Source organism: Marmota marmota, unplaced genomic scaffold (genome assembly GCF_001458135.2).
Source record: "Marmota marmota marmota unplaced genomic scaffold, marMar, whole genome shotgun sequence".
Lineage (NCBI taxonomy): Eukaryota > Metazoa > Chordata > Mammalia > Rodentia > Sciuridae > Marmota > Marmota marmota.
In genome coordinates, this window is record NW_026000119.1 from 11,544,529 (window position 1) to 11,613,062 (window position 68,534).

The window sequence follows — 68,534 nt, forward strand, 5'->3', positions numbered from 1 at the left end:
GGTCACCACGCTGGCGAGCCGCTGGGCCTGCTCCGGGCGCTGGCGGCGGCCCGGCTCCTCCCCTCTGGCTCAACGACAAATTGAGGAGACTCGGGTGTCTGTGCCTCACCCCCCCTACCAGGAGACCAACTGTTTCTGTCGCCGCTGGTATTGATGAAGTTCTCTCCTCCGCCGCTTTCTGATGACATCAGATCTCTGCCATGTTGGTATCCTATGCGAATGGCAGCATTTCGTTCCCCTTGCCGGGCAACCAAAGCAACGGGTGAGTCCTGACCGGCCCTCAGCAGGACCCGGACTGAGAAGCAGTTTCCGTGGGCTCCTAGCCCTGGGCCAGGGCAGTTCCAGGAGCCGGAACTCGGCCGCTCCGTGCTCGGTGTAAGCTCCGATAAGAGTAGGCTCCAAGAAGCATTCCCCGCGGGCTCAGTTCCATTATTTTTTCCCTCTTAAATGCACTATTATGTATTTATTTCTAGAGAACTTCATATAATACTTTTTGTCATACTTCTTTTAACTAATTATACACATTCAGAATCTGCTTCCCCAAAATCTTAGCCTCTCAGTTTGGTGACATTGGCAAGTTTCATGAGTACATTTAATTATTTGTCTCTTTTTGTAAGTGATTAACAAAATATTAAAAACTGACAAACTCTTATGACAACAATCCTCCCTAAGTGATCTTAACTCTAACACCCAGACTTGAAAGCCACTTTTAAAAATTTGTGTTTTTTTAGTTATACTGACAGTAGAGTATATTTTGACATATTCTACATATGTGGAATATTCATGGAGTATTTTTGTCATTGTACATGACCTGGAGTTACCCTGGCCATGTATTCATATATGAACATAGGAAACTTATGTCTGCTTCATTCTGCTATCTCCTATTCCCATCCCCTCTCCATTCCCTTCATTCCCATTTGTCTAATCCAAAGCACTTCTATTCTTCCCTACATTCCCCTTATTGCGTGTTAGCATCAGGTATCAGGGTGAACATTCAGGCTTTGGTTTTTTGGGATTGGTGAAAAGCCACATTTTAGGGACAACTTGCTAGTCTGTGATGCAGGGTGGTTACACAGTGATGGTGTGTGACATGGAACTAAGAAACAAGGCTGAAAAGTGAATCAAGACCTAATAAATGTAAAAGTTCCATGGGATGATCAAGAAAGTAGAGCCAGGGGAATAACTATATTTTAATTCCTCTGAAACTTTAGACTTCATTCAATAAAGATACTTAGTATAATAACAAAACTTGTACAATAGTATCTGACTTCTTCCCCAAGATTTAGAAGTGAACTTGTTAGTCCTAGCATAGCTAACTTATTTTTGAGTCCTAGTTGCTTCTATAATTATCATTCATAAAATAAAGTTTACAGTATGACTAAGGTGTTGTAAAACTTAAATAACAAATGTAAAGGTCTAGCACAATGTATCGTACCTAATAAGTACTAAATAAATGGTTGTTTTTATTAATGATAAAGTAGCTGCAATTTCTGAGCACCTTTGATAAACTAGCTGATACAGAATAGTTACGTTGAGTCATCTAGTAATTTCATTTATTTAACACTAAGCCAAAACTGAAACCTTAGTGAATGTTTTGTTTCTAAAGTCTGCCTCTGATTTCAGTTTAGGACCCACCCTGGAACCTGAGGAAGTGGTAGACAAGCTAATGAATGGGATCCTGACTGAGAAAAGGATGATTTTGGTTCCCTCCTCTCTAAACTTTTTACTTATCTTGGAAAAGTAAGTAACAGTTAAGTTTGTCAGCATTGGAAGTGAACATTTATCTCTTACATGTTTTTAATTCATATTTTAAACCAGACAGTTGATAAAGTGTAATTAAATAGAGTTAAATTAAGAAAAAACAATAGACTCAAAGATTCTATCAATTTTTTTTTTTAAAAACCACACAGGTTAATCAGGTAGGTGAGATTGGTATAACCATTGAGTAAACCAACTGAATCATGTCCACATGTTTTTACATTCATTTTGTTTTTTAAAAAATGTTTATTTCTGGAAGTCTTGTTTTACAAATGAATGACTATGAAGGATATTTTAAAGCATTTTCACATAGAAAAATCATAGGGCAATGAGATAAAAGAAGACCCTAGTTAGGTTTTAGATATTCATTCTCAGATATCATTCACCTTTTATTTTGTGGGAAATCATAGTGAAGCATAGGAATTGCTAAATGATCTTTTATCATTTTGGAGATCCTTGAGCTTTACTACTTCCAGTGGGGTCCATGGACTACCTCCATCAGTGTCTTGGGAAGTTTGTTAGAAATACAGAATCTCCTGATCTCTTGAATGAGAACTTTCTATGATACCAGATGATTTGTACACATATTAAAATCCCAGAAGCCCTCCTTTGGAGCAATAGCACTCAACTTTGGAGTACATTGGAATTCACTTGGGGGCTTTAAACAATGCTGATGCCTGAGACCTGCTCCTTAAGATCCATGATGGGCCTAGCTTTCAGAGATGTAGCAACTCTCTGGGGGATTACTAATGTCAGCCCATGTTGGAAACCTCTGGCTTAAAGACTCCCTCATCATGACATATGCCCTGTCATGACTCACTCACCTGAGACAGCAGTGTGGCAGTGAGGCTGTTCAGGTAAGTAGGGGAAACTGCAGAGGAGCCTTGAGTTGACTGGAAGAAGAAACCTCTTGCTGCCAGTACCTAACTTCAGGCTTCTCCAAGTTGGTGGAGATCAGGATCACTAGGGAAATTTAAAAATAGATTCCTGGATCTCACTTCTAAAAATTTTAATATGGGATAATTGAGTTGGGACTCAGAAATATGTATTTTAACAGATAACTGCTACCAGAAGTTACCTGTTGGTCTAAAGATTATACTTTGAGAATTAATGATCTAGAATACCAAAAGAATTACATATTTAACGGATGACATGTGTCAATCTTTCTAGCCCTTTCTGCTAGAAGCCATGGTTGAATATGTCCTAGACATTTAGGTATAAGGCTCCAGGTGTCCTTGATGAGAAATGAGTGAGAACCTATTTTTAGCATTGTGTGTGTCTCATTGCATAAATAAGCACTCAGTGTTATGGCCCTTAAGAATGTAACTCTCTGGGAGAGAAAAATTTGCCAATTTTTCATCACTATATCCCCTGTACTTTGAAAAGTGACTGGCACATAGAAAGCACTAAAGTCATTCTGATTCCTAGAACTTTAACAAAGTTTGTACTCCGGAGTTGAATGAAGCTGTGTTTGGGACTTGCTGTCAACAGAAACACAGATCAGTTACTGAACTTCTTTGAAGCTCAGTTTCTTCCTCTATGAAATGGAAAAAACAGTAGGACTTTTTGAGGCTGAGATGAGTAAATAAAACATTTTAAAGTACTCTGTATTTATACTATGAGTACTCAATGAATGTTATGTGCTGCTATTTACTATTATTATTACAACTACAATTACTGTCATTGCCTTAATTCCCCCCCATGAGGGCTGGCTATTCAATTTCCAAACCCTATTTTAATGCTGTCTGTCAGATCTCTGTATATTACGGTGACTTAAAATTCTGTTTCTCTCAAGCACATTGGAATATTACAAGCTCCTGAATATTCTTTTAACTATATGTTGGGAAATGAGACATACTACATATCTATCACTGTTCAATACATTTTTTATCAACACTAGATTCCTCACAGGAGGGCTGGAGTTGTAGCTCCATGGTAGAGTGCTTGCCTAGCATGTGTGAGGCACTGTGTTCGATCCTCAACACCACATAAAAATAAATAAACAAACAAATAAATAAATAAAGGTTATGTGTCCATCCACAACTAAAAACAATTTTAAAAAAAGATTCCTCACGGAACACTTGGGAGAGAGAGATTAATTTTTCCATTTACATGTGAGGGATTTAAACTCAAAGGTCAATTAATTTGTTCATCAGTATTCTCAAAACTAAGTGCATTGGCTGCCTTTCTGTTTAGCAGTTCTATTTCCCCAATCTTTAGTGGAACATTTAAGTAACATTCTGAATTATAAAGTATAAAATTAGCTTCTATTCTCACTTATTTTTCATTGTCATGTTTCTATTTTTAACCCTTTAGTATCTCAATTATTCTGTTCTTCATGCCTCTTCCCTTAGATATTCTGAAAAACATAGGAGTATATTTATTTCAAAAATAAATATAAACTTCAAAGATAAGTACATATGTGTATATACATATGTGTATATATATGTATATGTGTGTATGTGTGTTTGTACATGTATATGTATATTTACAAAAAATATTCAGGTCACTCCTACCCTTTTGAAAAGGAAATGAATTTAATAGGAAAAAATATATAATACAAACTCAGAGTTAAAGTTCTTAATCTTATCTAAGAGGAACATGACCTGATTCAGGAGAAATTAAAGTATTTTAAAAGAAGATATTTTGCAAATGCACTTAATGTTTATTTCCTAATTATTTTTATGTATCTTTCTTCTAGGTTCTTACCTCAACGTTTCCGGGAAATTTTAAAAAAAAGAGTAAAAATTAAGTTTGATGCAGTTATTGGATATAAAGTAAAAGAACAATAAGAACCTGATTTTCTTAAAAACTTATTTACCAGGTTTCAGTTGATTTCATCTAATAATAATAAAAACTTTAATATTTTAAATCATTTTCCCTTATTATCCTATTTTCCTCAATATCACCTTTGGGGGCCATGCCATACTGGCTTATTACCACTTGTTCTGTAGGTAAAAACTAACTTCATGGAATACAGACATAGATCTTAAAAGTTGACCTTATGGAAAATGAGGAGAAAAGAACAAAAGCAATTTCATCACAATAATTTCTCAGATTTTGTGACTCATCTACAGGTTTTCAAAATTTGTAGTATAAATGTTTAAGATATCATATTTTTAATTGCATTACATTTTATATAACTGGCATATATCCTTTTCTATTCTGTATAAAATCATAATTTCAAACTCCAGATATAATGAAGGGTTACATGTCTAGTAGCATTTCACAGTGAATTTTGTGATCTTTCAAGTGTTGCATCCTACATGTTACCACTATTTCCTGAGACATGCTTCACATTTTGAAGTCAAACATTTCAGCATAAAGAAACTAGAGATGGATACGTGTTACAAATTTAAAAGCATCACCGGGATTTAAGGCAGAGAATTGGGAGAATGTACTTATAAATGCAACAATAATAAATTGGGCCAAATATCAACTTTTGTTGTTTCCATCTTTTTGTCTTAAACACCACATAGTTTAACCTTCAAATTAAAGGAAAATCAATCATGATAAAAGGTCTCTTTTTAAAGTGTCTAGAAATTTCTTAAGTATGAAGCTCAATGAGATCAGACTGTAAGTTTAGACCTTTAAATGGAAAAAATAAGTATGATTGTTGGGGACCTACTAAAGAAAAATATTTTTTGACTGCCTCGGCCACATGTACATGAAATAAATATTGTTGATCTTTATATCAGATGGTTATATTCAGAAAACATGAAAGAACCACTGATCCCCGAGGAATGTAGCAAATGAGCAAATTTTAAGCTCAGAAATGTCAAGGTAATAGATTTTTATCCATATTAATAATGTTTATATAACATGTCAAATGCTAAAAGCTTCACTTATTCAACAAGTCATCTCATCAGTGTCAATGCAAATTATGAGAATCATGGTAATCTGTTTAAGGCAAGTTGTGCTATGGATTCTACAAGATTTCTCAGAAGGCATTGTTCCACATTATGTTTCTCCCTCTTTTCCATAAATTACCTTATACAGTAAATACAGTAAGCTTCTAACTCACTTAGAAATAGATTTGTTAAGTTAATACCTGTATCAGCTTGCCTGCCAATGAAGTAAGCTAAGAGAAAGCCTTTAGGAAACTTCAGTAAGATCATTTAGCATACACCAAAGTATACTGATAGTATTCCCCTTTTCCCAATAAATATGTCTTGGCTCCTAAAACACTCATCAGAAATTACTTGGATGAACTTTAACATTAACCATGATGAGAAATAAGCATTCTTCTTTGGATATTATATGACAGAATGGTAGTCTATCCCATTTATTGAATGTTAACCATATGTCAGGCACAGTTTGCCATTTAACCCCATGGCAATCCTGTGCAGTAGGATTGTTAGAAGGACTTGAACTAGCTGTGGATGTGGCAGTGGATGTAGAAACCCAGAAAAGGAGCCTTTGAGTCTGGAGCCCCACTCTGCAGGAAAGAAACAGATTTGTTGATGGAGGTTCTTGATTTTGTTCTCTGCATTTTTTAAAAGCTTATTCTAATTTACCAACATTAAGCAATTACTCCTGAGGCTCAAAGTCTGAAAACATTTAAATGTTATTTGAATGAAGTTAAGCCTAACTTGAAATCTACCTCTCAATAGTTAGATGAGAAAATCCATCTGAGTCATCAGAACTTCTAAGGGTCACACCCAAAGAGGTTTATGTTGTCATTAGTTAAATTGAGAAAGACTCCTTTGACAGTCACAGCTCTCTTTTTTGAGGTACAGACTTCTTCTGCCTGCAGTCAGAAACCCAGTGTCCCTCGACAAACCCCAAGGCCTTCCTTTGAATCCTTGACATCCTTCTGGAACCTTACCACAGGACTGTTACACTTACTGGCCTCTTTCTTCTTCCTTTGAGAACATTCCCAGGCTTTCCCACCACCCACCCCCAACCCCAGGCCACCATTCTCACTTGACAGAAAGTAGTCTTTTTATTGGGAACTGGGATTAGAAAGAGTGGAAAATCTAAAACTGACCCTTAGTACATCTTCAACACCAACTTGGCTGCTGGCTAAATGGTTCAATGTTATTATGAAGAAGGGAAACAATGATCAAGAACCAAATGTGCTTCCTTTGACAATTCTGTGTGGTAGACCCCCTTATCCCCATTTTATGGATAATCATATCCCAGAGAAGTTGAAACAACCTACCTAAAATTCTGTAGCTAATTAGAAATCAAACTCTGGATAGAAAATCGCGACTTACTGACCTATCATAGAGCCTCACTGGGATTCTCAGAGAGTTGAATTATTGTTCTAAGCACCTTCCATTTACCCTACTTCCATTTACCCAAACTTTCCTTGGAATTCAAACAATATTTTAAAATCACAAGTAGGAATCTACAACAGTAACAAACTATTCAACCATTTTAAGATGCAATAAATGCTACAATGCAGATGCCCAATTATTCCACCTGAAAAAGGCCCAGCCTAGCCTATTCCTATTATCATCACAGTCTAAAGTTTCCTGAAATCAAAATAAATATAAATCAATATTGGGAGAGTGTTAACCCACTCTGGACACTAAATTCTTCCCCAAAGTAGGCAGGAATTTTCACTTGGCTTGAGCACCAATATGACTACAAAAAGTTGTGGGGTTTTTTTGTTTTGATATCTAGGATGACTAAGTCAAGCCCAGATTCAGTGACCTAGAGGTATTTTTTACTTACATAGTCTTCCCTACAATTTCAGGTGGCCTCAAACTGCAGAACATGCCCTGGGAAATCTCTTGTAAGCTAGCTGTTCCTGAACTTCCATTTCCTCATCCATAAAAGAATTAAATTAGACTACATAATCTATATCATCTCCAGTTCCAGTTAAGTAAATGTCTTCAACTCAACATATGCAAAGTTTAACATCTCCTGTACCTCATCTGTGTTACCTAATAGAGAATGACACTTACAAGTGCCCAAGCCAAAAGCCTGGAGTTATCCCTACCTCACCAAAATCCCACCACACACATACACATACCAGTCACCATCCCTACATTTCTTTTTCCAGCCTAGATCCTCCCTCTGAACTCCAGACACATAGCTAAGTTCCTGAAATATCTCCACTGTACCACCAGCAGACATTTCAATGGGAAAAGGAAAAGGCAGAGTTCAGAAAGTATTTGAGTTTAATAAAATTCTAAATACTATAGATGATTTTAGCTTAATTGAGAAAATTTTACTTGAGAATAACATCCTAAAATGTGATATGAAGAAAATGAATGACAAATTCAAGTTACCTTCACTGATATCAGAAGAAAAAAACTGACCTAAAAACATGATTAAAGTAAACTAAACATTTTTATTATTAAAATATGTTAAAATGAAGCTAATGGTGTCATAAAGACATACAAACAAAATGTCTCCAAAAATTAGGTAGGGAGGGCAGGGAACAGGGAGTAGATTGTATATTTCTAGCATTATTGAAGGAAGTATATAGGAACCTATATATTTGAGGAACAGAAAACAAAAATGGTAGTTCACCAGGTAATATCTCTCTCTTCCCACCTTTGTGGTACTAGGGATTAAACCCAGGATTGCTTTGCCCTGAGTCACATCTCCAGCCCTTTTTATTTTTAGACAGGGTACAGTAGGTTGCTGAGATTGGCTTTGAACTAATGACCCTTCTGCCTCAGCCTCCCAAGTTTCATTAGGTAATCTCATAGACAAAAAGTTTTAAGCATCCAAACTATTTGAGAAAAATATTGTTTTTCACTTTCTTGGTGTTTCTTATTTCTTGGATAACACAAATACCCCAGAAACAAAATAATCTAGACTCTATAAATTTTTAAACGGTTTTTCAGATGTATATCAGTAGCATACGGATTTAGATGGTGTTGTCCTCTGGTCTAGCTCCCTCTGAGCAAACTGACTGTTGCCTTTAGAGACACTCAACCTGAAAACAGATTTCTGCATTGCAGCCCAGCATGAGAATTAATCTAACCTACCCATGTTAATATTTAAGAGTTTATATAAATAACACTGCAAAACTGCATGCCGAATAGTCAAGCACTTATATGTACATATATACACATATCTGTGTGTGCATCTGTGTGTACACATACTCGAGTTTCAAACTTAACCAATTATACTCTCTCCGATGCAAAATGGTATAGCATAGGTCAGAGGGTCTCAGACTCACCACTACTAAAATTTGGGGCTGGATAATTCTCTGTTTTAATGCACAGGACGGGGCTAAAGATGTGGCTCAACAGTACAGCACTTGCATAGCATGCATGAGACCCTGGGTTCAATCCCCAACCCCACAAAAACACAAAACAAAACAATGCACAGGACTGTCCCATGCATTGTAAGATGTTGCAGCATCCCTGGCCTTTACCCACTAGATGACAGTAGCATGACTGATTTGTGGCAATCAAAAAAATCTCTCAGATATGCACTCATGTACCCTGTAGTACAAAAGCAGCGCTAATTCAGAAACTTGTTAAGTTACAAGTTGGGGCTTCAGAATCAGACTTTCTGGGCTTAAATTTTCATTCCACTTCTTACCAGTCATGTAACTGTCAACAAGTTACTTATTTGCCCTAATATCAGTTCCTCATCTATACAATACAGATTTTAATGGTTTCCACCTCAATTATATATTGTGAGGATTAAATATTCATAGTCCCTGGCATATGGTGTGTGCTTAATAAATTCAGCCCATTACTATGTGTTTTAGTCAGCTTTTTTGCTGCTGTGACTAAAAGATCCAACAGAACAACTGTAGAGGAGGAAAAGTTTATTTGAGGGTTCACAGTTTCAGAGGTCTCTATCCAAAGATGTCTGGCTCCATTTCTTGGGGCTCAAGATGATGCAGAACATTGTGGAAGAAGAGTGCTGCAGAGGGAAGCAGCTCACATGGTGATCTGGAAGCAGAGAGAGTCCACTTGACAGATAAAAATATACCCAAAGCCATGCCTCAATTCCCACTTCCTCCAGCCATACCCTCCCACCTCAGTTACCACTCAGTTAATCCCTATCAGGGAATTAAATCACCGATTGGGTTAATATTTCTCCAATATTTCTCCTCTAAACCTTCTTGCACTAACACATGAGCTCAATAGTAATAGTAACACTATTACTATTATTTCATTTCTGTAACCATCCCAAAGAGTGGAAAGAACTCCTGTCCATCAACAGATGAATGGTACAGTACATAAATAGTGGAATATTATTCAACTTTTAAAATGAAGGAACCTTTCTACTCTGGAGGCTAAGACAAGAGGGTTGTAAGAGAATGACACAAGTGCCCAAGTGCCTAAGGCCAGCCTGGGCAACTTAGCAAGCTACTTGTAAAGCCATTTCATATGTATGCTCTCTCTTTGATCCTTATAACTGCCTTGTGTAAAGGAAGGTTGACATTGTGATGTGGGGAAAAGGTCTGTATTGGGTAAAGCGAGCTTTATCTATATTTTCCAGAAAAGGAAACTAAAACAGAGAAAAAATAAAAGGGATTACTTAAAGTCACACATACACAACACAAAGTGTACCATTCTAACCATTTCTAAACGCACAGTTCAATGGCATGAAGTGCATCCCTGTTGCTGTACAACCATTGCCACCACCCACCTTCAGAACTTCCATCATCCCAAACTGAAACTGTAACACCCCATGCTCCCTACCTGCGTCCCTTAGCCACCACCATTCTGCTTTCTATCTCTATATACTTGATTACTCTAGGCACTTTTTATAAGTGAAATCATACCATGTTTGTACTTTTGTGTCTAGCTTATGTGACTTGGCATATTGTCTTTGAGCTTCCTTCATGTTGTAGCATGTGTTTTTCCTTCCTTTTTTTTCTCTCATTACTGGGAATTAGATCCAAGATTGAACCTAGAAGTTCAATCTACTCAGCTACATCATCTCTAGAAATTTTTTGAGACAGGGGCTTGCTAACTTGTCCAGGAGCCAATCTGTTGTCTTAGCCTCCAGAAAAGAAAAAGTCCTTTATCATTTTAAAAGCTGAATAATATTCCATTGTGCATACCATATATATATATACATATATATGTACATATATGGTGTGTGTGTGTGTTTATGTATCTCATACCATTCATCTATTGATGGACAAGAGTTCTTTCACTAGGCTAGGAAGTTGCTAAAGACTGAATGTGTTCCCCTCAAATTCGTATGTTGAAAGCATAACCCCCATGTGATATGATAGTATTATGAATAGGACCTTTTGAAGGTGATTAGATCATGAGGACTTGGCCAGTAGGATGAGGCCCTGAGAAAGTGAACATAGAGAGTTCCTTTCCTCTTTCTGCCTTGTGAGATCATAGTGAAAAGAAAGCAGTCTATAAACCAGAAAGCCAGTCCTCACTAGACATAGACTCTTCTGGAACCTAACATTTCCTCAATCTTGGACTTCAGAGCCTCCAAAACAGTGAGAAATAATTTTTTACTGCTTATAAGCCAACATAAGTTTATGTAATTTGTTAAAGTTACCTGAACTAAAACAGATGTCAGATGTCAAGACTTCTAACACCTGGTCAAATGATCTTTCAAATATCATAATAAAGGGAACTGATTGTCTTACATAACCTAAAATCTCCCTCAACCTCAGAAGTTTTTCTGAGAAATGAAAATCATATGTAAGATGATTAGCTAGCTGAAATATAGTATTAATGCTGAAATTTTGTGAATAACATCAAAACCACTACATTTCACTGACCCATGTTTTAATTTCTGAGATAATGATCTTACTTTCTCCTTTTCTCTTCTGAAAAAATAAATACACACACACACACACACACTCAATTTACAGAGAGATACCAGGCTATTATCTTTCACCTCTAAAATTACTTCTAGAGGTTAAATTTCATGTTGAAACATGGTACACAACAGCTCTAAGACAAACATGACCAAAGATCATTTTCCCTTGATCTGTGCTAAGCTTTTGCTAGCAACTGGCATCACTTCAAAAACTCAAGAGGTGGCTCTGACTCATCAGAACACAAAAGCCTTCCTCATCTAGCTCTGCTGTCGACACCTGGGCACACAGGTCTTCACTGGTGCTCTGTGCAGAGGCCATCTCATTCTGAGGACTACACAAAGATAGCCAGAGGAAGAGGGTAGAGCTAAGCCATGAACATTGTCTTGGATATCCTCCTGCTTCTGGTCACCATCATCTACTCCTACTTGGAGTCATTGGTGAAGTTTTTCCTTCCCCGAAGGAGAAAATCTGTGGCTGGAGAGATTGTTCTCATTACCGGAGCTGGGCATGGAATAGGCAGGCTGACTGCCTATGAATTTGCAAAGCGGAAAAGCAGACTGGTTCTTTGGGATATTAATAAGGTAATGGATGTAATGCCAAATCTTTTAAACTCACAAAGTAGGACTCATATTTTATTTCTTGATTTAGCATTGCTTATCTTCATATTTCTCTTATGAGAGTTGGTTAAATTTTCTGGAGTTTATTATACATTTGCATCAGGTTGATTATATGAAGGGAACATAATTAAGACCCGAGCAGTGATTTTTTTGAAAGTAAGGTCATTATGCACAGTATAACAAAAAACATAGAGCCAGGATCATTCCAAGCTGCTTAAATTAGCCAAGTCACAAGTTCTCTCTGTCTCAGCCTTCTTAAATCTGAAATGGGGATAATACCTTAGGGGTATCAAGAACCATAGCAAATTATAGCTAAGGGCCAAATCTATCCTGTGACAGCCTAGGCTAAGAATAATATTAACACTTCTAAAGGGTTATCAAAATAAAACCCAAAGAAACAAAGAAGAACATGCTACTGAAACCCTTAGTGCCTCCTGTCTCACACACATACTCTTAAAATATTCACTCTTAGGCCTGTTGAGGAAAAATGTTGCCAACTCCTAGACAAGAGCATTAAGTATGTATTTTAAGTGCCTAGAATAATGCCTAGCACATGGTTAGCATTAGATATGTTAAATAAAATCTAAGTGCAGGGAGTCAAGATTTCTCTTGGATATTCATATTTCTCTTGTATTCTTGTTTGTAAATGCTATCTTAACTACCTCCCCAAAATCTGAAATAACTGAGGTTGTATATGGTTTTCCCTAAACTCATAAATTCTCATAAAATCATGAATATATGTACCAAAAAAATTTAAGATTGGAAAACTTGCAAAATTTTTTTGAAAACCAGATCTTCCACCAATCACAATGAGATTTAAATTGCCATTAAATTATTACTCTCATGTTCCTTGCCATCATGTCTAGTTGACACCTATTTTCCTAGGGACTTTGAAAATATCTCCTGAACTTTAGGAACTAATTCTTCTCTGGTTCTTTCTGGATGGTGAAGAATAACTTTCAAGAAAAATTTGGTATTTCCTTACTTAACAGATAGGAGCATTTGTATATTAGATGAAAACGATTTGACATATGAAAATGACTTGGCATGAATTTGATCGTTGAAGAAATTCCAATAAACTTTCTAGATTAGGACAAGAATTTACAAATTGAGAAAATTGTTATCTGCTTTTCTCAGGCATTTATTTCATAAATCCATGAAAATTTAACCTTTGGATCTCTTTCCAGATATGTCTTTTTGGAGAGAGGACTATATCTATTACTTTTTTTTTCAATTTTAACATTTCCAGTGACAAGGCAAACATAAAATTAGAAAGAAGTTATTTAAAAAGGACTTAAGGTTCTGCCTGAATGATGGGTAACCCAACCTTGTAAAATTCTCTGCAAATCCTTGAATTTTATGGTTAAATATTAAAATATTAAATGACTTGCTCTAAGGCTATCGGGTGTAATTCAGTTTTCATTTAGTCAAGGACCAACTGGGTTTTTGTCATAGCTGGTTTCTTTTGCCTTCCAAGATGAGAGGCAAGTTTGGCCCTTGTTCCATCGAAACTGCTGCTTTAGGAACACAGTGAAAAGAGGAGCTCAAAATGCACACTGAAGCTGCAAATGAAGCATGCATTTCATTTATAAAAAGACAAGGCACCACATTTTGCAGTGCTCTAGCTCAATGATATAACTCAAGAATTTTTTCTTCATCAAAGTATCGGATGAAAGCTCTGGTTACTAATGCTGCTTATGACCTTGAATCTACAGACAGAATGGGGAATTACATAGTCCTCCATGCACTCTGGCAGTGAGCAAGCTACCTGCTGAAGCTGAAGTCAGTGACTCTCCTGACCCATCCCCCTTTTACTCTTCTGCAACCCCTCAAAAGGCTAATTGAAAGGACACTGGCTTTGCTACAATAGTCCTGGGCTCTTTAAAGACTGTTCTTTGGGATTTCAGGCTGCTGCTCCAGGGTTTACCCCAAATCATGAAATACAGAGAATGCAGGGGAGGCAGTGCTGGTAAAGGAAAACCAGCCACCATTCCCTCAGGGATGAACCCAAATAATGGAGGAAAGGACTTTGACATGTCCTCACCTCTTTACCACAGAGAATAGTTTATAAATTGTGAGGGGAAAAGTATAATTTTTAAAAACATATAACCGTCTCTATAAAAGTCAGCAGATGTTAAATCTTGAGGAGAATTCTAATTTTTCAGAAATGCAAGCAAACAATCTCTCTCAAGAGGTTTCTTAAAAATAAGGAGGTACACTGGATGTGAATTTTAATATTTTTAAAAATTTTCTTGTCCAGTGCTTTTTCTTCCACTCTTTCCTGAATATTTTCCCCCCCAATTACAGCATGGTGTTGAGGAAACTGCAACTGAATGTCAAAAATTAGGGGCCACTGTGCATGCATTTGTGGTCGACTGCAGTAGCCGAGAGGAGATTTACAGCTCCGTGAATCAGGTGAGACAGCTCCTGTGACTTCAGGTCACACATTTTGTTATCAATGGCCCCTGACATGCAAAATAAAAGGTACTTCATGACTGATTTAAATTAGACTTTACTGCCAAATGAAGTAATGTGACAAAAGAAGGATATGTACGCTTTTTTTGTTCTAGAGAAGCCACTCAACTCTGCTCATTATGATGGTTTCATATTGTGGTTTGATTTCATTCTGATCAGAAGTTTGAGCAGTGGCGCAGAGTAACTGACAAAAGGTTTATCAGTAGGAAAAATGGATTACTTGCTAGTTTTCAGTCCTGGTATTTTTGCAGTAATTTTTCTTCCTTTAATATTTCCTTTGTAAGATTTTAAAATTGTAGTTATCATTTACTCTAGTAAGGAAAATGTAATAATAGTTATAATAATTCTAGGACTGGAGTTGCAGCTCAGTGGTAGAGCCTTGAGTTCAATCCCTAGTTTGAAAAAAAAAAAAAAGACGTTATAACAAATTTTAAAAGAACAAATATCAAGTACACACAATGAACCTAACACTTCAATAAACTACTGTATTCTTTAAGTTAGTTTAGTTCAGTGGTTCTATTAATCTCATTTTGTAGATAAGCTAATTAAGGCTCAAGGAGGTTAATCCAGACAAAGATCATGTAGTTGTAGGTGGTGGAACTGTGATAACTCAATCAGCACTTGAAAAATATGTAATCAGAACTTATATATCAATTTATCAACACAAATATTAAATTTACCTTATTGATAAGATTTCAAAATCCCATTATGTATTGGTACTAAAATTTAGATGTTTAAAAGAATTTTAACCCACATTTATGAAAGTTTTGCCTTTGCATCTATTATTTGAACTAGAAGCTTTTTCATGCCTAAACTCTGAGACATCACTTAGTAGAATAAAAAATATGGATGATATCAGCCCCAAAACTTTTGAGTTTGTGTAACTCAACTGATGTGTCCTTTCCATTGTAAAAGATAAAGAAAGAAGTGGGTGATGTAACCATCGTGGTGAATAATGCTGGAGCAATATATCCAGCTGATCTTCTTAGTACCAAGGATGAGGAAATTACCAAAACATTTGAAGTCAACATCCTGGGACATTTTTGGGTGAGTATAATCAGAAATATTTCTGATCTATGCACATCTGTATGCCTTCATTGAAGACACATGGAGTTCATAATTGAGTTCACACATCTGGGTGTGGGAAACACACCAAATCTTTTTCTTAAACCAGGAATTATCAAGTTTGCTTCGTAAGAGCCACAGTCTCTGACGGAAGGTTAGAGTTCAATTGGTCACAACACACCAGAATATAAGCCACTTGATCTGTCTTATCCACCAGTATTGAATACACAGTTGGCAAGTACCAGGTCCTTATCAAATATTTGTGGAGCTTTGTTGAGGGTCAGTCATCAGTAGATGTCTTTTCAAACCTCTAGAGGAAATATACAACTGAAAAGACATCAAAGAAAGTACTTAAATGTATACAGCAGTTTGGGACACTTCTGGGTAGGACTCTGAGATAAGTTCCAGACCCATGGAATGCTAAAATTTAGAAATACAGCTTGCTGGGTGAGGTGGTGCATGCCTATAATCCCTGCTACTCAGGAGGCTTAGGCAAGAGGATCAAAAGTTCAAGGCCAGCCTGCACTACCTAGTGAGATCCTGTTTCAAAATAAGATGTGTTTTCAAACTAGAAAAATAAAATAAAATGTGTTTTCAAAGGGGGTGGATATGCAGCTCAATGGTATAGCACTTGTCTAGAATGTGTCAAGGCCCTGGGTTAAATGTCCAGCACAAAAAGAAGGAAAGAAAGGAAAGAAGAAAAGAAAGGATGGGAAGGAGAGAAAGAAGCTCAAGAAACCTTTTATAATTCGTTAGTTTTGTGGGAAACTAAAATATGAATTTCAACCGCCTTTGTGGAAAGCATTTATATGAATCAATCTTCCAGGCCTACTATTAGTGTAGAACCTGGGGCAAATCTGGATTCTTGAAGACAGCAAAGAGATGCCTCCCTTTACCTTTCCCAGCCCCTCACACATGCCAATATGAATTGATGATCATGCCCACAAAACTACCCAGAGACCCATACATTAGCTATCTATAGCTGCATAACAAAACTCAGAAGTTTGAGCAACAATAAGCATTCATTATCTCCTCATACTTTCTATGGGTCCACAATTTCTAAGTGGCTTGGTTTGGTAGTTTTAGCCTAATAAATTTACATAGGGTCTATGGGGTAGGATTATAAAATATTATTGATATTTTTCACAAAACAGTAAGGTTTGGAGGGAAAAAGAAAGGTTTTTTGTTTCCTATAACATGGACGTATAATATTATATATGTATTACAGATTTAGTATATTGTAGTATATATATATATATATATATATATATATATATATATATATATATAATACTAAATATAATTTCTATAATATTACAAATAGGAAGATGCTGAATCTACTCATATCTTATAACAGTTTGGGTCTCCATATGACTCTTAGTTCATTCTTCTCAACTGTTTGACAGGTACAAAAGATTTCAACTCTTGTAATTAGAATGATGAATCCCCAATCAAAATTACAAAATACCAGATTACCATAGGGATTTCTTTCAATTCTGAAGACTGAATTTCTCCCTTAATCAAGAGGCTGGAGGTATAAGTCTATGGCACACTGCTTACCTACCATTCATGAGGTCTTGAGTTCTATCTCCACTGGAAAAATACTGAAATAATAATAACATTGTTTAGATGACATATCCAAAAAGGAACTAGTGTGTTTGTGTGTGTGTGTGTGTGTGTGTGTGTTTTCACACACGCACACATGCATATATGTATTCTGGAGAGAAGAAAGGGGAATATTGAGGTGTGTTCCTAGCAGATGATAGACAAGGTTCAGTGTTTAATGCCAGCTAAAAACCAATACATGCTTATCTTTTTCATTTCTCTCATTTTGTAGAAATTGTCATAAAATGTTGCAATTATTTTATTTCATTGGAAAGTTCTCTCAAATGCCATTCTCTTTTTGTGGTCTGGGCATGGAATCCAGGGCCTCACACATGCTGGGTATGCACTCTACCACTGAGCCACATCCCCAGTCTGCCCTTATGTCTTAACAAAAATAAGATGACCTGATTTAGAAACCTAATGCCTCTATCATTGTTTCTCTTCTTTCTACATTGGCATTAAGATCATAAAAGCACTTCTTCCTTCAATGATAAAGAGAAATTACGGCCACATTGTCACAGTGGCTTCAGTGTGTGGCCATGGAGTAATTCCCTATCTTATCCCATATTGGTAAGTATTACTTGCCAGCAGTGCTATGTATTTCTGTACTTTTGAGTGACTATTAGTCTTTGAATTTCAATGCTCACAGCACAGTAATTTGGAGTTGCAGAATTTGAAAAGTAAGTTAGAATAATTTTTTTAATGATTGTAATTTTATTTTAAATATCTTTGAAAATTCCTCTATAGAGTAATGTAAGAAAGTAGAAATACCAAGTATATTTCCATAACTTCCTGGAATAAAGAGATGTTGATAGAAGAAATCAGAAACACATTGCATAAGAAACAAAATATACAGAAGTTAAAACGAATGCAAATCTATGGCATGGCATGTCTGTCCAAGATAAGCCAACCACAGTGGACTCTGCATCAAAACATTTTCCAGTGGGTGTTTGAATAGTGAAAGTTCATTTGTGCATGTGTGTGTGCTCACGTGTGGTAGAGAGGCCTCCACCTGAGTAAAAACAATGCAAACACCACACCCCCAGGCTCTATTAAGGACATAAAAAAAAGGAAGTAGGAGGCCTTCAGCATATACTGTTTGCAAGATATCTTTCCTTGTATACTCTGTAATGGTATCTCCCTTTCTTACTTCAGCTTTACATTAACCTCAGAAAAATCTCTACCAACACATGAGTATCAATGGGTAGGTGTGTGGGTTGGCAGTTAGTTGATCTATTATTTACTTATATATACACATTCAAGGTTAAATGAGTCAAGAACCAAATTCTCTCTGACACTGAATGCAGTCACAGATACAGTTAAATTTCAACATAGGGTAGATTGCTATTATACACACATATGGCTATTCCAATCTTCCTTGATCATCTTAAAATGCAAATAAGAATTTCACAGATTAAACATTTCTGTTGTTTTAATATTTAGAAATGCAGAAACTCAATGTAATAATAGTTTTTCTTTCATTCTCCTTGGAGAAAACAACCATTATCTAACATTACTGTTTTTATGTGTCACCTCGGTCAAAAGCATTTATATAATTAATACTTAAATAAATCTACATAATACTTAAATAAATCTACATAGATAAAGCATACATATGGTAGGTACTTTATTGAATCTTTAAGACAACCTATATTTTAATATCTTCATTTCAAAAATCAGAAAAGAAAAAAAAAGATAAAGACGTGCTGAGATGACAAAGTGGCACCAGTGTCAAGAGGGAAACTATCAGGTCAGTCATCAAAAGCAGAAAAACATTCAGAGTCCCACAGAAGTTTGTCCAAACAGATATTAGTTTTGCAGTATTTCTAAATATGTTTTTCATGATTGGTATTTTCTAAATAAAATAATAATAATAATAAAAACTGATTAGAAAACATTTTGAAGATTGAATGGAAAAATGCTATATGTAGGGTGGAAAAGTGAGCATTGGGCCAGCCAATAAAGTTATAATTGTTCTTTTGTTATGGTTGCTAGTTAAGAAACTGGGCACAGGGACCAAGGATAGAGCACACACTTAGAATGAGCAAGGCTTTGGGTTCAAATACCCAGCAACAAAAAAGAAAAAGGCAATTTGGTACATTCAGAATTCTGTTTAAACATATATGAAAATGTAAATGAAACTTAATGACCATTCATCCTCTCAGAAAAATCACAAGGAGACGATTTGGGGGATTTGATTTCTTGTTCTCAAATCAAATGATTCTGCTTTCTTACAGATAGCTGACTGTCTTGCTCTCTTTTAGCTGATGATGGTTGGTTATTCTCTTACAGTTCCAGCAAATTTGCGGCTGTTGGCTTTCACAGGGCTCTGACAGCAGAACTTGAAACCTTGGGGAAAACTGGTATCAAAACCTCATGTCTCTGCCCAGTTTTTGTGGATACTGGGTTCACCAAAAACCCAAGCACAAGGTAAAGTCAAAATCAAGTTAGGATGGGAATATGGCATGAGAAATTGATATGAAAACTATCTGAGAAACTTTTTAAGTTGGTTAATTAAGAAAATGGGAGGTTCCTTTTAAATTGTTTTATTACCTTTAAGTTTTGCTTTGAAGTTAAACAAATAAAGGGGGGCAAAACAAATTAGGGACTAGCAGGCGTGATCAGATTCCAATTAATTAGGCAACTGGTATTTATTTGTGTCCAGCAAAAGGTGAATACACACCTGGGTGCCAAGAGTGAGCAGGAGTGGAGAGGGGTGGATTAGTGAGGCACACTTAAGGTAATGGAGAAAGCCTTCTCTCCTGGAAACCACACCTCCACATTGAATTATACCTAATATCCCCTTTCCCAATAGTGGGTCATCCTCCACAAATACAGTATGGAAAGGTAAGGCTATGTGCCAGTTTTATACTGTCCACAGCAGTGGCCACAGAACTAACATATTCTTCTTTGTTCTCTGGCTCCTCTATTCCTTACCATCTAAGACTTCTCTGTCATTTTGGTATTTATACTGTGTGAGCTAAGAAATACACCTACTAGATATGAAAAAATGTAAGATTATATTAACAAAATATCAACATGAGATGTGTGGGAAAGAGGGAAGTGACATTTGTGTTGTAGAACCTGGAACATTTTAAAACCTAATTCTAATTTTGGTGAAAGGATCTATTAATTTGTCTATCTTCATTAATGAAAAACATTGAAACTAGGGGCCTGAGGTTTAGCTCAGTGGTAAAGCACTTGCTTAGCCACACACGTGAGGCCTTGGACTCAATCCCTAGCACTTAAATAAATAAATCTTTTTAAAAATGAAAATAAACTTTTTCTTTTTAATCACAGATTATGGCCTGTATTAGAGACAGATGAAGTTGCAAGAAATCTGATAGATGGAATACTTACTAATAAGAAAATGATTTTTGTTCCATCATATATTGGTATTTCTCTAATACTGGAAAAGTAAGTACAGCACAGAACACCTAAAACACAAATGGACTATTTGTACTCTTTGTCCATAGGACTATACTATTGACAATCTTTCAGTTGTAAAAGTTGTTATGGAGACTCTCCACTCCTGGGATGAACATTTAAGTTTTCCCTCTTTTTTTCTCACTCATTTCAAAAATAGAAAATGATTCCTTTTCTCTACCATCTCTGGCCAATCTTTGCTAAAGACTATTCAAACAGAAGGAAGGACAGTTTTAAAAGCACATAATATAGTGAAGTAGTTAATAAAAGCTCTATGTTTTAAAAATCTGCTGAGATGTTGTTGGAGATTGCATTGATCTTCAACTATAGACCAACTGGAGGAGAAATGACATAATAACACTATTGATTTCATCCAATCCAAGAACACAATCTATCTTTCTTGTTTTGTTTTGTTTTCTTCAAATCCTTAGACAAGGGGCTGGGGTTGTGGCTCAGTAGTAGAGCGCTCACTTAGCATGCATGAGGCACTGGGTTCAATCCTCAGCACCACATAAATGTAAAATAAAGATATTGCGTCCACCTAAAACTAAAAAGTAAGTATTTTTTAAAAATCCTTAGGCAGAGTTTTGCAGTTTCAGGTTTTTCACATCTTTCCTCAGATTTATCCCAAGTATTGCAAATGGCATGTTTAAATTTTTTTCTTTCTCCATTGTTTGTTGCTAGCACATATTTCATTTTTGCATTTCATTCTTGTACTCTATAACCTTGCTAAACTAACTTGTTAAACACACTGATCTTTTGTAGATTCTATCAGATTTTTTATACAATCATTGAAAAAGAAATTTTTATTTCTCCCTTTACATGATTTTAATTCTTTTTCTTGCCGTTTTTCTTTTATAACTTTATTTTATTTATTTATATGTGGGACTGGGGATCAAATCCAGGGCCTTGCACGTGCGAGGCGGAGTACTACTACTGAGCCATTATCCCAGCCCCTCTTGTCTTGTTATACTGACTAGAATCTCCAGTTCAATTCAGTGTTGAATAGAACTAGAGAGAGCATGCATCTAAGTGTTCTTCCTGATTTTAAGAGGAAAATGTTCAGCCTTTCACTATTTTTTTTTAATTTATTTTTTTTAAGAGAGAGTGAGGGGAGGAGAGAGAGAGAGAGAGAGAGAGAGAGAATCTTTTTAATATTTATTTTTTAGTTCTCGGCGGACACAACATCTTTGTTGGTATGTGGTGCTGAGGATGGAACCCGGGCTGCACGCATGCCAGGCGAGCGCGCTACCGCTTGAGCCACATCCCCAGCCCCAGCCTTTCACTATTGTATATGATGTTAGCTATAAATTATTTTTTATCACAGGTGCTCTGGTTTCAGATTGAGGGATTTCCCTTCTTTTACTACTTTGACAAAAATTTTGTCAAAAGATTTTTCTGAATATATAGAGAAGTTCTTATGATATTTCCATTTTAATTTAATATTATGAATTACATTGATTCATTCTAAAAGATAAACCAATCCTATCTTGTACTGTGTTTGATTTTATACCAGGGTAATACTGACCTCATAGAGTGAACTGGAGAGCATTCCCACCTCTATTTTCTGGAATACTTTTTGTGGTATTGTATTATTTCCTCTGTAAACATTTGGTAGAATTCACCAGCAAAAGTACTGGGCCTATAATTTTCATAGAGGGAATAGTTTGTAATTACAATTCTAATTTCTTTAATACCATAGGAATTTGGGGGCTACTTATTTATTCTTGGTAATGTGTCTTTCATGGAATTTTTTCCATTTCATCTAAGTTGTCAAAAATACTGACATAAATTTGTATATTACACTACTTTATTGTCCTTTAACTCTTTAGAATTTCTTATTCCTGGTACCTATAATTTCTGTTCCTTCTCTTCTCATAATCTAGTTAGAAGTCCACTTTATTGATCTCTTCAAAAAACTTGTGTTTGGTTTAATTAATTTTTCCCGTTTTTTTATGTTCTAATTAATTTCTCCTTTAATATATATAATTTGCTTCTACTTACTTTTCATTTAATTTTCTCTTTTCTAATTTCTTAATGTGGAGGAATTAATTGACTTGATACTTTATCCTTTTTATTTTATTGTGCTAGGAACACAACATGAAATCTACATCTTAACAGTTTGGTTTTTTATTTTTTGGGGGGTGGGGTGATCTTTTAATAGAAATATTAAAACTAGAAACATTTCTCTAGGACTGGAATTCAAAGGAAAAAGAAAATTTTATATTAATGATATTTATATTTTAAAATACAATACATAAAATAAAATACATGAAAATATAAAACATAAGCCATGGTTTTTAAAAAGTGTAAATGTGACAATATCAGTGTTATAAGCAGTAGAGGAAAACTATGAGTCTACCCACTCAAATGAGATGATGAAAGCCATATTACTTTAATTGGTTAATATTTCTATGATGTGTCATAATGATGAGAAAATCACACCATTTAATTATTAATATCTCATAAGAAAGGTCAGTTAGATTCAGACAATTGATTTTTGGGGAAGATGAACCCAAACCATCTAGGAAAAGTCAATTCTTTCTGTGTGTGCCAAATACCTGTGAATAGGACATATTATCTAATATAAACTTCACAGTAATCCTTCAGGGCCAAATAATTATTATTCCTCTTACAGGTTCAGAAATTGGGGCTCAGAAAGGTCACGTAAGTGGTCCCAGGCTCAGACCTGATGAGGGGAAAAAGTGAAATTCAAGTTGAAATCAGGCCTCATCACCCATGCTAGAAGGCTTTTCCCACTCCTCAGGATTCCTGGCCTTCAGCCCTTCGCTTAAAGCTACCTCTAGATGAAAAGATACTGTGCTAAGACACTGAATACCTACATCAGGATTTTAGTCCTCTTCAGTAAGACTCAATTTATCAACAACTGGAGCAAACTCAAAAGCTACATTTTTGGATAATACTAGTACAATCACCCAGAGTGGGTCCCCCCTAAGTGGGAAGAATTGGCACAATAGTGACTCCCTCACTCTGACAACCAGTGCTAAATAGATTTATAAATGCACATTACACTGGTATTGATCATAGATACAATGTTGCACTTCAGATCTCTAGAGTTTATGCTATTTTTTTTATACTAGGGATTGAATCCAGGGGTGTTTTACCACTGAGCTATATCCCCAGTCTTTTTCTTTTTATTTATTTCATCCTTCCTTTCTTCCTTTCTTTGTTTTTGAGATTTGAGACAGAGTCTTACTACATTGCTGAGAATCTCCCTAAAGTATTGAATCTGGTCTCAAACTTGTGATCCTGCCTCAGCCTTCCCAGTTGCTGGGATTACAGGTGTGCACCACCACACCCACCTAGTTTGTTCAAATATCTTGTTTGGCTAAAATTCTATTATTATTAACTCCCCATTTCTCTATCCATCAGTACCTAGAAACCACCATTGTACTGTTTGGATCTCTGAATTTGACAATTTTAGATACCTCATATAGTGGAACTATGCAGTAGTTGCATTTCTGTGACTGGTTTATGTCTTAGAACAATGTTCTCAAGATTCATCCATGTTGTTGCATGTTATACATTTCCTTCTTTTGTGAAGCTGAATAGTATTCTAGTGTGTGTGTGTATATATATATATATATATATATATATATATATATANATATATATATATATATATATATATATATATATATATAATTTTTTTCAAAAAAAATTATTTATTGCTATTAATTTCCCCAAATGTAGTGCTTTTGTTATGTCCCTCAAAATTTGATACTTTTTGTTTTTATTTACATTCTGTTCAAAATATTTTCTATTTTATATTATGGACTCTTTAGAAATGTTTTTTTAGTCTCTAAATATTTGGGGAAACTTTCTAGAGATTTTTCTGCTGTTCATTTCTAATTTAATTCTATTGTATTAGCCAAATATTCTAAATTTGTTGAGATATGTTTCATATCTCCGATATGTTTCATACCAGAGATTAATATATAGTATAGATGAATATACATTGGTATATCTTGGAAAGTGTTCCAAGTACACCTGAAAAGAATAAATATTCTGCTCTCAATGAGGGTTCTACAAATGTCAATTAGGTCAAAGTGGTTGATAGAGTTATTCGGTTTCTATAGCGCTACTGATTTTTTTTGTCTACTTGATCTCCCAATAATTGAGAGAACCCACAACCACTAGGGAGAGACTCGGATACCACCAGCTGCCACTTTCCCTTGGGGTGAAAGCAAGTGCCAAAGTCAAACTGGCTTTTGTTTCCTGCTTCTTTATAGTAGGTTTCCAGAGACCCAGGAAGGGGCTAGATGAGGCCCCTCAGAAAGTATGGTCCCCAGGGATGGACCTGTACATAAAAGCTACTGGGTTTCCCTCCCTGAATATTTATTTTGTTGAAAAGTAACCCATAACTCTTCAATGTGAAAAAAGAACAAACTAACTAGTGTCTACCAAATAAATAAATAAATGAGAGAAGACCCTTGAAATTTCCAACTATAATTATGAATTTGTTTATTTCAGTAACAGGGTCATCTTGTTAGTCTTCTTTACGCTTACTTCCTCTTCAGAGAGACACATTTTGTGAGCAGATACAACTACTAATATGAAGGTTTCTTTTCATGAGTAGTTGAAAGGCCTACACCAGCTCTTTTCTTATCCTTGTCCTTCTCCCAGCCTCATCTCCCTTGCCCCTTTGATCCTTCCCTCATCTTCTAGCCTCCCATCCCAAGGCAGGGAATTGAATCTTTAATTAGAGAACAGTACCAAAATTCCAATATGACTTTCTTTGCAGAACACGTTATTTCTGTCTCTTTCCATTTAGTCATACTCTTTTCCTTCATTGGTCTATCAAAATTTTTTCCATCCTTGAACATACAATTGTCTTTCGAAGATTTTTTTCTGACATTCCAGCCCATGTTAACCCTCTTCATGGTTCCAGTCCTTAACTGTATGTGGCTGATATTTTTCATTGATTGTTTCAAGTTTGCTATATTAGCCTCCCCACTAAACAATAAATTCCTAAGGCACTGGATATTTTTCAAGTTCTTTAGTTCATCTTTTTATAAAGTATGTAATAGATACTCAGTTTCTACTTAAGGAGAGGTGGAGAAATGGATGGAGTGTGTTCTTGTGCTGTCTGTCTACATGGTCTTGACATCCAAGATTAAGCAACAGTTTCAGCAATGAGTTCAGATCTTCAGTTTTAGATCATTAAAGATATAAGATCTCATACAATTTTACGTAAGATGAGAGGATGAGAAGAGTGTTTTTTATGTTCAGTGTTTTCTTTATGTTTGCCTGCAATATGGACTACTAATGTTAAAAGACACACAAAAGAGAGGGGCACTAAGGAAGAGAAGAAAATTAAATACAAGCTAGATAACTCAATGGTCAGGCCATTTTAACTAACAACAAACAAATGACTTTGGAGTCAGTGATTTTTAAACTAAATTTTTTCTTTTCTTTTTTTTTTTAATGTAGGTTTCTTCCTGAACGTGCCTTGGCAGCTTTAAGTCGTATACAGAATATACAATTTGAAGCAGTGGTTGGTCACAAAACCAGAATGAAATGATGTATGACAAAGATGTATGCACATTTATGATGTGAATCTAAGCACAGAGTCAATGCTTCAAAGCGTTCTTTCACATTTTCCAGTGATGTTTATATTAAAAACATTGATTTGGCACTAGCAGCAAAACTAATTGCCTTTCTATGTCTCAAAACTAGAGAACTGTGAGAAATAAATTTCTACTGTTTACAAATAACCCTGTCTGTGGTATTTTGTTACAGCAGCAGGAAAGGATTAAGACAGTGTTCATTAGGCAACCAAGGAAAAAGACAGTATGTTTTTACATAGATATTTGCAGTGTTGTGCAAATATTTTATAAACTAAATTACTACATAAGTAAACAATAAGGCAAACCATTAAAATTTCATAAAATACTGCCAGGTTGCCTTCCAAAAATTATTTTTAATGATTTCTATTTTGATGAAGGATTTTAATATTGCTTTGAGTTGGCACTTTGTAAACAATGAAAATTTTGTCTTGTTTCTTTGATTGTATGAATTACAAAAGAATTTATTTTACTAATACTCTGTCTTTAATGTTCAGTTTTTCTCACAGCATGGGAGTAAATAATGAGCTATATTGTTTATCTAACTTGGTGAGCCAAATATTTACACAGATTTGCAATTGTGAAATCTCAACACCTTAGTCTTTTACTTGATGGAAGTTCTTGTACATATTTGGTTTTTGTTGTACATTATTGAGCAATTACTAAACACACCAGCCAATTAAAAAATATTCAGTTATACACATATTAACACCATAATCTACCCAAATAAATCCCCACAAAAAATAAAACTTCCTATTTTGGGGGTTGTTTTTGGTTTTGATTTTCTCTTTTTGTTTTTGTTTTATTTTTATTTAATTTTTAGTGCTGGTGATTGAACCCAGGGCCTTGTGTATGCTAAGCTAGAGCTCTACCACTGAGGTATGCCCTTGGCCCAAAATTTTCTGTTTTAATTCCACTTTTGGTTTTAATCCTTTCTAAATAAAGCTCACAGAAATGCCTGGAAGCACAAATGAACTATTTTTGCCCATTTTTTCTTGAATATTGTGAATGTAGACTTCTTTCCTATAAATTCCAGCTGAGTTTCTAAATGTTTTACTATGATAATCTCCATCTCCTCACTCCCACCAGTCCCAGGACTGCCACTAGAGTGCAGATCTATAGGCAAATACTTTTTTTTTTTAATGATCTTATCTATATAAACTACTTAAATAAAGATGTATCATAAAATTCATAGTTCATGTGCAAGTGGTATTGTGGTTTACTGAAGATTTGGAATAATGGGCTATTAGTTTATTGTCCAGTCAGAGCATGTAGAATCCTTCTTTTTTAAAATATTTTTTTAGTTGCTGATAGACCTTCATTCATTTATATGTGGTGCTCAGAATCAAACCCAGTGCCTCACACGTGCCAGGCAAGTGCGCTACTGCTGAGCCCCAGCCCCAGCCCTGTAAAATCCTTCTTGATACCCAGGTATCATCTCTTCTTGTTTGGTCCAGGAGTTATTTCTTTATTTCCTTTATTATCAAATAAGCCATTCCTTGTCAACTTCATACCTGTCACTACAAAAAAGGGGTAACAATACTGTTATTACTTATAATGCTATGGCTCTTTGTAACATGTTTATATTGGAATAATATGGATTTTCTACCTTCTGAAATGTCTGTTATGGTTTGGATGAGAGGTGTTCCCCAAAAGCTCACATGTGAGGCAATGCAAGAAAGATCAAGCCTGATAGTGGTAACTGAAGCGGTAGGGTGTGGCTAGAGGAGGTGGGAATTGGGAGCGTGGCTTTGGGGTATATATTTGTATCTGGCGAATAGAGACCTCTCTCTGCTTTCTGATCACCATGTGAGCTGCTTTCCTCTGCCACACTCTTCCACCATAATGTCCTGCCTCACCAGGAGCCCCAAGGAATACATTCTGCTGTCCATGGACGAAGACCTCTGAAACTGTGAGCCCTCTAATAAACTTTTCTTCCTGTACAATTGTTCTGATTGGTTCTTTCAGTTGCAACAGTGAAAAAGCTGACTAAAACAATATTGTACTACTATTTATTTAGTATTTCACCATTACTTTGTGCATTGTGAAATATCATCCACTGTGACAGATGAGTATTGCATTTCTTTGGTAATAACCATGAACTCAAGATTGACCCAGGCTATACAGGAAAACATAAATGATAAATTTGAATTCTAGATAGATTCGATTTATTATATAGAATGTTACAGCATAACAGAACAACACATCTTCCAACCATGACTTGTCTTGAACTGTTTCAGCCTTAAACACTGCATTCCCAGGATTGATACTTTTCATGTTGACTGCACCCTGCTTCCCATTCATCACTTCCAGCAGGAGGGAATTATTTTGTCCCAGGAGAACAAAATCAGCAGTCCCCTTTATACAAGGAATGTCTGACCCTCCTCTGGGACAGCTTAACACCAGTCATAGAGAACACAGCGTCACTACATCAATCAGAATGATCTATTGGTATGGAGAAGCAATAATCTAGAGAGCCCTCACAAGAAGTAGATACAGTCTCCCACCAAAAGACTCCCTGACCCATGACATAGAGGAGATGGGGCGACTGTTCTGAGTGACAGTGGCAAATTACTGGCAAGTTAATGTCAAGGATATTTGATCCCATCCCTGCAGCCCTTGGATGTTACATATCAGGGGTGAAACCATGTTCAGAACACAGATAATAAGCACTCAAAGCCCTGAATTAGAACTATGCCTGATGTAAGTGAACATCACTCAAAATAAATATGCCAGCATCATTCTGGAAGCCCAATCTCACATGATCCAGCAAAAGAAATATCTGCCAACCAGCAGTAACAATCTGCTCTCTGGGTGAACCTCCTGGAGCATAGCCAGGAAACAGGGCCCCATAGATACAAGTCCCAGAGCTTTCCAGGATATCTTGTAATCCATATATGCAGGAGGAGAGAGAGTACCCCAAAGGGGAGAAACAGAAGTGCCACCAAAAGAGGATTTAAAACTTTCAAAAAGGTCACTCCAAAAAGCAAGGCTCCTGAGCTGCAGGACTAGGACAAGGTTCCCACTTGCCAGGTCTAATAGTGATACTGCCGATCACCTCCAGATTTACACAGAGCTTAAAGGAACCCAAGTGAATACAGGACTGAAGAGACAATGTTGAGTTAGCCTCTACATCTTATATTACATATAGGATAATGTTTCCAAAGATGATATTAACATCTAACATTAAAGTTCTCCACTTTCACAAGGAGGGAAGCCCAAAAGACTCATCCTAGGACTGCCCTCTGCCCTTGTAGCCATCACAGAAAGTGTGCTGGAAATGCAACTCTTGGGACTCACCCCAGATTTTTAAGTCAGAATCCTCATTTTCAAAAGATCCCTACATAATGTACACTAAAGCTTGAGAGGCATTGCTTTTTTGTGACATTAGCTTTGAATTTAATGCAGCATCGTGTGACCAAAAGCTGTTCTAAATATGTGATAACTGCATCAAATCCAATTACATTTGTGTTCATATCTTCACAAACTATGTGAGAAACCACAAGATGGGAATTCTAACCCTGCCCTAAGGGTTCTCTCAAACTTCTCTGTTTTTTGTTCCTCTTATATCTAAAGGTTGTTAGATAAACTATGATTTCTTTTTCAATTCACTTCTTCACATATGCCAGGTGTTTTGCTGAAACCCTCTTCTTTGATTGGATATATTATATATGATCAATTCTTACCAGCTGCTTAAAACAAGTATGAGATTATAGGAAACTTAAATGGCATGAACTTGATGACAATCTTTTATAGTAACAGAAATCACAGTCAAATTATGAGAAAACACATTCTGACTTGCCTAATATATAACCATTTCCCATTCAAATTAGCTTCACAATCCATATACAGTTAGATGATATTCATAAATTCACACCAAAACACCTATAAAACACAAAATTATTTAGCTATTGGACTCTAATAATGATCCATTATCTCAAGAGATTTTGTGATTTTTCAATATGAGGCCAACTTGGGAATATTTAAGACTTAAATATTCTCAAACAACTCAAAATCTAAATTGCTTGTTACCACATCTAATTTCAATAACTTGGATTTTTTTCCTTTTTGTTTCCCAAAATCTCTTACCCTTTGATGGCTCTGTACTCACTATTCAATACTTTGTCCAATTATTTGGTGCATTTTATCTTCCACCTCTCTTCTATTACACCCTTTCTCTTTTCAAACTCCCCTTTCCTTTTTTATCTTAGAGTCTATTTTTTAAATTAGTATCTTGGGAATGTATGTGATTGTGAGATTCATTCTGTGTGGTAAGCCATTCTTATAGACCGTGGCCGCCATTAGAAGATGGCGCCGGCTTCCACTGTGGCCTGTGATAAACAACTCCTTTTATGGAGAGTTGGCGCGCAATCCCTTACCACCCTATGAGAGAGATCCACGTGGCGGCTTGGGATTGGGACGCGGGGGGCTTTATTAAGCTGTGCTTGGGTGTGTTCGGGCGGCAGGGCACTAGAAGATGATACATGACTCAAGGCCTGAATAAACTGCTGAAAGAAGAATCCTGTGTCGTGTTTTCCCTTGCCGGCGAGGGGTCGCGACAATTCTGGTTTTTTCATATAGGTACATAGAAAGGTTACATCACCATCTTTCTCTATTCTATCCCACCTCCCTTCCCTTTATTCCCCTTTGTCTACTCAACTGATCTTCCTTGTCTTTTTCGTTTTTTTCAAATATTTTTAGTTCTAGGTGGACACAATACCTTTATTTTATTTACTTATTTTATGTGGTGCTGATGTTCAAACCCAGGGCTTTGCACGACCTAGGCTGAGGCACAACCCCAGCCCACCTTTATTTTATTTATGTGGTGCTGAGGATCAAACCGAGACCCTCAAATAACTCTCAGACCACACATTGCCATTCCAATTAAGCCGTGTTCTTGAGGGTATCCACAACAAAAGGAAAAACAACTTGCCCCAGTCATGACCTTTCTAGTTGGCATGGCTGTTTCACAAAATGGAGTCACTAAACAAAATGGAATCACTATAGTCAAGATTTCTGTCTCATCACACAACAATAACAAGTTTTTTTTTTTTTACCCTGACTTCTTTTGATCTTCATTGGGACCATTTCTTCTTTGGGACTGTCTTTCTTTTCTTTTTTTCTTTTTCTTTTTTTTTAAACCTACTCCTTAGAAACGCTGTTCCTCTAGTAATCATTATAGTAAAAGAACATGTGAGCAGCAGAATTCCAAGATGGCGTCCAAGATTCCCTTCCCTATTGTACATGCCCTGCATAATCCTTGTGATTATAAATACGATGGATTTTACCCTGATGAGGTTGAGTCGTGTTACACAATTTGCTTCAAGAAAAGGAGATTTTTCTTTGTGATCCTAATCAAATCACATGAGTTTGTTGTTGTTTGCAGTATTAAAGACTGAACCCAAAGTTATTACTGAGCTACATCCCCAGCCCTTTTTATTTTTTATCTTGAAACAAGATCTTCCTAAGTTGCTTAGAGCCTCGAACTTGTGATCCTCCTGCTTCAGCCTCTGGAGGTGCTGGGATTACAGGGTTGCATCACCACATATGGCTGTCTGAAATTTTTTAAAGCAAAGAATTTTTCTCAGTCTGGTTCCAGGAGAAGTCATAGAGACATGTTCTAGTGGCCTGGAAGAAAGCAACATTCATTCATTTTATAGATGGCATATGGCAAGAGGTGGCCTCAAAGAGTTGAAAACAGTCCTCCACCCACAACTAACAGGGAAACAGGAGGTCAGTCCACAATTGCAAGGAAATTTTAATCCTGCCAATTGGTGGGGAGCTTGAAAGAGGATTAGGAAACCAGATAAGATCATAGCCCTGGCTGACACCTTGATTTCTGTTGTGTAATTCGGAGTGGGAGTTCAGCCATGCAGTGCTTATATTTAATCCATGGAATTATGAACCCATAATGTGGCTGCTTTAAGTCACTCAATGCATGGTATTTTTCTGCACAGTAATAAACATTGATAAGGGATGTCATAATGGTGAAATATATTTTCCTGGTTGAACTAACACCATGTAACTTTCACTCTCTTTTTTTAGAATGAATAAATATTTTAAGATATAAAATCATGTTTTTATTTTGTAAACATAAAATATATGAGATAGTTGTGCCCTTTTCCTATGGGGAAAATGTTTTTATGCGTATTTAAGTTGCTTAGGGAAATATTCATATTTCCAGATATTCTTTTTTTTAGTAGGAAAATGTTATAACATATTATTGACTGATCCTAAAGATGAAATCTAAAAGACAAGATTCTGGGTGACTTGAAATATATTTCTATTTGATTTTGTTTTTAACTTATCTCAGATAACTCTGAAAAATTATCTAAAGCCAACACTTTTCTTTTCATTCAGGAAAGAACAGGTAGAGAGTGAACAGAGAAACCAAGAAGCATATTCCAAGTGCCATTTGTTTCTCTGCCAGCCCCTCAGAGACAAGATCTGAGAAAGGCCACTGCCAGACCATCTTGGCCCTTGTTGAAGTAGAGGTCTCAGCACTGCTAGGTTTATTGTTTTTGACTTTTCTTCCTTTTCCTCTCTTGAGGGCTTGAAGGTATACTTTTACTGGGAATAAAATAAAACCTTAAACCTTTTCATTTGAAATGTTAACTTTGAGAGTCACTTGTTTTTAAGTCCTGGTTGCTGATGCTCTCTGGTTCCTTTCCTTCTGGTTGATGACAGTTGATTTTAAAGTAATGAATCAAAGTAATGGATTTTGGAATAGATTACAGAATGTTATGACTTGAATATGGCTTGTGTGTATCCTTCAAAGTCTCACATACTAGAAGCTTGGTCCTCAGTGACCCAATGCTGAGAGGTAGTAGAACCGTTAAGAGGTGGAGCCCAGTGCAAGGTTATTAGGTCCTTAGGGACACTGCCCTCTGCAGGGATTAATGTAGTCCTTGTAGGACCCCAGTTAGTTCTCTCAAGAGTGAGTTGTTATAAAATGACCAACCTGACCTCTGAATCCCTCTGGTTTCTAGCTTTACCATGTGATCTCTTTTTATACACACTTCCACCATGTGACACCATCTGCCATAGAATGTCACCAGAGCTCATCAAGGGTGATGCCATGCTCTTGAATGTCCAAAACTGTAAGCTCACCAAGCCTTTTTCCTTTACCACAAGGCATTTTGTTATAACAACAGAAAATGAACTAAGACATAGATAAACGGTCAAAGTAGGCCACTTAAGTTATTATGCTTTGAGGTTTTAGACTTTATTAGCTTTGGAAAAACAATTCTTTCCAAAGACTCTTAGCCTATTGGCATTTCAACATTAGTGCTTGTTTATTATCCTTCTAAGGAAAAAGTCAGCTTTCCTGCTGCTGTGACTAAAAGACCTGACCAGAACAACTGTAGAGGAGAAAAAGTTTATTTGAGGGCTCATGGTTTCAAAGGTTGACTTCATTCCTGGGGGCTCAAGGTGAGGCTGAACATCATGGCAGAGGAGTGTGGTGGAGGGAAGAAGTTCACATGATGATCAGGAGGCAGAGAAAGAGACTCCACTTACCAGATAGAAAATATATACTAAAGGCACACCCCCAATGACCCATCTCCTGTAGCCACAACCTCTCCACCTTCAGTTACCACTCAATTAATTCCATCAGAGGATGAATTCACTGATTGAGTTAAGGCTCTCATAATCCAATTATTTCTCCTCTGAATCTTCTTGCATTGCCTCACCCATGGGCTTTTGGGAGGCGCCTCACATTAAAACCATAATAATGCGTGAAGCAAAGCCTCAGTTACTAATAAAATTTTCATTGCCTGTTTTGCCATCTCTTATATGATGAATAAATGATTAAATAAATGTAATATGTAATAATAATGTAATAATGTAATAATTGCAAATAAATCATATGTGTCATTATTAAAATCCCATGTACTAATAAATTATTCTATTAATGAAATTACATTATGTTTACTAAAAGAACAACATTTTAATCTGAAATTTAGTGCTTGAAAGTGATTCCAGAAAAAGATGGTTTTTATTCAGCTTATTTTACTCAATACCACCTAAGGGAATATTTTATGAAAGTATTAAGGTAATCACTAAAATCAAACAAGTAAAAAAAAAAACAATAAAACTTTAGTTACTTAAAAAATACAAAACCAAATTTATATAAAATATATATCAATGTTAATAAAAATTTTAACCACACTTTATTTGAATGGAAAGAGGATACTTTTGATAGAAAAACAAAATCTGTTTTCCTATAAAGATATGCATTATAAATTTCAAATTTGAATTACAATAATAATAAAACTCCTTCAAGTTTTTCCTTAATGAAGAACTGGTTGATTACAGAGAATTGTTCAAGTAGAATATGTAACCTAAAGTAGTGGTTCTCAACCCATTTAAGTCTCAGCATCTGCCATGGTTTCAATGTTCCCTTCAAATCTCATGATGAAATTTAATTACTATCATGACCATACTAAGAAGGGAACTTTTTAAAGGTGGTTTGATCTTGAATAACTTATCTTCAGAGAGGGTTAATTATTATGGGAGTTGTCTCCCAATAAAAAGTTAAGATTGACCCCATTCTCTCCCTTTCTCAAGAACTCACTTGTCCTTCCTCCTTCTGTGGGATGGCACAGCAGGAAGTCCCCAGCTAGATGCTGTCCTCTTGACATTGGACTCCTCATCCTCCAGAACTTCGAGATATAAATAAATGTCTTTTCTTTATAAATTATCCAATCTGTGGAATTCTGTATTATAGCAGAAAACTGATAAAAATAGTAAACTTCAAATGCTGATGAAAGTATTGTAGAAAAATATATATGTAATATATATAAAAATTATAATAATTTTACATACATAATGTGTAATTGATAATTTATGCATTTGTTTTGAATAAATGCACAAATTGATAAACAAGGATTCATTTTCCAAAAGTTGTAAATATAGGTTGTTTTTATGACAGTAACAAGTTGGCATTTTAAAAATATAGTTCATTTAAAACTGTCTGGAAGGGCCGGGAATATAGCTCAGTTGGTAGAGTGCTTACCTTGCATGCACAAGGCCCTGGGTTCAATCACCAGCACCACACACAAAAATAATTTCACCTATAACTGTCTGGAAAGACAAATCAAGGAAAGAAAATTACAGACCAATATCTCTGATGAACAAAGATGCAGGCCAGGAGTGGTGGTGCATACCTGTAATCCCAATGGCTCAGGAGGCTAAGGCAGGAGGATCACAAGTTCAAAGCCAGTCTCAGCAACTTAGTGAGGCACTAAGCAACTCAGTGAAGACCTGTCTCTAAATAAAATGCAAAATAGGGCTGGGGATATGGCTCCGTGGTTGAGTGCCCCTGAATTCAATCTCTGGTACAAAAAAAATGCAAAAATCCTTAATAAAATATTAGCAAATTGCATTCAAAAAACACACCAAGAAGAAAGTGCACCATAAACAAGTGGGTCTAATCCCAGGAATACAAGGTTAGATCAAGATATGCAAATCAATAAATGTAATTCACCACATAAATAGAACTAAAGACAAGAATCATATGATCATCTCAATAGATGCAGAAAGGGCTTTTGATAAAATCCAGCACCCATTCATGTTATTATATTTTAAAGGTTATAAAATATTATAAAGTTTATATATGAAAAACCCAAAGCCAATATGATACAAAAAACTGAAAGCATTTACTTTAAAAATCAGGAACAAGACAAGGATGCTCACTCTCACCACCTCTGTTCAGTATACTTCTTGAAACTCTAGCCAGAGCAATCAGGCAAGAGAAGGAAATTAAAGGGATACAAGGACGAAAAGAAAAAGTTAAATTATCTCTGTTTGCTGATGACATGATCCTATATCTAGAAAACTCAAAAATCTCCACCAGAAGACTTCTAGAGCTGATAAATAAGTTCAGTAGAGTAGCAGGATACAAGATCATCATCCATAGATGAACATTCAAAAATCAACAGCTTTTCTATACTTCGATAGTGAGTTTTCTGAGAAAGAAATCAGGAAAACTATATCATTTACGATAAGATCAATAAAATAAAGCACTTGGGAATTAATTTAACTAAGGAGGTGAGAGATCTTTACAATTTACATTATAGAACATTGATGAAAGAAATTGAAGACAGCACAGCAAGATGGAAAGACCTCCCATTTCTTGGGTAGGCAGAAATAATATTCTGAAAATGGCCATACTACTAAAAGTTTTACACAAATTAAATGAAATCTCTATCAAAATACTGATGACATTCTTCATAGAACTATAAAAACAGTCCTAAAATTCTTTGGAAGAATAAGAGACCCAGAATATCTAAAACAATCCTGAGCAAGAAGAGTAATGCAAGAAGTATCACAATACCTAAACTCAAATTATACTACAGAGCCATAGTAATTAAAATAGTGTGGTTTGGGCATCAAAATGAACATAAAGAACAATGGAATAGAATAGAAGACACAGAGACAAACCCACATAGTTACAGTTATTTGATACTTGACAAAGGTGCCAAAAATATATGTTAGAAAAAAGATTGTCCTTTAAACTAATAGTGCTGGGAAAACTACATACCCCATATGTAGAAAAATGAAATTTAAAAATAATGAAATTTTAAAAAGAAAAATAAAATGAAATTATATTTCTATCTTTCATCCTGCACAAAAGTCAAATCAAAGTGGATTAAAGACTTAGGAAATAGACCTGAAACTTTGCAACTGCCAGAAGGAAAAACATCAGCTCCACACTCCAACATATTGGTGCAGGTACAAACTTCCTTAACAAGACCGCTAAAACTCAAGAAATAAAACCAAGCTTCAACAAGTGGGATAACATCAGATTAAAAAGCTTCTAAACAGCAAAATAAATGATTAAAAGTGTGAAGCTTATGGAATGGGAGAAAATCTTTACCAGATACACCTCTGATAAAGGATTAATATCCAGAAAATATAAATAGTGTAAAAAGATGAACACCGAAAAACAAATAAACAAACAACAAACCAAACCAAATAACCCAATCAATGAATGGGCAAAATAACTAGACAGACATTCTTCAAAAGAAGAAATGCAAATAACCAACAAAAAATGTTCAACTTCCCTAGAAATCAGGGAAATGCAAATCAAAACTAAATTGAGATTTCATCTTATCAGAATGACAGTTTTCAAGAATATAAATAATATTACATGCTGGCATGTATGTGGGAGGGAAAGTACACTCATACATTGTTGGTGGGACTTCAAATTAGTACAACCACTCTGAAAAGCAGTATGGAGATTCCTCAAAGAAAAAACAAAAACTAGAAATGGTTAAGTCAAATATATTCACTTGAAGCTCTAACTCTGAAGAAATATAGAGTTAAAAAAAGATATAGGGTTAAAATTAAAATGTGTATGGTATGACAAACAAAGACAAACAACAACAACAAAACCAGGAATGGAACTACCATATGACCTAGCTACCTTACTCTCTGGCATGCATCCAAAAAGAATTAAAATCAGCATGCCATAGTGATACAGACACATCAATATTTATAACAGCATAATTCACAATAGCCAAGTTATGGAATTAGCCCAGGTGCTCTTCAATAGATGAATGGATTAAGAAAATGCGGTATATATACACAATGGAGTTTACTTAGCCATAAAGAATAAAATTATGGCATTTCCTGGTAAATGGATGGGAATGGAAAATATCACCCTAAAATGAAATAAGCCATACTAAGAAAATCAAGGGTTGAGTACTTTCTCTCATATGCAAAGATAAAGCAAAGTAAGGGGGATATAGTGGGGGAGGACAGATATCATAACAATACAGGAAAGATTAGTGGGATAGGAGGAGACAGAGGAGAGAGCGGAGGGATAGGAAAGAGGAGGAAATACAAAATGTATTTGACAAAATTATGCTATGTGCATGTATAAATAATATCACAGTGAACTACACCTTATGTATATCTATCAAGCACCAATCCAAAATAAATAAATAATAAAAGGAAGACCATTACAATAGAGAAAGAGGAATAGTGAGAGGGAGGAGGAGAAAGAAAGAGGGGGTACTGGGGACTGAAATAGAACAAATTAAACATCATATTTGATCATGTAAAAATAAAACCAACTATTATGTATAACTATAATGCACTAATAAAAATATTAAAAAATCTTGAAGGACATATACTAAAATGTTTCTAGCACATGGTAGAATTCAAGCTGATTTTTAATTCATTTTGCTGTCAAGGTATTTCCAGAATTTTTTTATTTTTCTGGGGATGGGGGTAGTGGTAGTGGTGGTGGTGGTGGTAGGTAGGTAGCTTTAAAAAAAAATATATATATATTTCATTTTGAAAGTTAATATTTAAACTAGAATACTTTCATGAGAGAAAAGCTATTTCCATTTTGGGTTAAAAATACTGTGTGCTTATTAATGGTTGTGTTTGTCAGCTTTTCATGCTGTGATCAAATACCCAAGAGAAAAATCTTAGAGGGGGGAAAATTTTTATTTGAGCTCATAGTCTCAGAAGTTCAGTCTGTGGTCAGCTGACTACAGCTTTGGGCCCAGGGTGAGGCAGAACATTATGGTAGAAGAGCACTGTGGAGGAAAGTTTCTCTGCTCATGGTAGCCAGGAAGCAGAGACAGAGAAGGAGAAAGGAGCAGCCTGGAAAATTAACCCTTCTAGGACATGCCCTCAATGACCATTTTCTCCAGCAATGCCTTACCTATTTACCACCTCACCAGTCCTTTCAAACCTGAACTAATCAGGTTACAGCTCTCACTAGCCAATCATTTCACCTCTGAACATTCCTTTATTAACATAGGAACTTTTGGGGGATACCTCATGTCCAAACCATAATTATGACGTCAAGAAAATAAAAACTATGAGTTAGAAAAAAATTCTCTTCATTACAGAGATTTACAAAATATGAATTATATAATTATATAAAATATGTAAAAGGACATATATAAAGTAGGATTATGAATTCCATATACCCATTACCCAATGCTCTCCAATTGTTAGCTCTTGCACAACTTGCTTGAGATATTCTACCACTTCCCATCTCTCCTATTATTATTTAATAAAAATCACATAATATTTATCCCCTAAACTATTTTAAGTGTACAGTTTAGTAGTGTTAAGTGTATTCACATTGTTGTGTTATAGAGTTATAGAACTTTTTCATACTGAAAAATTGAAACTCTGTAACTTTTAAACACTAATTCTTCTTCCTTTCCAAAATACAATAGTGAGAGAGGCATGGGATTGATATTCCTATTCCAAAAGGGAGAAATTAGCAAAAAGAAAGAAGTAACTGTTTCTAAGTAAGTCCAAAACCCAACAGGGAAAACTATACATCTTAAAATTGGGCAGCCCCTCCCCTATAGCTTTGCCAGGCTAAGTCCACGCAATATTTCTCACAGGTTTCCGTCTTATGTTTGTAGCTCTCCCAGGCTGGAGTTGCACGATGGTGGCCCTATAGTTCTGGGGAATTAAGGACTTTTCCACTTCCACAGTTATACTAGGCATTGCCCAATGTCAGACTCTCTCAGGTATCTCTGACTGCACAATTCCACTTGGAATTGCTTTGGTAGGGGCTTACCCAGCATGCATGAGACCCTAGGTTTAATCCCCAAAACTTCAAAAAGATAAAATAAAATCAGTGCAACAATTGGTAAATTTTGAATATGATCTTTAGACTAGTTATAGAATAATAGCAGTTTTAATTTTCCTAGTTTTGAATATGGTACCATAAGTTACATAAAATATTACCATTTGAAGAGATTGAAGGCTGTACTTGAACTATTTTTGTTACAGTTTTGTAAATCTGAAATTGCTTCAAAATAAAAAAATTTTTAGAGGAGAGTACCGGGGGTTGAACTTGGGGGCACTTGATCACTGAGTCACATCCACAGCTCTATTTTGTATTATATTAGAGACAGGGTCTCACTGAGTTGCTTAGTGCCTCACTTTTGCTGAGACTGGCTTTGAACTCATGATCCTCCTGCCTCAGCCTCCCTAGCTGCTGGGATTACAGTTGTGCACCACCCCATCTGGCTTGAAAATAAAAATTTTTAATTAAAAACATTTTGAGTAGTAACTATTCTATACAAAATTATCACCTTCTAAACAAAATTTAAGATTTTTTCCCTTTTAACATCCTGGACTTGGGGCCAGGATTATGGCTCAGTGGTAGAGTGCTTACCTAGCACGTGTGAGGCACTGGGTTCATTTCTCAGCACCACATGTAAATAAATAAAGTAAAGGTCCATTGACAACTAAAAAATATACTTTTTTAAAAAATCCTGGGCTTTATGGATTAAATATTGGGAAATCACAAACTATAAGAAGGTAAAAATTAAAAAACAATTTTGATCTTAGTTATTCTACATCTGAGTAACCAACTGGGATTACTGACAGATCCCTGCCCCCAAACTCAGCCACTTTTCTGATGTGTATAGAAGAAATAGGTTCCAACAACCAAATACAGATGCTCACCAAGTTGCTAATCTATGATATTTTTATAAGAATAGATCTTTTGGCCTGGTGTGGTGGCGCATACCTGTAATCCCAGCAACTTGAAGGCTGAGTGAGGCAGGAGGATTAGGAGTTCAAAGCCAACCTCAGCAACTTAGTGAGGCCCTAAGCAATTCAGTGAGACCCTGCCTCTAAAGAAAATACAAAAACAGGCTGGGGATGTGGCTCAGTGGTTTTATGTTCCCCTGGGTCATTCCCCAGTACAAATATATATATATTGGGGTCTTTTATTTGCAAAGAGCCAAACTAAATATAAATTTGAGCCATGTATAATATGGAAGAAAAGGGACTGAGTCATTGTAATTTATTATTAGAATAAAAGAAATTACACAAATTAAATGAATTTCCTTAACCTTTCTTACAATTAGACATCGGTTTTCATGAATTTCTTCTTGATGTTTCACTTTGTGTGCCAACATGAACTTATCACAAGTTCTCCCTTTATCCTAAAAAATTTGATACAATATCTGATCCCTTTTTTTCAGCTATAGATGGACACAATATCTTTATTTTACTTATTTATTATTATGTGGTGCTGAGGATCAAACCCAGTGCCTCACATGTGCCAAGCAGGCACTCTACCACAGAGCTACAGCCTCAACCCCCAATCCTTCATTGTACAATTAATATCATCTTTCAGCCTGATATTAAAAAAGAGTGGATTATAATTTCCAGTAGTCACCATGAAGTAAGCAAGCACAGGTCTTATTTTTAAAATACAGCTCTACACCATTAAGCCATGTTTGAAAGAAAACATTGAACTACATCAATTTGACCCAAGGCAAATAGTTGGTCTGAGGAAATGTCAATGAACTATTTTGCTTTAAATGGTGTCAAGCATCCAGTGTTAGTAAACCAGCCAGCTTACATTAGGTTGAGTTCCTTTGCTCATTGGTCTGTACTCTTTCACAGAAGGTGCTGCCCTCTTTTCTCAGGATCTTACTAAACAAGAGAAAGATAAGGGTTATAAATGTTGACTGACCAAGCTCTAATAAAACAAAGCCCCCTTGCAGATTGTGCCAAAACAAACTGGCAGCAGTTGTTCTTGGCTTAGCAGGTATCCTGCCCATGCAGAGAACTGGTGATTTTGGTGTGAAGAACTTTGTTCAGTTTCAGTAAAGTCAAAACATGTTATTTGGATGGAAATGTGCTCTGGGTTCACATTAAGGAATATCTTAGTTCGGTCAGGATGAAAGAAGAGCTAATCTCTACAAGGTTCTGGAAAAGAAATCATAATTCTAACTTTCATGAGTAGAGCAGTAGGAAAGGGCTGTCATTATCACTTGTTTTCTTGAATTTTAGGGAACATAATTTTTCAGAAGCAGAAAAATTGTAGTGGACAGAAAAAGAGAAAGATTATGTTGATCAGATAACCAAGAAGTGTTTTGTTAAGTAAAAAAAGTTTTTAGTAGCCTGGTATATTTTCATATCTGACTGCTATAGAAAATATATCACAAATTTCCATTGGTTAATGAACACACTGAAAGTTTCTCTATTCAAAGTATCAGGTAACAATTAACATACAAAAATCAATAGCTTTCCAATAATGGATCTTCTCAAAGAGAAATCAGGAAAACAGTCCCATCCATATTCACCTCAATAAAATAAAATACCTAGGAATAAATCTAGCCAAGCAAGTGAAAGATCTATACAGTGAAAACTTTAGAACCCTGAAGAAAGAAATTGAAGAAGACACAAGAAGAAGCTGGAAACCCCCCATGTTCATGGATAGGTAGAATTAGTATTGTTAAAATGACCACACTACCAAAAGCAATATACAAATCCAGTGCAATTCCCATCAAAATACTAGTGACATTCTTTACATAACTAGAAAAATAGTCCTAAAATTCATTTGGAAAAATAAAAGATCCAGAATAGCCAAAGCCACTTCTAAAAACAGAAAATAAAGAAATGCTGGAGGCATCATAATACCTGACTTTAAATTATACTACAGAGCTATAGTAACAAAACCTGCATGGTACTGGCATAAAAACAGACCCATAGAGCAGTGGTACAGAATAGAAAACACTGAGACAAAACACACAGATACAAGTCATCTGAACCTTGACAAAGGAGCCAAAATCATACATTGGAGAACAGACTGCCTTTTAAACAAATGATGCTGGGGAAACCCTTATCTCTCATCCCTCATAACAATCAACTCAAAATGGATCATAAGCCTAGGAATTAGACCAGGCACTATATAATTATTATAAGAAAATATAGGGTCAACCCTTCAACATATAGGCATAAGCAACAATTTTGTTCAATAGGATCTTTAAAGCTCAGGAAATAATTCCAAGGATTCATTAATGGAATGACATTAAATTTAAAAGCTTCTGTGCAGCAAAGGAAATAAGAATGTGAAGAGAGAACCTAGAAAATGGGGGGGAAAAATCTTTGCTAGTTACCTTTCTGACAGAGAATAATACCAAGAATATATAAAGAACTCAAAAACTTAACACCAAAATAATAATAATAATAATAATAATAATAATAATAATAATCCAATGAACAAACGGGCAAATGAATTAAAGACATTTCTCAAAAGAAGAAATACAAATGGACAACAAATATATGAAAAAAAATGTTCAATATCATTTGCAACTAGAGAAATGCAAGTCAGAACTACACCAAGATTTGACCTCACACCAGTCAGAATGTCAGTCATTAAGAATACAAACAATAATAAATGCTGGAGAGGATGTGAAGAAAATGAACATTTTTTACACTGTTATTTATAAACTAGTACAACTACTATGGAAATGGGTTCCTCAAAAGTCTAGGCACAGAACCACCATATAACTCAGCTATACTACTCCTTGGTATTTATCCCAAAGAATTAAGGTCATCATACTATAGTGATACATACATACCTATGTTTCTAGCAGCCCAATCCAAGATAGCAAAACTATGGAACCAGCCTAAATGTTCATCAGTGGATGAGTAGATAAAGAAAATATGATATATATATACACAATGGAATTTTATTCAGCCATTAACAAATGAAATTATGTCATTTGCAGGAAAATGGATGGAACTTGAGAACATTATGTTAAGCAAAATAACCCAAACTCAAAAGGTCAAAGGTCATATGTTTTGTCTCATATGTAAAAGCTAGAGAGGAGAAAGGAAAGATGGGGTTAGGGAGAGCTCATGAAAATGGAAGGGTAGAGTAGAAGAAGGGAACCAGGGGAAAAGAGAAGGGGAGGGAAAGGAAAATACTGGGGAATGATATGGTCTAAATTACTATTAGATTGAGTGCATGTATGAAAAATGTAACAACAAATCCCACCATTATGCACAACTATAATACACCAAAATATGAGGAAGAAAAAAAGAACGTTTGTCCATCAATCAGATAAAGTCCCAATTGCAAGTGTGCCTGGTCATTCAGCAGATTCCATGACCACTCCAAAATGCTAGGTCTTTGCTTTTTATAACTCAGCTCCCTATTAAGGCTTCTAAAATGAACTGTGTAAGAAAGAATGGAGAAACCTCATCCATTTCTTAAGAAACATCAGCTCAACCCAAATGTTCATCAGAGGATGAATGAGTAAACAAAATGTGGTCTATTTATACAATGGACTATTATCTGCCCAGAAAAAGGAAGAAATCCTGACTCGTGGTACAACCTGGATGAAACTTGAAGATATTACTCTAACTGAAAGAAACCAGACTCAAAAAGACAAATATTCTGTGTATGATTCCATTTAAGTGAAGTACCTCCAATAGTCAAGTTCATGGAGACAGAAAGGAAAAGGGTGGTTACCAGGGCCTGGTGGAAGAATGAAGTGGGGAGTTATTGTTGAATGGGTACAAAGTTCTGGGAGATAGGCAGTGGTGATCATTGCACAACATTGTGAACGCACTGAATGCCCCTGAACTATAAACTTAAAAATGGTTAAAAGGGCAAGTTCTATGTTTTGTGTATTTTACCACAAAATTTTTTAAAAGAAATAGAAAAAAACATTCAATCTAAGAGTAGTCAAGAGAGTCCTGGAATACACAGCCCATCTCTAGGCAGTGGCTTCCCCGTATAACCCCACATTGTAAAAGAGGGGTCATGAATTTAAAAACTAGAGCTCCAAGAAAATTAACAAAGAAATAAAATATAGAAGAAGACATTTTCAGAGATCCAAGCTTGCGAATGTAAGCACAAGTAGAAATGGCAGGATTTTGTTTTATTTTGTTTGGGGTTTTTATCTCCTGTGGAGACTTTCTCAGGAAGTAGCTGGAGGATATGCTTCATCAAAATGAGAGGATAGGGCTGGGGATGTGGCTCAAGCGGTAGCGCGCTCGCCTGGCATGTGTGCAGCCCTGGTTCGATCCTCAGCACCACATACAAACAAAGATGTTGTGTCCGCCGAAAACTAAAAAAAAATAATAATAAATATTAAAAATTCTCTCTCTTTAAAAAAAATGAGAGGATAAACTAAGAAAATTCTGGTTGCAAGAATCAAAAGAAAAATGGAGAAATGCAAAAAAAAAAAAAGGTAAGGTTACAGCAAGCCTAGAGAATGAAAAGTCCACATTGGTGCAGGATGAAGAAGTGTGCCAGGAGGCTGTTTCAGCGGTGTAAAGGGGCAGTGGTGTGCTGGAGCTGGTTTGTGCAAGCTCTCTGGAGCTATGTCCCTTCCCAACTCCACGTTCAGTGTTGTCATTGTTTTAGTCAGCCTTTCTTCACTGTGACCAAAAGGCATGACAAGAACAACACAAAGGAGGGAAAGTTTATTTTCACTCAGGGTTTTAGAGGTTCAGTCCATGGTTAGCCAACTCCAGACATAGCTCTGGACCCAAGATGAGGCAAAACATCATGGTGCAAGGACTCAACAGAGAAAAAGCATTTCAGGACATGACAGCCAGGAAGCAGAGAGAATTCCACTCATCAGGGACAAAATACATACTCAAAGTCGCCCTTCCTCAGTAACCCAGTGATGGACTTCCTCCAGCCACATCCTACCTGTCTATGGTCACCACCCAATTAATTCCTATGTATGGATTAATCTGTGGTGAGGTTACACCCCTCATGATCTAATCATTTCACCTCTGAAAACATTTGCCTTGTCTCACACATGAGCTTTTAGGGGATACCTCATATCTAAACCATTAATAGTTATGTAGGTAGCCCGGAATCCATCAGGATAGAACTATTTACACAATGGAGAAGGAAAAAAATAAAGAATCAGAATCTCCCACTACCACCACCACTTCTACAGGAAATAGGAAAGTCTGTTGTCTATCAAAGAAATTTTGTCTATCATGGAAAAATAAGTAAAAAGGAAATTACCATCTTTAGGAAAACAAGAATTATGCCACAAATTATAATGCATTACTGGCTCAGTTCTGGACAAAATTTGCATCATCATAATAATGGAGGAGGCAAATAAGGATTTAATCCAAATTGGAGTATAATTATATTGGAGGGAAATAAAAAAAGAAGAGAGCCAGCTATGATAGCACATGCCACACCTGTAATCCCAGCAGCTTGGGAGGCTGAGGCAGGAGAAACCAAGTTCAAAGCCAGCCTCAGTAATGTAGCAAGACCCTGCCTCTAAATAAAATATTAAAAAGGGCTAGGGATATGGCTCAGTGTTTCAGCACCCCTGGGTTCAATCCCTGGTACAAAAAAAAAAAAAAAAAAAGGAAACCTATATAAGAGAGCTTAAATCTTCCTCTGTCATACTGCATGCGGTAGCAGGCATGAGAATGTCGCCACCCCTCAGATCTCCAACTGCAGGTAGCATAATTGATCAGTGGCCCTAGTTGCTATGCTCTGGAAAAAAAAAAACAACAACCCATCACCGTGGTCATGCAGTGAACTGGCTGCTCCCAGTTAAGGACTATGAGTGAAAGGGAAGCTAAGGAAGGCCTCTCCAATCTATGGGAAAGGGGGAATTCCTTGATGGGTGACTGTGGCTCATGGACTTCCCATTGGCCTTGTTGACCTTTCCTGAGAACTACACTGAAATCCAAGATGATTGCACACAACCTCTCCTTCCCTCTTCTCTGCCCTTGGAAGAAGACTGCCAGTGCATGGAAGTCTGACAGCCCTCACAGCACCCCCCCCCGCCCCAGTTCCCTGTCCCTTTCTTCTTATAGGCCTTTCCCCTAATACCTAATAAATTTCTCACTTTTGTGCTGGCCTCTTAGAGAATCTAGACTAACACAGAAGTTAATTAATAATATCCAAAACTGATGCATCAAATGACAGCTGCATATGTCTTTTTTTTTCTTGAAACATACATGTAAATATCAGTAGACATGGCTAAAAGAGGTCCAAGCAGTGAAGGGGCACAATATTTTAAGGTCTTTAGCACTACTTGACTTTTTATATATTGCAAGTGCTTATATGAACTATTTTAAAATTAATTGTTTAAAAAGTGAAAGACCACTGCCTTAGACATGGGCTTCTTTAGATAACTGAGGAAAACCAAGCTTCATCTAAGCTTTATCACTTGTACTTCTAACAGACCGTATATACAATGACTCTTTCATTTTCTTTTCAGGTATTGTTGATGACAGGCTGATTTATTAAACTTGCAGACAGCTCTTCCCAGAGGGACCAAAATGACTTGTCATTTAATCATCCAATCCGAGATGAAAGCACTGCTGACAATGCCTTCAGTTGTTGTTTTCATACTTAATAGTTATGGAAGAATAATTTTTAGACATGTTATTTTTTTCCATCTCTTCTCATTTCAGGTAGACAATCCCTGCCTTGAAGATTTTTGCAAATGCTGTCATCAAAGGTGGTCTAACCCTCAAATATTTCACAATAACTTTTAAAGCAAATTCTAGGAGGTACCTTTTGCACTCACAATAAACGTTTTATATGTGAGGAGAGTTTAATGAGTCATTATATTTAAATCTCTAAAATAAAAATACCATTCATCTAGTTCATTATAGTTGAAGAGTATTTTCCCACATGATGTTCAAATATTTATGAAAATCTATCTAATCCTAATCCTTTAAAATTTTCACTGAAAATATGGTAGAAAATTCTTTCTAAATAGATAGACTAAAACATACACTCCCCACCATTTCCTCTCATAACTCCTCTAAAGCAACAACTCCTTAAAAGATATAAAGTCACAGGATGGAAAAAAGACAAACTAGCTGGGTGCAATGCACAGGCCTGTAACCTCAGCAACTTGGGAGATAGGGGCAGGAGGCTCATAGGTTCAAAGGCAGTCTCAGCAACTTTGTGAGACCTTATCTCTAAATTTTTTTAAAAATCTTTATTTAAAGGACTAGGGATGTAGCTCAATGGTTAAAATGCTTCTAAATTTGATCCCTAGTACCAAAAAAAAAAAAAAAAAATTAAAGATAGACTGCAGCAGAGAAAATTTAGAAAACTATAAACTTATCTGCTTTACACATAAATTTTGAGGAAATGGAAGTAAAACAAGCACTCAATTATAATAATATCCTCCACGGTATGAGATATCCTTAAAACAAGAAATACTGCCAGACACAGTGGCTCATGCCTATAAAGCCAGCAACCCAGGAGGTTGAGACAAGAGGATCACAAATTCAAAGCCAATCTCAACAATTTAGTGGGGCTCTAAGCAACTTATCAAGGTCCTGAGGTCCTACCTCAAAATAAAAAAATGGCTGGGGGTGTGGCTCAGTAGTTAAGGGTCCCTGGGTTCAATCCCAGGTACCAAAAAAAAAAAGAAAAAGAAATACTGTATGCGTTATTTTATAAAAGAAACAGAAAACAAATGGAGAAATATTGAACATACCATTATAGGCATTAGAGATACAATAAAATTTACCAACTAAAGAGAAGGAAATGGGACTGGGGCTGGGGCTCAGCGGTAGAGCACTTGCCTAGCATGTGCGAGGCGCTAGGTTCAATTCTCAACACCACATAAAAATAAATAAAATGAGGATATTGTGTCTATCTACAACTAAAAAATGTATATATTTAAAAGAAAAAAGACAAGAAAATTTCACATCAAGTAAAACAAGACAAAAAAGACTTAAAAGAAAAGGAGATGGATGAGATTATGGCTCAGCAGTGGAGCATTTGCCTAGCACATGGGAGGCCCTGGGTTCGATCCTCAGCACCACATAAAAACATATAAATAAAATAAAGGTTTGTATCCAATTACAACTAAAAAATAAATATTAAAAAAAGAATAAGAAAAGAACATGAGAGAAAGATAAGAAAATCAAAGGAGTTCCAGAAACTGGAATAAAAATAGGAAGGAAATTAGCAAAGAACTGCTACCGAAATATCCCCCTATTCATTTAGTTGTAAATGCATTTGTTCATTTTTTATTGAGTACTTTTTTTTTAGAGAGAGAATTTTTTAATATTTATTTATTTATTTTTAGTTTTCGGTGGACACAACATCTTTGTTTGTATGTGGTGCTGAGGATCGAACCCGCCCGCACACATGCCAGGCGAGAGTGATACCGCTTGAGCCACATCCCCAGCCCTTATTGAGTACTTACTATGTGCCAGATCCTGTACCATGGTATGAGACTTCAGTGATAAATGAGAAAATCCTTGATCTTATGCAGCTTACTCTGGAAAGAATGTTATAAATTTTCACAAAGAAAGAGCCAACTTAAAAGCATGCAATGGAGGAAGGATAGCATCTTCAACAAATGGTGCTGGGAAAACTGGAAATCCATATGCAACAAAATGAAACTGAACCCCTTTCTCTCACCATGCACAAAAGTTAACTCAAAATGGATCAAGGAGCTTGATATCAAATCAGAGACTCTGCGTCTGATAGAAGAAAAAGTTGGCTCCCATCTACATATTGTGGGGTCGGGTTCCAAATTCCTTAATAGGACACCCATAGCACAAGAGTTAAAAACAAGAATCAACAAATGGGACTTACTCAAACTAAAAAGTTTTTTTTCAGCAAGAGAAACAATAAGAGAGGTAAATAGGGAGCCTACATCCTGGGAACAAATCTTTACTCCTCACACTTCAGATAGAGCCCTAATATCCAGAGTATACAAAGAATTCAAAAAATTAAGCAATAAGAAAACAAATAACCCAATCAACAAATGGGCCAAGGACCTGAACAGACACTTCTCAGAGGAGGATATACAATCAATCAACAAGTACATGAAAAAATGCTCACCATCTCTAGCAGTCAGAGGAATGCAAATCAAAACCACCCTAAGATACGATCTCACTCCAGTAAGATTGGCAGCCATTATGAAGTCAAACAACAAGTGCTGGCGAGGATGTGGGGAAAAGGGTACACTTNTATATATGAATATATATATATATATATATATATATATATATATATATTATATTCACTTGTGATTAAGGCTTACAAAGTCGTAATAATGTAAACAGAGTGTTTTGTAAATAAAAAGGATCATATAATAGGAGAAAACCATCCATTTAGATAGAAGCCATCAGAAGTATAAGGTGGCTAAATAGTAAGAAATTTGTAATATGTAAAATAAAACTAAAAAAAATAATAATAGTATGAACACCCTATATATTTAGAAATTTGGAGACAGTAAATATTCTTCTGGGGATCAGAAGGATGGTAGGGGTAAGCGTGATAGGGATATTGTTTTTCATTACAAGTCTTTTTAAAACATGTATTTAAAACACGTATTTCTCTGATAAAAATTAAAATTAAGTTATAAAAAGGTACAAAATTAAGTAACAAATGTTTAAAATGTATACATTTGTCAAACAGTACATGAAAATACAAAAATAATTGCTTATCACATTTATTTTATTTACTAGGAGAAAAAGAAAGGAGGTGGAGGTGGAGAGGACCATTGTGGCTAGTTCAGGCACTATTGTGACTCTGAAGGAAGAATAATGGACTGAGTCATCAGGGAGCAGACAGGAGAATACATACTGTACCTTGACCTTGGCACAAAATGACATCAAGAAGGGCCTGAAAGCAATTTAGGCAGTGGATTACAGTAACTCATTAAAGAGGCCTCAAGTTCTTATCAGCATTCTGTTGACCATTTCTAATTGCATAGAGGTTATGTTTGTAAGGAATTGCTGAGTTATTTTGCAGCAAGGTTTGTATTCATATTCTTCTTCCTTCCAAAAATGGAAATGGTACAAAATTCAGTGCCAAAGGCAGTGAAAGGAAGCAATGTTAAAACAGTTGTTAAGAATTGAAAAGAGAAAAAGCTAAACAATATTTTAGACAGGGTCATTTTGGTTGTATTATTATATAAACCTGGAGCAAATGACTTTTTGAAGTCTCATCTGGGATGGATTTACTAGACCAGGAAAATTGCTCAATTCCCAAGCATTTAAAATAAAAGTACTCTTTAAATTTTGACAAAATAAGTAAAAATAATTCTCTGTGAAAGAGAAATAATGGATTAAAAAAAACCCAGAATCTCCTTTGTTTTCCTCAAAGATTAATGAAACAATGAGGATGAAAAAATGAATTTCTTTATAATCACTTTGGACCATATACATCATTAATGCTTGTCCTCCTTTGACATAATCAAATTGTGCTTAAAAATAATATGCATCAAATGCAAATTTTGTATTTCAAGGATATGCAATATTCTTGGGACATATGTGACCTCCAGTGCTCAGACTGCTTTTGGGGCAAAGAAAAAAAAGCAGGGCTAGGATGTAGCTCAGTGGCAAAGCATCTGCCTTGCATTCGCAAAGCCCTGGGTTCTACCCCCAGTTACAAACCAAAAAGAGAGAGGAAGAGAGAGAGAGAGAGAGAGAGAAAGAAATAGCAACAGTAATTTAGTGGCCTTACTTCTTTTACCTCCTCTCCTTTTTCCCCATCGTCCTCTTTTTCAAACACTCCACCTAAACAAGGGATAAGTAGATAGACAGAAATAAGGAGAATGACAAGAAAGGAGGACTAGGTGTGTACAAGCTTGAATTTACACTGTAATAAGGAAAAATCCGTTAATTAGTTGAGATTTTTCATCAAATTAGACTCTTAAGAAAGGAAATGCACAAAGAAAGCATTACCAAATCAACAATATTTGGGTCAAGGATGGAGTATTTCTCATCTCAGGAGCCTGTAAAAATTATTCTAGCCTGTGCTATCTGAAGCTACTTGGCAAAATGAACTAAATACAAAGTGACTACAGAAGTAGAGAAGAAATATTACTTCTGCCCCAAATATGACACTAAGTAGTTTCTGCCATAGCAGGACCTTTCATAATCTGTTTTTCTAGTGTAATGAAGTGGGAAAATTGAGTCTGCCAGAATTCCCTTCAGGGAAAGTACTGTATTTGTGCTGAAGAAATGCCTTGAAACCTGCACGTGTTGGAAGCTGAGAAATTGAGAATGTCTGCATGCAGACAGAATGTCCTATATAGAGACAAGAAGACGCATTTCCTGGTAAGCTGCAGAAGAGAGAGGAATAAGAGTGTGCGATGAAAGTAGGATAGCAAAAGCATACATTGTTATGTCTCTTTGAGACCTCCTCCAGCACAATTTTTTTAGGAAGATCCAAGGGGGGCGGGAAATCACATAAGGCTTAAGGTTAGTGAGCAGAAAACAATGAACATAGAAATTCATCTCCAGGATATCATGGAGTTGAGCAGAAATTGTCTGAAAGGAAGGAGAATGGTAAATGCAAGAAAAAAAAAAGTTTGACGAATCTGAAGGACACCGGACCCTCACAGACCATGGTATTAGGGATTTGGGACACCGCCATCAAATGGAGTTCTCGGAGTTCCCCCAGAAGAGAAAAGGAGACCTTAAGGCTAGGGAGTTCTTGACTTACACCACAGAAAGGAATTTCAGAGTACAATAGAAGAAGACAAGTGAAGAATTACCCAGGAAAGCAGGGAGATTTATTCAGAAAAGCAATAGTGCAGAAAGCACACACAAGGAAGTGGGGGGCATTTCTGGTGGTCACAGGCTTCTTTTATAGGAAACTTTTAAATGGTGAGCATGAAAGGCATGTGGGGTGGCTATGACCTAAAGAGTTTAATTGTTTTGGTCATGGGGCATGGAGCAGGTCACTGTGATCTGGTTCTTCTCAGAATCTCTAGGTTGACATTATCTAGGTAAACAGATAGTGCTTGGATTGTGCCCATACCATGGGTGTTTACCATTATCTCTCTCTCTAGGGTTTTAATCAATCTAGAAATACACTATGTAAACTAATAGAGCGTACAGGTATTAATTAACTGGAGTTACAGAGCTTTAAGATTTATTGAGCCTTTTAAGAAATCAAGCCTAGAGGAAAAGGGGCCTGGAGGTGAAGATGAAGATGTTAATGGAGTTTTTAAATTTAAAGCTACAGACACTCTTTCCTTCCCTGTTTGTCCCCTTTCTACCTATCCTTATTTTTTCTATCCTACCTTCAGACCAGGTGTCCAAATGATATAGGTAACACATTTTTTTTGTTTCGTTTTAGCATATGATTTTGTTTTTAAACTTACCTAGTCTACTTTGAATTCAGGTGGAAAAGTTTGATCTCAAATAAAATCATCATTCTAGAACCAGGTAGGCTCCTCACTTAACTACCAAACTACTATACCCCTGGTGAGGCAAGGGGAAGCAGACTCTAACACAGCTGATGTGTGAGGGCCTTTGGGATTCAACATCAATGTCATAAGGAAACTACTGACATAGTGATTACAGAAAGGGGGGTGGGGAGCAAGAGTTAAAGGAGGAACAATTTAAGAGAGAATGTTTCAGAGAGCCAGGCATACATAGTACCATATGAATTTCCTAGAGTGTAAAAGTCCAGGAAACTCATTGATATTCACACAGACTTTTTCCTGCTTTACCTATCTAAAAATGGCTTCTTTTTCATGGACTTGTTGGCCAAGTAAATATGAAGAACCCTGGTATAGGGTATCACCATTAATTAATATCCGACAAAACTAAGTTTGTTCTGAAGCTGTTTTTGTACTTTGAATTCCTGTATAGCAAACTGCAACCTAACTTAAAACATAAACAAACTGCCATCTAGCAGCAAGTATTCTTACAACAAATTTCTGAGTTTCACCAATCGCAAGTTGCCAATTGATCAGACCATGTCCACATAAAGGAAATGCCAGAGCTGTAACCAGTCAAAGAAATACAGAAATATTTCTTGATCACTTCTCTTTCCTGTCTATAAACACTGTCTGCCCAATGTGCTAGGTTGAGCTACCTAAATTTCTCGTAGTTCTAACGGTTGCCCAATTCATGAATTGATTTTTATCCAAATAAATTCTGTTAAATTTAATGTAACTGCTTTTTCTTTTGATACTGGGGACACATTAGAAGAGTGGGGACTGGAGACTATTTGGAGTTGCATGCAGAATGCAACATGGACCTAGAGAAAGAATTGTAGTTAATATAAAACACACAGGGTCCAGTACTGGGAATTGCCAAAGCCTCAAATGCACCAATGCCCCTATTTTGGTATCAAAATGCTTTCCAGAGTTCAAAAGAAAATTGCTTCAACTCATATGCCAATGTTTTGGTTATGCCCAAATTAGAATGTGAAAGGGTTTACTTAGAACTTTTGCTATGACAGATGCAACATGAGGTGGGTAATACATTTTGGAAAACAGGACCAATTTTTTTTGTTGTTGTTCTAAGTAGTTATACATGACAACAGAATGCATTTTGGTTCATTATACAAAAATGGAGCACAACTTTTCGTTTCTCTGGTAGTATTTAATGTAGAGTTGCACCATATGTGCAGTCATACATATACCTAGGGTAATGATGTTCATTTCATTCCACCATCTTTCCTATCCCCATGTCCCCACCTCCTCTTTGCCCAGTCTAAGTTCCTCCATTCTTCCCATGCCCCCACTCATTATGGATCATCATCTGCTTAGTCAGAGAAAACATTTGGCCTTTGGATTTTGGGGATTGGCTTACTTTGCTTAGCATGATATTCTCCAACTCCATCCATTTACTTGCAAATGCCATAATTTTATTCTCTTTTAAAGTTGAGTAATATTCCATTGTGTATATATACTACATTTTCTTTATCCAATCATCTATTGAAGGGCATCTAGGTTGGTTCCACAGTTTAGATCTTGTGAATTGAGCTGCTATAAACATTGATGTGGCTATGTCACTGTAGTACACTGATTTTAAGTCCTTTGGGTACAGACTGAGGAGTGGGATAGCTGGGTCAAATGGTGGTTCCATTTCAAGTTTTTTAAGGAATCTCCATACTGCTTTCCAGAGTGGTTGCACCAATTTGCAGTGCCACCAGCAATGTATGAGTGTGCCTTTTCCCTCACATTTTACCAACATTTATTGTTGCTTATATTCTTGATAATTGCCATTCTGACTGGAGTGAGATGAAATCTTAGAGTAGCTTTGATTTGCATTTCTCTAATTGATAAAGATGCTGAACATTTTTTCATATATTTATTGATTGAATGGATATCTTCTTCTGAGAAGTATCTGTTCAGCTCCTTAGCCCATATATTGATTGGATTATTTATTATTTTGGTATTGAGTTTTTTGTGTTCTTTATATATCCCGGAAATTAGTGCTCTATCTGATGTGCATGTAGTACAGATGTTCTCCCACTTTGTGGGCTCACTCTTCACATTATAGATTGTTTCCTTCGCTGAGAAGAAGCTTTTTAGTTTGAATTCATCCCATTTATTAATTCTTGATTTTATTTCTTGCACTTTAGGAGTCTTGTTAAGGAAGTCAGGACTTAATCTGACATGATGAAGATTTGAGCCTACTTTTTCTTCTACTAGGCACAGGGTCTCTGGTCTAATTCCTAGGTCCTTGATCCACTCTGAGTTTTGTGCAAAGTGAGAGATAGTGGTTTAATTTCAATTTGCTGTATATGGATTTTCAGTTTTCCCAGTATCATTTGTTGAAGAGGCTATCTTTTCACCAATGTACTTGGAAACAGGGCCAATTGAAGAACATTGTTCTAACAATAATTTGAGCAAAAAATAAAAATAAAAAGTAGACTTCTAGGTCTCCATCTATCATCCCTTTCCTCTACCCCAGAATGAAAAACTGCATCACTTCAGATCCAAAAGAGATTGCAGAAATAACTTACTCCCTCCCCCCTCCCTATCCACCTTGACCCCAATGATTGATTAGCTACGTATGTGTTAATGCTTTCCTGGTCCATAAAAGTCTGAAATCCTAAATGATATTCTGACATACAGATCATTCACCTAAGAAATCCCACACCTTCCCAAAGTTGATTCTTGTCCCTTGTATTAGTTTTTCATCGCTGGAAACAAAATACCTGACAAGAACAAAGAGGAAAAGATTATTTGAGCTCACGGTTTCAGAGACTGAGTCCATGGTTGGTTGTCTCAATGGCCCTAGGCCCAAGATGAGGCAGAACATCATGACAGAAAGGTGAGTCAGAGGATCACTACTCTACTCATAGTGGCCAGGAAGAAGAGAGAGAGAGTGAAGAAGGAGCCAGAGAGACAGGATATAATCTCCAAAGGCATACCTCTGTGACTCACCTGCCTAGAGTTAACACCCAACTAGTCCATCCAAACTAAGATGAACTGATTAGGTTATAGCTTTCATAATCTAATAATTTCACCTCTGAATATTCCTTCATTAACATAGGATTGGGGGGAAAACTTATATTCAATCCATAATATATCTCTCTACATATTCCACAAACTTTGTCCTACTTCTAGTCTTTACTCTAACCTCTCCTGGCCCCAGGATATTGCTTAATTTGCACAGCTCCTGAAAGAAGCATCTTCTATTATGTTAGGTGAGAATCTGCATCCTTGTTCCTAGACCCAAGATGTAAGAAGGAGAGCATCTAGATATTTGCCCAGATATTTATGGCTTCAGAGACCTAAATAGAAACATTTAAATAAACCCAAGCAATATGCAAAATACTCAGGGTCTTTTTGCAATATTCCAACACCTGAAAGGATACAAATCCAAGAAGTATACCTGAAACAAGAATACTACATACAAAGATTCTAGAGTAGTCCCAATTTGTGCCTGGTCAATTTATTTACTTGACTTCTAGTCTCTTCTAATTTTTTTTCCCTATCTAAAGCAATTTAAGGATCATTTCCAAAGGATCCTTTTTATTGCAGGCCAGTTGGAGGGAGGAAAGTGGAAACTTCCTTCATAGGCAGATTACAAAATTGTATACTCAAATCTACTACAAGCAGTGCTCTGAAAACTTCCTGATCTGCCTGGCAGTTTCATTATGTAGAGGAAGTGAGTAGGAGAATTGCTACTCTGTGGCAAACCCAGTCCACTAGAGAGGAATTTGTTGATGAAGTGAAAATGACAATTATGTTACAAGCATCTTGGGAAATTCTTGTCAGTTAGAATTGGACAAGCACAAGGCACATACTTTGTGACCACAAAGCGTGAAGAAACAGAACTCATGAAGTATGCAATTGCTGCCTCCAAGTACTTGAAGAGCATCCATGTGGATGAGAACTTTTGATTATTTTATTTATTCCTAAAAAGTAAAACCAGGTCTGATGAATTTGAATTTCAGGGTAATAGATTTCAGTCATTGTAAAGAAATAACTTTCAAAACTATTCAGTACCATTCAAGGGTATAGCAACTACAAGGCAAATTTTTTTGGCATAAATGAAAAGTAGTTATACAAGTAGGTTGAAGATGTCCCAGAAAAATTACAGTAGCAAAAGACTTTAAGTTGAAGGAACTCTAAGAGATATTTCACAACATTGAAAGCATAAAGGATACATTTTGTCATCCAATCCAAACTTGGAAAAGAGGATAAGAATCAGTCAAGGTATAGAAAAGATGCCCTCTCCATATCCTAAATTAGACAATGAGAAAAAGGCAAGTCCTGTTAACACTACTGGGGGACTGGGGAAATAGCTTAGTTGGTAGAGTGCTTGTCTTACAGGCACAAGGCCTGGGGTTCAATCCCCAGCACCCCCCCCAAAAAAAAAAACCACATTGGAAATAGGTTTATTTTACAAATAAAACACTTTAATTCTCAATGAGTCCAATATTTCAATTATACTGTACTACGTAAATATTAATTTCACTACTTTTATTTCCTTACAAATTCATAACTAAGACAATTGCTAATGTTTTGACAAAACGTGTAGAATAATTGCAACATTTTTTCTTTGATTATTAAGATTGCTTTGCACAGCTTTAACTTGAACATTTCTGTGGTCACAAAGTGTTGCACAAAGCAAGAGCTGCCTGAATGAGAAAATTCTTATCAGTCAACAAGATTTTTTTTTCCTACTACTGGATTTGAAATCATTTTGGGTGCAGTAAGTTTATTAGTAAACAAAGAAAAGAATGACATGTTAGGGGGAAATGGGTTTAATATGTATGAGTACTTCTTACAAAAACAAAAAGATTTCAACCGCTTCAGGATCTAGAAAACCGCTCCCAGAAGGAAGGTGGAAAATATGTTTCTCCTTAGATATTATATCCAAGCCAACAATACGGATACATATTAAGCAACAAGCAGATCTTCATCAAGAATAAAAGTCATCTGCCTCAAAGTAAAATCTGTCACAACCTCATCATCTAAAAGGAAGTTTTCAATTTTAAAATTATGCCAGTGCACATGGAGGTGTGACTCATTCTCACTCTCATAACCAGTGACATTCTGTTTGTTTTGGTCCCTGTGGTCATGACCAGTTCTTCCGCTGCTTTTCTGTGTCTTTGTATTCTAGCCCACAAATGCTGCTGAAGGCATGAGGGCTGAACACCAAATCAGGTGTCCAACAAACCAAGTCCACATACCAAAAACAGTTCATAAAAATAAATGACTACATCATAGCTCCCCCCAACCACCACCTGAACATAAATGGATCAAAATAAATACGTCTTTTGAGAAAAAGAACAAGGAAACAGGAAAAACAATGAAAATGCTAAAGTTGGGCTTCATTATGTGTCATGCATATTTCTTCTGAAACTTGTTTCATATTGTTACCCTAAAAAAAATCTAAATATGGACTTGTTTTAAGGTAATAAGAAAACCGTTATATACATTTAGTTGTTGAATACATACCTATACGGTTCTTGCCATATGCCCAGTACTATTCTGTACTTTATGAATATTAACTCAGGGAACATATCATCAAGTCTTTCATGTGTTCTTATTCATCCCATTTTATAGATGAATAAACTAAGGCCCAGAGAAGTTTAATAACTTGACCCAGGTCTTACAGTTAGTAATCGTAAAGCTGGAATTTGAACCCAGGCAGACTGGCTACTGAGTATGTGCTCTGTTGTCCATAATATGACATGTTGTCCATTTTCCCCCTCAGCAGTGTAGTTTGTTGTTCTCTTACTCTTCTTTTCAGATCCTTCCCACTGATTTCTGTGTTCTGCTGACAATTTGAAAGCATTATCCTCTTTACCTACTTGTAAGAACTTGGTTCTGAGTCCTAGGATATGATTTTCATTTGGTTTTACGGTCTATGAATTGTCAGTGAGATCATATTCTGTATGGAGCACAGATGTGCCCAACTTTCTGGAAGACACAGAGTGTTATTTCTATACAGTGACAACCTTTCATGAAATAATTATGCTTACCCACTTCTGGGTTCCTATGTATCAAGTAGAGAACTAAGTGCTCTTGCATGCCGTTCTTCCTATCTGCCACACAACTCTAAGATGTACAAGTAACTCCTATTTTTTAGAAAACTAAAAGAGGTTTAGTAACTCATTCAAAATGGCACAGCCAGTAGAGTGTGAAGCCTGGACTCAAAGCAAGGTTTATCTGATGCCAAAGATCATTCTCTTGTCCACAATTCAATGCCATTCTGTATCATTTCCCAAGATGACTTATTTCCTTACAAGAATATTAAAGGAAAGAATCTGGGGAACATCAGAAGCCATGTGCAGGCTCATGGATAAAATTCTTCCACTCAAAAATGGTTAGCCACATGGATACCCAATGCCTAAACTTTTATATCAGCAGATCTTTGAAAGGTGCTCAGCTAGAATATATAATAAATCATAAAATCAGATTATAATGCAAATACTACATAATAAAATCAGATTATAATGCAAATATACCCTCTAAGGTATAAGTTTTCATTAATATTTCTTGGCTACTGCAGACCACTTCTCAGGGGGGGAAATATATTTAAACACTTTACAAACACCTCACACGATTCTCCTTCAAAATGCTTAGCCTGTTACATTTTCCAAGTTATTACACTTCAGTGGAAATGTGAAGAAAAGAGAATTCTAATACACCATTAGTGGGAATGTAAGTTAGTACAGTCATTATGGAAAATAGCATAGAAGTTCCTCAAAAAATTAAAAATAGAACTACCATATGATCCAGCAATTCTACTACTGGCGATATATCTAAAGGAAACAAAATCTGTATGTTGAAGAGACATCTGCATTCCCATGCTCATTGCAGCACTTATCCACAGCAGCCAAGATTTGGAATCAACCCAAGTGTCATTAAAAGATGACTGGATGAAGAAAATGTTGTATTTACACACAATGGAATACTACTTGACCTTAAAAGAGAACAAAACCCTGCCATTCCCAACAACATGGATGAACATGAAGGGCACTGTGTTAAATGACATCAGCCAGGCACAGAAAGACAAATACCACATGATCCCACTCATATGTAGATCTAAAAATGTTGATCTCCTAAAAATAGAGAGCAGAATGGTGGTTACCAGAAGCTGGGATGGGTTGGAAAAGGGTGAGGGAAATGTTGGTCAAAGGAAATATAATTGTGGTTAGATTAGAGTACGAAATTGTAAAAGGTCTATTGCACAGCAAGATAACAATAGTTAATGATAATATATTGTGCTCTTGAAAAATGTAAAGAGTATATGTGCTCCAAGCACATCAGATAGAGCACTAATCTCTAGGATATATAAAACACTCAAAAACCTTAACACCAAAAAAACAAATAACCTATTAATAAATGGGCCAAGGAACTGAACAAACACTTCTCAGAAGAGGATATACAGTCAACAAATATATGAAAAAATGTTCAACATCTCTAGCAATTACAGAAATGCAAATCAAAACTCCTCTAAGATTTCATCTCACACTAGTCAGAATGGTAGCTATCAAGAATACAAACAACTATAGTGTTGGCGAGGATGTGGGGGAAAGGCACACTCATACATTGTTGGTGGGACCGCAAATTGGTGCAGCCAATCTGGAAAGCAGTATGGAGATTCCTTGGAAAACTTGAAATGGAACCACCATTTGACCCAGCTAGCTATCCCACTCCTCGGTTTATACCCAAAGGACTTAAAAACAACATACTATAGTAACGCAACCACATCAATGTTTATAGCAACACAATTCACAATAGCTAAATTGTGGAACCAACCCAGATGCCCTTCAGTAGATGAATGAATAGGGAAACTTTGGTATATATACACAATGAAACATTACTCAGCATTAAAAGAGAATAAAATCATGGCATTTGCAGGTAAATGATGGAGTTGGAGAATATAATGCTAAGTGAAGTAAGCAAATCCCCCAAAAAACAAAGGCCGAACGTTTTCTTTGATATGAGATGCTGACTCATAATGGCTGTGGGGGCAGGGAGCATGGGAGGAATGAAGGAACTTGGGCAAAGGAGAGGGAGCGGAAGGTAGTGGGTAAAGGTATAGGAAAGATAGTGGAATGAGTTAGACATCATTACCCTAAGTACAAGTATGAAGACACAAATGTTGTGAAAATAGTTTATGTACAATCAGTGACTTGAAAAATTGTGCTTTATATGTAATATGAAATGAATTGCATTCTGCCATCAATGATAACAAATTAGAATAAATAAATACTATAAAAAAAAGAGTATATGTGCTCTCACCACATATACTGGGCTGGGGTTGTGGCTCAGTGGTAGAGCACTTGCCTAGCATGTGTGAGGCACTGAGTTCGATTCTCAGCATGGCATATAAATAAATGAATAAAGATTCATCAACAACTAAAAAATAATTTTAAAATTAAAAAAGAAAAGATAACTTTGGGAAAAGCTTTTGTTAACTAGACAGACTCAACAACTCCATAATGTCTATATACTTGAGAAAAAGAACAAGTACATGCTGTACCACTGTGTTACACTCCCTTCCAGGATTAAAAAACACACACACAGTGAGGAACAGGGTGTAGTTCAGTAGTACAGCATGTGCTTAGCATGCCTCCTGGGTTCAATTCCCAGCATACAATGATATTTGTCAATGTTTTCAAATTTAAAATTTTTTTAAACTTTAAAAAATAATTACACTTTGCAGATCCCAGATAACCTTCAAAATGTTTAACAGTTCCAGTCATGATTTCCAACATGATTTCTTGGCATTTCTCAATGCTCTGTTTTCCTGTATTTCTCATTACCAGTAACTGAAGAGAACACTTCAAAAAATATGCCATGTGCCCTCTTAAACATCATTTCCCTTAAAAAAGAAATTTTATTTATTTATTTATTTATTTATTTATTTATTTTTATTTTTTATTGGTTGTTCTAAAAAAGAAATTTAAAAGAAAGCCAAAAGTAAACAGTATGTATTAAATTAATTCTAGATACAATACCTGATTTTTTTGGCAGACTAACTCTCAGAACATGGAGGTCATTGTACATGCTTAATTGTAACTTGGTGATTTTATAATAAGTGATTGAAATAGTAACTCTATTTTAATCTCTTTCTTTTTGAAAGGAAATAGACTCACAGATTTAATTTTTACTTATTTATTTTATTTTTTAGGTTTCCAGTGGTTCTCAAGTAGCTAACATAGTTTTCTGGTCAGGGAGGGGAACAAGATTGCCCATTCCATTTCATTCCCTCCTCAGCAGTTACTAATGGATACAAACAAGGAGTGTTAACTTTTTAAAAGTAAAAGTTCCATTCATTTTAGAAAATCTTGTCTGGGTATGATCTTTTCATATGAACTTGACCTGTTGCTATGGTTTGGATACAGAGTGTCCCCCAAAGGTTCACATGTTAAAGGTTGGTCCCCAGTCCATGGCATTATTGGGAGGTGGTGAACCTTTAAGAGTGGACCTAGTGAAAGAAAGTTAGGTCACTGGGGTGTGCCTTGAAGGTTCCCCAGTCCCTTTCACTCTTTGTCTTCTTACCTCTCAGCTGCCATGAGATGAACAGGTTCCCCACCAAGCATTCCCACCATGATATACCAACCATGCTTTGGGCCAAGGAACCATGAACTAAGGCCTCTGAAAATGTGAGTCAAAATAAACCTTCTTCCTTTTATGTTGATTTTTTTCAGGTGTGTTGTCACGGAGATGGAAAGTTGAGTAATGTACCTATTCCATTGGGAATTTATCAAAGGGTTTCTAAAATATGAAAGAAGAGCTGGAGTGTAGCTCACTGATATATGACTTGCCTAGCAAGAATAAGGCCCTGGGTTAAATTTACAGCACTGCAAAAGAAAAAGGACAGAGAAAGAGGCTGGGAGGAGAGAGAGAGAGAAAGGAAGGAAGAAAAAAAGAGGAAAGGAGGGAGAGAGAAAAGAAAACAAGAAAGAAGCCTGCTTTAATAGGGGGTGTCATACTACCAAATGAACCACGCATCAAGCATCTATCAACTTGTTCACTCTTAAATACTCAAATTTTTTCATGGCAAGAACTCTTTTGCATTTGTCAACCCCTCCTTACAGGTGCCGTATTTTAATTTTTTTTTAATATGCCAAAAAACTATTTTTTTAGTAGTGAACAATTTCCTTTATTTTGTAGGTGCTGGACAGAGGGATGCAAGAGCTGCCTATGTAGTTTTCCTTTCAAAACTCTTCTCTGAAGGTAGAGAAAGCAATAAGATTTATGTTGAATTTGAAAAAGAAGCATTAAACTGGACTGCATTAAGATGGTTATGGTCAGTATTAGATGAGGTAGCACAGTGCATCTTTGTCTGCAACAGCACTGAGAAGATTAGTAGTTAATTCACAGACAATAAGAAAATCTCCCTCAACAATCACACAAATAATTCCCTTCTCAGTACATTTCTTCCAATCTACTCTTCACCAACCCAAGATGTCTAAATTAGGGTGTTTATACTTGCATATTCTAAAGCTTGAAGAAAAGATAGAAGAATTTTTCTATGCATCACTAAAAAGCACGAGCAGTGTGGCATTTTCTCTTTCCACCAATTCCTACAGTTGGATGTCTGTCTGCCTTCATAAAATAAGGAGAGCAGCCCACTTTCAGACCAGTAGCAAAGAGAAGGTGCCTTTTGCACTCCTCACCACAGCTGCCAGCTGTCTTCAGACATCACTTTCTAAAGATCCAGCTTTACTGGGAGTTACAGCTAATGCTAATGCAAGTGTTTAATGAGTGGAAGAATTAAACAAAAACAAAAACAAAAGAGCCATCGCAAACTGCAAATTAAGGAATCAGCAAAACCCCTGCTGGTTTAAAAATCCCATTCGACCTTGCCAAGACACTAATTAATATAATAAAAAAACACAAAGATCTTGCTAAAATTAAATGAACAGGCTGCCCACGGCTTGCTGCCCACTCTCTAAGCAAGCATCTGCTTAGAATGTAACCAATTGTCTTCTTGGGAGGTTAAAGGAAAGGAGGAAAAATTGCTTTGGCAGAGAGTCCCACAGTTAACTATGCCCCTTTTGAAAACAGAATTCTTATCCTGTTTTTAATGCCAAGCACATACCATGTCGAGTAAATTGGTCTCAATACAAAACATGACAGAACTCCAGCAAATGGATGCAAGTGCTATTATTAAACTAACAAAAACAGTTCTCTCTCTGTCTCTCATACACACACACACACACACACACACACACATATACATATGTATACACACACATACACACAATCTCGTACTGGTAAGCAGATTTTGAACATTTTTTTCCTTTTTAACTTGCACTAGCTTATCTTTATCTAGAACAGGATTTGCCACATACCAAGAACTCAATAAATGTTCAATAACTCTAGTCAAAAATCACATACCTGCCAGACACGGTGGTACATGCCTGTAATCCCACTGATTTAGGAAGCTGAGGTAGGAGGATGGCAAGTACATTGCCAGCCTCAACAATTTAGTGAGACCCTGTCTCAAAACAAAAAAATAAATAGGTCTGGGAATGTAGCTCAACAGTAGAATGCCCCTGGGTTCAATCCCCAGTACCACTAAAAAAAAAACAAAATAAAATTTTAAAACCACACACCCCTTGATGTTCTGTAGGCACTGTTAATGTGTTGCGATTCAGTGTTAGAACTTGATGGCTAAACTCAAAGGCCAAATATCATGTTTTTCTTAATTCAGTCAATAATCGTTTATTGCACCTATCACTGTTACAGGCACAAATAAACAATATTAAAAAAAAAAAACTTCCTCAAGGGGCTTAAATTCTAGCATAAAGGAGCTGGAGTTGTAGCTGAGCAGTAGAGCACTTGCCTCGTACATGTGTGGCACTGCGTTGCATACCCAGCACTGCATATAAGTAAGCAAATTTTAAAAAAGGTCCATCAACAACTAAAAAAATTTTTTTTAAAAATTCTAGTCTACCAAAAAAATGTGCAAACATGAAAAGATAACTAAATGTACAGAGAAATAAGAGCTAAACGATTGATTACATAGACAGTGATTTTTATGTTGTTTGTTAGAGTAACATTATTTGTAAGCTAGTTTTAGATATTAAACATTTTTAATTATTAGTTTTAAAATAATTTTAATTTTTAAATTGATAAATAGTATTTGCACTTATTTATAGGGTACAATATTATAAGTTGATACATATATGTGATATATAATGATCAAATCAGGGTAATTAGCATTTCCTTCTCCAAATTATCATTTCTAGGTATCGGGAAACTTAAATTCTTCTCCTCTGATTATTTTGAAATATATATTCAATTGTTGTAGCCTAAAATTCCTGTTTTTCTATAGAAATATGAGAACTAATTTCCTCTCCAACTGCATTTTAATACTTGATTCCCCTTTCTTTATCCACCTCCTCCCTGCTCCTTCTAATTAGTGGTGATCTCTAGTCTACTTTCCATCTCTAGTGATCAGCTTTTTTAGTTTCACAAATGAGTGAGGACATTCAACATTTATTTTTCTGTGCTTGGCCTATTCTACTTAATATATATTCTCCAGTTCCATTCATGTTGCCACAAATGACAAATTTTAACCCTTTTGTATATCTGAATACTATTCCATTGTGTATGTATGACAAATTTTTATCATGATGTTTCTATTACTGTTTCATGATATATAGTAAAAGATGCCATTTATTAAACATCTTAAATATGCCTGACGCTATAGTAGGAATTTTGTACATTATTTAATTTAATTTTCAAAATGTGACTTCAACTTTGGTATATAGAGACAATGGAATATTACTAAGCATTACAGATAAATGGATGGAGTTAGAGGATATAATGCTAAGTGAAGTAAGTGAATCCCAAAAAACCAAAGGCTGAATGTTTTCTTTGATATGAGGATGCTGACTCATAATGGTGGGGAAGCGTGGGAGGAATGGAAGAACTTGAGATGGACAAAGGGGAGGGAGGAAAAGGGAGGGGGCATGGGGGGAGAAAAGACTTTGGAATGAGTTAGACATAATCATGTAACCTAAATACATGTATGAAGACACGAGTGTTGTGATAATACTTTGTATACAACCAATGACTTGAAAAATTGTGCTCTATATGTGTAATATGAAATGAATTGCATCCTGCAATCATATAAGACAAATTAGAATAAATAAATAATTTAATTTTTTAAAAAAACTTGCCTTCAAGTTAGCTTTTACAATTCCTAGTTTTAAGCCAGGTGTGGTGGTGCACACCTGAATCCCAGAGACTGGAGAGGCTGAAGAAGGAGGATTCCAAGTTCAAGGACAGCCTCAGCACTTTAGCAACTTAGTGAGATCCTGTCTCAAAATACAAAATAAAAAAGAGCTGGGGATATGGCTCAGTGTTAAAGTGCATCTTGGTTCAATCCCCAGTACCAAAACAAAAACAAAAAAATAATTCCTAGTTTTAAAAAAATAAGACAGAGACTGAGATTGTTCAAGATATCATCATTAATAAAGAACAGAATTAGAATCCCAGCTGTCTGACTTCAAAGGATCCACTCTTTCCAAGAGCCCATGCTATCTCCTGCTTTGAACACCCATGTATGTTTGTACCCCTTCTCAGAGGTAGAGATCTGTGTATGGATTGTCCTCCTGAACTCATGCAGGAATTTAATCCCCAGTCATACATTAATAGTATTAAGAGGGTGGAAACTTAATCTGAGTATGATGTTGAGAGGTGGGCCCTAACAAGAACAATTTAGAGGAGGAAAAGTTCACGTTGGCTCATGGTTTCAGAAGTTTCAGTGCATGGTTGGCTGGCTCCCTTGTAGAAACATCATGGTGGAAGGTCATGGTGGAGAAAGACTGCTCAGCTCATGGAAGCTGGGGAGGAGAGGGGCTGGGTACCAGGGACAAGATCTAGTCACCAGGGTATGTCCCCAGTGTTCTACCTCCTCCATCCATGCCAACATGCCTAGACTTACCAAATTATTAATCCATCAAATGGATTAATCCACTGATGAAGTTACAACTCTAATGGTTGCCTAAAAGCCCCACCTCTGAACCTTGCTATATTAGAAATAATGCTTTCAACACATGAGCTTTGGGGGGACATTCCAGATCTGACATAATAGCCATGAATGCATCCTGGTGGCTTTCTAAGAAGATGGAAAGAGACCACACGTAGACGTGCATATTCCCAGTCTCTTGCCATGTGAATCTTCATACTTCCTCTGTGCTTTTGTGGCATGAAGGCCATCACCAGATAAGGCCTCTAGATTTTCACTTTCAGAGCCAAAATAAACCTCTATTCTCTATAAAGTAGACTGTATTGGGTATTTAATTATAGGAACAAAAAAATGGACTAATATGAAATGTTTAGGAGATTTATCTTGGATACTAAAATTCTAGAATTATTAGGATACTTTGAGAATTTTGTAAGAGGAAAAATTATTTAAAAATTTGAAATCTAGATTATTAGGAATACTTATATTCTTTGTTCACTGGGTATGTATAGAGAATGAAAGAGTACTCTAAGGCAGAAAAATTTCATGAAAGGGAAGAGGTTTTAACTTTGTCTAGAGGAATCTAAAATTTAATGATTCGTTCCTTGCTCTCAAGGAGCTAATGGTCTAACAAAGAAGGAATAATTGAATCAATGGACAATTTATACAGAATAAAGACAATTAGAATTTAATTTTTTCCTTTAAACTACTACAACATGTAGTAGTGAAGACTGCTGTAATTAGGTATATTTGACTTCTAACAAGGTTCTTAATGATGGCTATTGTAGCGCCCCCTTGCCCGCAAGGAAGACGCAACACTCAGGAATCTTCTTTCAGCAGTTTATTCAGGCCCCTGACAGTCCTTCTCCTCAGTTCTCTCTTCAGTTCTCTCTCTCGGATGCCCCTCCCAGCCTTAATAAAGCATCTCAAGCCCCAATGCAAAGCAGCCACGTGGAGCTTTCTCATAGAGTGATGAAAAGTCATGTGCCAACTCTCCCAAACAAGGAGTTGTTTATCACAGACCACAGCAGAGCCAGCGCCATCTTGTAATGGCGACCATAATTTGCATAAACGGCAGAAACGGCTCACCACAGTTCCCCCTTTTTGTTTTCTTAAAACAATACAGGCGAGAGTAGAGGTCCTATCCCACTGTGCAGAAGTGGCTGCAATGTATGGTTCAGTCCTAAGGAGGGCCCTTCCCTAGACCTGGTCCCATATCAGCCGACGCCTTTTTTCGTGGGGCGGGGAGTGAACGCGTCTAACCCGCATGCAATAGGACATGCTCTCCTTGAGGTCCACGTCAAGGATCACTCAAGTGCAGTGCTTTGCCTCGCATCCTGTATCGTGGCGATGGTGGACGAAGGGGGA

General features: G+C 36.2%; 2 protein-coding genes across 4 annotated transcripts in view; both read left to right on the plus strand.

The window, feature by feature from the left end:
• Window positions 1-5,197, plus strand: part of LOC107153605 (estradiol 17-beta-dehydrogenase 11) — a 31,883-nt gene extending 26,686 nt beyond the window's left edge. Inside the window, exons 6-7 of the mRNA XM_015499145.2 lie at window positions 1,624-1,740; window positions 4,460-5,197. Coding sequence (XP_015354631.1) covers window positions 1,624-1,740; window positions 4,460-4,550 — 208 coding nt within the window. The 3' untranslated portion in view covers window positions 4,551-5,197. The remainder of the gene's footprint in view (window positions 1-1,623; window positions 1,741-4,459) is intronic.
• A 6,471-nt stretch (window positions 5,198-11,668) lies between these two features.
• LOC107153606 (17-beta-hydroxysteroid dehydrogenase 13) lies at window positions 11,669-26,405 on the plus strand. 3 transcript variants are annotated; one of them, XM_048784853.1, is made up of 8 exons: window positions 11,669-12,060; window positions 14,404-14,511; window positions 15,487-15,618; window positions 17,705-17,811; window positions 19,534-19,671; window positions 20,542-20,658; window positions 22,184-22,251; window positions 26,122-26,405. In XM_048784853.1, the coding sequence occupies exons 1-7, from the start codon at window positions 11,851-11,853 to the stop codon at window positions 22,200-22,202; spliced, it is 831 nt and encodes a 276-aa protein (XP_048640810.1). In that variant the 5' UTR covers window positions 11,669-11,850; the 3' UTR covers window positions 22,203-22,251; window positions 26,122-26,405. The 3 variants fall into 3 exon arrangements, with proteins under 3 accessions (XP_048640810.1, XP_015354632.1, XP_015354633.1); XM_015499146.2 differs by lacking the exon at window positions 22,184-22,251; XM_015499147.2 differs by lacking the exons at window positions 14,404-14,511; window positions 22,184-22,251 and having other exon boundaries at window positions 11,715-12,060.
• The last annotated feature ends 42,129 nt before the right edge of the window (window positions 26,406-68,534 follow it).

Excerpts from the sequence above, each read along its gene's own strand:
- LOC107153606 (XM_015499146.2), top strand. The coding sequence starts at position 11,851 with ATGAACATTGTCTTGGATATCCTCCTGCTTCTGGTCACCATCATCTAC. Across the intron at positions 12,061-14,403 it reads TTCTTTGGGATATTAATAAG|CATGGTGTTGAGGAAACTGC; the intron begins GTAATGGATGTA and ends CCCCAATTACAG. Across the intron at positions 17,812-19,533 it reads CCCTATCTTATCCCATATTG|TTCCAGCAAATTTGCGGCTG; the intron begins GTAAGTATTACT and ends ATTCTCTTACAG.